The 72,089-nt window shown below is 45.0% G+C and overlaps 1 pseudogene; it reads right to left on the bottom strand.

The window, feature by feature from the left end:
* Window positions 1–61,121: 61,121 nt before the first annotated feature.
* Window positions 61,122–62,214, bottom strand: LOC147975442 (uncharacterized; annotated as a pseudogene).
* Window positions 62,215–72,089: the final 9,875 nt, after the last annotated feature.

The raw sequence follows: 72,089 nt of genomic DNA, 5'->3' as shown, positions 1-72,089 counted from the left end.
CGGCATGGCAACATAGTCAACATCTTCGCTGGCTTCCATGGTGACGTGTTGCTCCGGGATCGACAGGTCAGGGCGAACATCGGCCACCTCGCCAACGTCCGCCAGAGAGGCCATGATAAACCTCTTCTTGGGCGAACGCTCATCGGGCTCCCCGGGATATATGGTCGAGCTTAGCCTGCGACATTCTGGAGTAGGGATGTGGATCTGGCGGGGAGGGACACCGCAGGCCCCATCTAAAAAAATCAGGGGAGTGGGGAGACAGTATGGGAATCGCCGGGTAACCTCAACTTTATTATTTAAGCTAGGAGGAATGGGTAGACCAGCAGGGGTTGGCGGCAGCGCCCACAGCGGCCATGAGCTAGGGTTTGGGGGGAGGGGGTGGGGGACTGTGGAGCGGGGTGGTGTTTGAGGATGCGCCGCGGCTACTGAAAATTTTAGTAATGGTGGGTGGAGATGGTAGTGGGCGAGGGAGGGCGATGGTTCAAATGCCTCAGCTACTGCAATTTTACTATAAGGTCGGTGCTGGAGGAGTATGGGCGACGGTTGAAGTACGGCAGCTACTAAAATTTGGGTAAAGAAATTGACGCAGGGCAGGAGTGCCAAGATCACGCGCGGTCCTATAACAATATGCGTGTATGATAATAAGGAAAAGTGGTGTGGAACCGCCGATTTTTGCAACGCTCAAGGCGAGTAGTTTGTTTTTATATTTCTAACTAGCTGGTCTATCGCACACCGTTCGTCCTAATTTCCAAATAAACTTACCCGCCTTTAGCTTGCACATGTGGTGGTTTTACAGCGCACTTGCATCGCACACGGTTAAGCCAATACCTCCAGCCTTTACTCACGCTTGCGCGGTCGTGGTGATTTTACAGCGCACTTGCATCGCACATGGTTGAGCCAGTACCTCCACCTTTGCTCGTTCTTGCGCAGGAGTGGTGATTCATAGCGCACTTGTATCGCACATGGTTAAGATATTATACCCGTGTCCATTGAGCGTCATCAGAGTCTTTGCAACAAAAAATAACGTTAGAGAGGGTCAGAAGACAGCCACACCAGCATGTGGCCGAATTATATATGAGTGAAAAGGGTGGTCTGTGATGTTCAAAATTCCAATGAACAACTTTGACTGTGGGGCCCACTTTTGGGCGCGTCATCGAAGATCAATGAGAGGGGCCAGATGTCTAGAACCACCTGGAAGTGGCCAAATATATGTAGGAATATTGGGGATGTTTACAACAATAAATACACAATGCATAACTTTGGTGGCACCTGCCTCGCAAACCCGAAAGCACCCTTGGATATATATATATATATATATATATATATAGACACACACACACACACATAAACACTATTCTGATCATGGGATCAGAATAATATTCTGAGCACAACCTGACCTGCCCCGCTAGTAGTATGTTGAACTTCCCTGTGAACTAGGTTGAACTTCCGCCAACATTGCCCAAATGGGGCTTGCGATATATCGTTGGAAAGCTACGGACACCAATATCATGACCCAACTTAAATTTTTGGCAAAATATAAGCGGTTTAAGAGCAGTTTTGAAAACCGTTTTTTCTTCGCACAAAAAACGTGAATCGTATTTTCAATCACATTTCTAAACCGTTTATCGAAATGAGGCATATAATATGGCATTGGAAAGCTGCTGCAAAACCGCTCCTTCCACATGTTTAAAGTTTTCTATAATTCCCTATGGTTAAAGAGTAATTTGAAAAAACGTAAAATTTCGTAAACCGAACAGCTGAGTTTGTTTTTTCAATGTCATTTCTAAACGGCTAATCCAATGGAGGCATATGATACGGCGTTGGAAAGCTTATGAAAATGCGCTACTTTTTCATCTTGTAAGTTTTTTTCTAATTTTGAATGGTTTAAGAGTAATTTAGAAAATGGTCCAAGTCCTACCGAGTTCGTATTTTCGAGCTAATTTTTTAACCGTGCGTCCGAATGCAGCAAATAATATGGCATTGGAAAGCTTGAAAAAATGCGAAACTTTTTGGTATGTATTGTTTCTCCCAATTCTTTACGGTTTTAAGTCAGTTTCGAAAATGGCGAAAAACATATTTTCGCCGTAATTTCTACAAACTTTATCAGAATGGGGCAAATAATATACCGCTAAAAAGCTACGGAAAATGCGAAACTTTTTCATGTCGAAGGTTTTCTCTGAATCCTGGTCGTTTTCAAGTAATTTCGAAAATAGCGAGATCATTCGTTCTGCCTTTATCGCAAAACAGATTCTTCGAAAATGCACCGCGTGAAGAACCTGAACTTCTCGGCATGTGTACCTGAACTTCACTTTGTTTTCCACGTGATTTTTTTGCTCTTAGCTCTCCATCCACTGCTCGTAGCTCTCCATCCACTCACCGGAATTGAGCAAATGATATACCAGTGGAAAGCTACTGTAAACACACAACTTTCCCGTGTTGATCATTTTTTTCATACTCGCGACGATTTTAAAAGTTTTTCATCTGAAATTCATTCACTATAGTAGTCGAACTTCCTGTTGTTTTCACGTTGAACTTCTGTGACATAATTTCTTTTGTAATTTTCCCATTCAGTTGGTCCATGTTACACAAATGATATTCCTTTTGTACAAATCTCTCTCACAATAATTTTTTCAACTTTATCCGATGGAGGACTAGAACTTATAACAACAAAACGTTTAGACTTTGCTTTTTATTCTTTTTTAATACAAAATACACACCGTGTAGTATGTGAACTTCTCGCAGTTATCAATCTGAACTTCTCTTGGTTACGTGAAAATATCCGAGTTTTTTTATGAATTTTTAATCTGATTTTCTTAATCGTTTTTATGCATTTTGAAGCGCTCTATTTTTAAAAGTTGACCTTCTTGTTATTTTGTTTAAACTTCTTGTTTCCACTCTTTAATAACGAGGAAATTTTGTGTTTTCTATAATCATCGAACTTCTCCATCTTTTTAATATGGACTTCCAGGCTTTATTTTCTTAATCTTTATAATTTGAATTTTTTATTTTCTCTTTGAAATCAAATTGCTCCCAAATAATAAGTAAACTTCTTTGTGGATTGAGAGAATTATTTTAAATTGCAAAAAACATTTTTTTTGTTTTCGAACATGGAAATACAAGGTGAACATATCTCACAAGAATTTTTGAACTTCCTCGGACAGAGAACGTGAACTTCTTGAAACAAACCTTTTAAGCTTTTAGTTTTCTATTCTTATATTGTTATCTGGAATGCTTTTCCTGTACTAGTTGAATTTCCATTGTTTTCACCTTGATATTCTGTCACGTATTTTTGTTCAACCTCTGTCACAAGAATTGTTGAACTTTATTGGGCCGAGCACTTGAACTTCTAACAACAAAACTTTTATCCTTTACTTTTTCATTAAAAAAATTCATACTAAATGCACACCGTGTAGTACGTGAACTTCTGGCAGTTAGCAACCTGAATTTCTATCGTTTCCATGAAAATATCTGAGTTTTTTATGAATATTAATCTGAATTTCTTAATCCTTTTTTATGAATTCTGAAGCGATCTATTTTAAAAAGTTGAACTTCTTGTTATTTTATTTTTGAACTTCTTGTTTCCATTCTTTAATAATGACGAAAATCTGAGTTTTCTATAATCATCGAACTTCTTCATCTTTTTAATATAGACTTCCTAGTTTTATTGTTTTTTTCTTGTTTTTCGCTCATAATAAAATTTATTGGATTATATACAGAACACAAATTTATGAGAAAATTTGGTGGATGGGAAGAATGGAATCAGAGTGTGCACTTCAAAAAGAACTTGCACTCTACATGAACTTGTGTTCTTGTTCTATCCGAACTTCTGATTTTTTTCGCTTTTGAACTTGTGTTGGTGTTCCTAACCAAACCTTGTAGTATTTTCACTATACTGTTTTCCTTTTTTCTTGACGGGGTTATCTTTTACTTTCTCATAAACATGAAAAGCCACAATAGCAGATCGAGAAGCTAAGATTAAGTTTTGTTCAGTGAAACCAACTAATGAGGATAGGGTTCAAAGGGTGAGTATGATAGCAAAACCAATGTACACTCCAGTAGAATTTTACAACAACAACGTTCAGAGGGGAGAGTGATAGGAAATACTTCAACACTCCCTGTGTTTCATGGAACACAATAAATTCACGAAAATGCAGGCTGAGATATATTGGTCTCAGAGCTAGTATAAAGTAAATAACAAGTGTTTACTAGTGTTCATTCAGAATTTCAGCCACAAAGAGTCACATTTTTTTGCAGGGAACACAAACAGTCACCTTGGAACCAGTCAGAAAGCAGCAACAACATTTTCGTTTTGAGGTATCGCTCTGTCTGTGCTAACCATTCATAGCCTGATGCGTCACTACTACTACCCTAAAGAACTTTGTTTTAGTTGTTGCCTAAAAGAACCTGTGACTAGCGGTAGCCATCGAAAACTAAAATTACAACTAGGAAGGTGCTTTGCTTCATCTGAATTTCCGTCTAAAGCAATCATCTTGGACCCCCGATCAAAAGTGACAACATTATTCAGAAACTTAATTCAGTACTCAGAAGCTGCAAGCATGGAATGGAACCTTATGCTAACTTGTGTTCACTCTGAATTCTACCGACACAAAATCACCAATGTTCAGAGGCATAGCGATATGATGCAACAGCGATTCGACGAAGAAACTAAATACAGGTGCCCTGTATGCTTCAGGGGGACACCAAATGTACTTTGGCCCACTATGTAGCTGTCCTTTGCTGAATCATTCAGACCGCTGGCTCATGGGGCTATGGCCGCCTGGTCGCAGTCGATCTGGAGGAGATGGTCAGACGCTGCCATTCTCGTTGCTGCATCGAGGAGGAAGAGGAGTAGGACAGCGGCAGGTGAGTTTTCTGAACGACACTAGACAGTGTAGTTGAACGGCCAGCTGGTGCTCGAGGTAGAAACCGGCCGCCTAGTCCCTGGTCCCAGGCAATAGTGGGGAGGCGGTGACTCGTGCTGGATCGGGGTGCATCTCGCGTTGCGCATGCTGCTGGAGGAGGAACGCGGTGGTGGCAACTTGTTCTGCTGGGGAGGATGGTTGGGCTGCGGCGTGTGCTATTGGAGGAGGGAGGTGGGGACAGCGGCGCGTTCGCCGGGGTGGGAAGTGGGGATGGTGGCGCGGTCGCCGGCGTGGGAGGTGGGACGGTGGCGCGGTCGCTGGGATGGGAGGTGGGGATGGCGATGCAGTCACCGGGGTGGGAGGTGGGGACAACAGCACATCTGCTGGGGAGGGAGGTCGGGGGCGACGCCGCTTGCTGCCGGGGGAGGAAGTTGGGAGCGGCGGAGCTTCTGCCTGGGAGGAAGGTGGGGGTCGAAGGAGGTTCCACCGGCGAAGAGAGGTGGGGGCGGCGGTGCTTGCTGCCGGAGGAGTGAGGTGGCGGCGACGGCCTGGGGAGGGAGGCGGAGTGGCGCTGACGGGGGAGGTTCGAGGAGGGCGTGGGGATAAGGTCGGGATGTGATAGTGGCCGGTGAGGTTGGTCTGATTTTTGTTTTCACGCATCCAGAAATGTCACAAAGGGGCTTATATAGACGCCATGATCCAAATAGTTATTCTAATCCCAGGATTAGAATAGTGTTGTCCTATATATATATATATATGTGTGTGTGTGTGTGTGTGTGTGTGTGTGTACACACATAAACACTATTCTGATCAAGGGATCATGATAATATTCTTATCACAACCTGAACTTTCCGAGTAACGCGCCTGAACTTCCCTCTGTATGAACCCGACCTTCAGGCTATCTTCGCAACCGTGGCTTCCCCCGCGAATTATTCCAGTCGGTAGTATTGTTTGGGATGTGACTGTAATCCAGATACCCATACCTGTATGTAAATGCTCGTTTTGATTCATAATTTTGCATTTTGGCAGATTGACTCTCTGGGTGGATGAACTTGTGTCTGTTTACAAGTTTAATGCAATCATTGTATGTTCTAGAACCTCTAACATGATGGGAATTTGGTGTAGGTACGAGTTTTGTGGACAATTTGTCGTTAGTTTCAACGGATTTGATTTCGGGTTCTGTTTTCTTCGTCCGCGGGAGTGGTTTCCACGGCTTCTATGGATTTGTTAGTTTTCTGTGAACATAGACGGCGGATTTGATTGCAGTAGTGAGATTGGATCATTCATGCGTTCTTAATTTGATTGGGCAAGTGAATTGTCACGACCCCGATCCTAAGTCACACCGATCTAGCATGTAACACATCATATCACTTTGCGGCCTCATGCACGGTAGTCCCACGGGTGCCACCTTACCTGGCCCGGGACCGTTTGCGCCTCTTGGCTCACGCATATGATAGTGTCGCTAGCATCCATATGACAAAGAACCCGAGCAGACATGACTAGTCATAAACCCAAAGTGGAACTAACTTACAGGGACAGGCATACATGACCGAGCAACGAACGTGTCGGTCATCAGCGAGTGAATCCAGGCTGTAGCAGCTGGGCTAACAGGACTCCGGAGAATCCGAGCTATAGCAGGCTAACAGGACTCCGGAGACACCCCGTGACATTTCCACGAAGGGACAGACACAGGAACAAAGAAGCACACATGTCGGCCATCCTAAGTGTTCCGGAGCAGTAGCAAGCTACCATGGCTCACTGGAAGCACTACGAGACATTTCCCAGTAAGAGAGGCTACCAAGGATAAACAACTAGGTTGTCGGATCCCACACATACCAAGCATTTCAAATCATACACACAATATGCTCGATATGTGCAAATACAACATGGCATCACAACATAACTCTATGACTCAAAGTATTTATTCAATAGGCTCCGAGGAGCGAGATATTACAAACATGGGTCTCATGACCGAACATTCAGAGCATACAAGTCAAAGCACATGCGGAAGCTTAACATGTCTGAGTACAGACATCTACAAATGAAAAAGGCTGATTAGCCTGACTATCTACCAGATCCTGCCGAGGGCACAAGATCGTAGCTGAGGTATCAAGCTAAACGTTGAAGTACACACGGAACTACTAGCGAGACTAAAGTATCTCTGCAAAAACATAAATTCAGCAAACGTGAGTACAAATGTACCCAGGAAGACTTACTTCAGAACTAACTACATATGCATCATTATCAACAAAGGGATGGTGGGGTTTAACTGCAGCAAGCCAACTTTGACTCAGTGGCTAACATGAACTACTACTGCAAGTAACTATTTTGAGGTGGCGCACACGGGTTCACATATTAACCATTTCAATACGCCACTATGGATCCGCTCCCATCTCCCTGCGAGAACGCCGTCCGTAGCACTCACACTTATCTTGCGCATTTTAGGGTAGCCACTTTCACTTGTCTATGAACTGTACAAGCAACCTAGAGGTCCTTTATCGCGGATGCTGCTATTTGAATAGATCAGTTATAACCCTGCAGTGGTGTACTTCTTCACACATGCTCTCACCACTTACCACCATGTACACGTCGTGTATCTCGGCAACCTTCAAGCGGAAGCCTGGCGAGGGAGTTAGCCACGACCTGACTAACCACACAAGTCTCTAGTCTAGGTTTATTGCCTATTCGGGTTCCATCCATGAGGAGATCTGGCCGTGGTTTCGCTCATAGCCCCAAACAATGTGTACAGGGTTCTGCAACACCAAACGGGCGCCCGGCATACCCGGCCATGGTGTATCTACCGCATCATGGCCCACCCCTAGGGTCAGCGCTACGCACGGCCTCCAACACATATCCTATAAACAACAGAAAGTAGTTGCAACTCCTGGACAGAGGGCAAGGGAAGTTAATAAGATGAGAGGGTCCATTGGTTTCGGGCCCTATTCGTGGTAGTAGCTGTTCATGGATCACAAACATAGAACTCAGTTCCTAAGGACGGCTTCAATGAAACAACCCACCATGTACTCCTACATGGCCTCTCATTGATACCTTTACCAAATCGTGTTCACACACTTAGCTCTCAACAGTAGGACATGTTCACACACCTCCAATTCATCCCTGATAAATCAGACCTAAATCAACTCTAAGCAGTAGCAAGCATGACAAACAAGCATGAATGAGTAGGCACATCAGGGCTCAAACAACTCCTACTCGTGCTAGTGGGTTTCATCTATTTACTTTGGCAATGATAGGTCATGCAGAGGAAAAGGGGTTCAACTACCACAACATGTAACAGTTGAATCGTTGTTGTCCTAAGCAGAAGAGAGAGAGTGGCATTGTATCGGAATGAACAAGGGGGTTTTGCTTGCCTGGCACTTATGAAGATAGTATATCTCTTAGATCGGTGTCATCAGACTCATCCCCGGAACAACATCTACTGAAGGGGGACAATTACCTACAACAGAGAGGAAACACAATCAATGCAATGCAACAATATGATGCATGAATGTGACATGGCAATATGCTGTTGATTGAGCTAATTCAACTAGCAACCATATTAAATGAAGTTGGTTTGAACCCTAGGTTCAAATTCAAACTCCACATAAGGCATTTCAAATGCCATTAATTCAAATTGTCATATATAGTAGCTTTGGGTTTCTCCAACATGCATTAAAAAGCCATAAATAGATTCTTTTGATTTTTCTGATAAATTTTCATATATAATTTGTTTCATTTGGAGTTATAGATTATTTTCTATGATTTTTTGAAGTTTATAACATTTTTTGGAATTTCCTAGTTATTTAAAATAATCTAAATCCAGAAAATGCTTTATTGCATCAGCGTTACATCACTGTGATGTCCGCGAGTCACCAGGGGCGGTCCAGGTCAAACCTGACCAGTGGGACCCGCCTGTCGGTCGCTAACCCAACTAACATAGTTAATTAGCATTAAACTAATCTTAATCTAAATTAGTTAAGGCCTGGGCCCACATGTCAGTGTCTGGTCTTGTTAACATTGTTAATTAACGCTAATTAAAATCTAACCAGGGTTACTAAGGGGCTGGCCCCACCTATCATTGACTCAGTGGAGGTCAAACCCCTGGTCAGCGGGGTCAAAGCATCGACTTTTAAACGCCGGCGACAACCAGACGCGACAGGGCAGCGCAGGATTCGCGCTCCGGTGACCAAATGGACGGCGGAGGCCATCTGCGTGAAGCTAGGGACGAACCGCGTCCGTGGGTGACCGTGGTTCGAGCGGGGGTGGACGGGGTCAACGGCAGCGACCAAAATGGCAGCGATCGGAGCATGGTGGATTCTGGGTTTGGGGTTGCGGTGCACGAGAGGGGGAGATGTTGGTGGCCGCAGTCTCGTGGGGTCATTCAGAGCACGGTGGCATACTCAGGTGGGAGCTCCAGTGGCTATAGCCACAGCGGCAACATGGCGGGGCGGCGGCGAGCTTCAGCTCCAGTGAGAACGAGGGCTACAAGGCGCAATTGGGGCAGGGAAGAGAGGGGGTCGAAGCGGTAGCTCACAGTGGTCACGTAGAGAAGCTCGGTAGGTTCGGAGAAGGGTTGGTGACGGCATGCATGTCGGCGTTCTGTGAACGGGGTTCCCCAGACTTGCCTGCCTGCGGCCTGCGGCGTGGCTCAAAGGGGGGCCCAGCACGGCCCATCTTCACCAACACAAACCCAAGACCCTCGCGAGGGGCCAAGCCTCGCGGGGCGGACGATGCGAAGCCTCCTCAGGCACGGCCTCGTCAGGCTGGCTCACGAGGAGGCGGAGAGATCAAGGCGGGGTAACTCACGAGGAGCCCATGACGCAAGCCATGATGACTCAGGGCGCCAGGCGGGTGCCAGCCCGCGCAGCGTCCTCCTTTCCTCTTTGGTGCAAAGGGGGCAAGCGCAACCGCGGAGTACCGAGGCATCAGGCAAAGGTTGCCATTTCGGTGCAACGAGACCAAGACCAGGAGGACTACGAGATGGAGGTCACCGTGGAGCCCAAGACGGCGTCATCACTAGAGCTTTGCGCAGGCGAATACTACTTTTGTCAGGATAGCTGATACTTGTTGTCCCCCTTCAAATTAGCCCGCCATTGTTGGCTCCCTTCCCGCTCAATATTTGGGAAGAGGACCAGGGCCTCTATAAATAGGACCAGCCACCCACATGGAGGGGAGGATGAAAAAGAGGTAGGAAGGAAGAGGCTCGTTAGAAGGGTCGGTCGGTCGGTGAGAGCAGAGCAGAGAGAGAGAGAGAGAAAGGTGGCCGAACTCCTCCCAGCAGTTCATCGCCCCAGCCAAGAACAGACCCTCGCGAGGCTATTCTTCCTTGTATTGTTCATCATCATCAGCCCAAGAGGCAATCCACACACCACACACTGGAGTAGGGTATGACACCACAACGGTGGCCCGAACCAATATAAACCCTGTGTCTCTTGTGTTGTTCTTTCCTTAGTTTAGATCCTAGCATGGCGGAGGGGAGCAGGTAGGTAGGAGGCGAAATCTCCGCGCGCACCCCATTGTTCGAACCTCAAGGGTCTGCCGGAACCCAAAATCCAACATTTGGCGCGCCAGGTAGGGGTGCGCCGGAATTCGTCTTCCACCGCCCCGTTCTCCTCTGACCGTCATGCCCATGTCTAACGCTCGTCGGGCCCGCGCCGAGCGCCGGGACGCACTCGCTTCCCGCGTCGCCTAGACCGCCCCGTCACCTGCCGTCAACGCCGCCACCGGCCCCGCGGGGGACGAGCGGCAAGCATCGTCCCAGCATCCGTCCGTGCGGCAATACGGCCGCACCGCAACTCCCTCGCTCGCCCTAGCTGGATCTTCGTCCCGCGCGCTCCACAGGCCCATGGAGGCTCGGGCTGCACTCATCGCGGCAAACGAGCTCCTGCGCTACCGTCCCGTCGACAACGTCTATGAAGAATGGCTTGACCGCGTCGCCGAGCTCGTCCGCGCTGCAAGGGGCTCTTCCGTGCCGTCCGTTCCACTGCACCACACCCCGCCCCGCGCGGGCGAAGAGGCTCCGGCGGCTCCTCGGCCGCCTCCTCCTCAAGAAGACGCCATGGCTCCAAGGCGCATGGCCCCTGGGCGGAACCTGCTCCATTAGGTGCCAGCACAGCAAGAAAAGAGCTGCCAAGAAGTCCCTCGCCCGCCAGAAGCTGCCCGGGCGCTCCCTGCTCCAGCACGACGCGACCATCCCCCTGCTCCAGCGCGTGGGGGCATGCAAGACCAGGCTCTCCATCACCTAAGGCCTCCCGTGGCCACAGCAGGCTGCCGCGCCTACACCACCTAACTACGCAGCGTCGCGTGGCCCGGCAAGTTCAAACCAGACCTGCCTCCTCGCTACGACGGCACGGCCGACCCTGCGGAGTTCCTCCAGCTCTACGACCTGGGCATCGAAGCTGCCAACGGAGACGAGAAGGTCATGGCGAACTGGTTTCCCATGGCACTCAAGAATGGGGCCCGCACCTGGCTCCTGAACCTGGCTCCAGGCACAATCTCCTCCTGGGAAGAGATGCGCACCCGCTTCATTGCCAACTTCCAAGGTACTCGCGACCGGCCACCCACCGTGAGCGACATGCGCCGCATCAAGCAACAACCCGGGGAGACCCTGCAGAAGTACATCCAGCGCTTCAACAACGCATGCCTCAAGATCCCCAAGGTGACTGAGGAGGCCATCATCTCAGCTTTCTCCGATGGAGTGTGCGACGTCAAGATGAAGGAGGAGCTGGCGATGCATGAAGACCTGTGCACTTCCTTGGAGCTGTTCAACTTGGCAAACAAGTGCGCCAGGGCTGAGGAGGGGCGTCTCACCCTCCTCGAGCTGCCTGCCGCAGACCCAGAAGAGAAGAAGCTCAAGGCCAAGGATGTGAAGCGCAAGGGGGCTGCAATGCTCGCGGCAGAACCAGACACCAAGCGGGGCAGAGATCAGCCCGAACCTCCCAAGGGCAGCCGGGACTGCGTGTACCACAACCTCCACACCCACAACACCAACGAATTCCAAGAACTCCAAGCCGTGCGTGAAGGAGGGGTCGGCCGTCGCCCCGACCGCGGTGACCGGGGCTACGGTCGAGGAGGAGGAAGAAACACAGGACGCTCGGAAGACCGTGGGCCGCGCCAAGGGTGGCGCGACCAACCTCGCGAGGATCACTGGCAAGACCCGCCTCGCGAGAGAGGATGGAGGGATCAGCCTCGCAAGGGAGACTGGAGGGATCTGCCTCGCGAGGATCACCCGCTAGGCAACGCAGGCCTCCCACCGCTACCGCCACAGCCAAGGAGAAACGAGGACCGCCATCAGGACGAGGAGGCTGGGGGCTTCCAGGAGCCGCGCGCGATCGCCTGCATCTTGGGCGGAGCACGAGCCCCAGCCTCTCAGCGCATCTTCAAGCAGTTCGCCCGCGAAGTGAACGCAGCACTCCCCAGACTCGAAGCCACATGCCCTCTCAGGTGGTCGGCGTCCGCCATCACGTTCAGCTCAGCAGATCAACTCCAGTGTGCGGCAACAGCCGGAGTCCTCCCGATGCTTTGTTCCCCAATCATCAGCAACGTGGTGGTCACCAAGACCCTCATCGATGGCGGGGCAGGGCTCAACGTCCTGTCCGTGGAGACGTTCAACAACCTTCATGTGCCCTACAGCCAGCTTCAGCCAACCAAGCCCTTCTCCGACATCATTGACCGCTCCACGGTCCCGATTGGGCAGGTCCGTCTCCCTGTCACCTTCGGGGCACGCGACAACTACCGCACCGAGCTCATCGACTTCGACGTCGCTCACATTCGCCTGCCGTACAATGCCATCCTTGGGTACCCAGCGCTGGCCAAGTTCATGGCCGTAACTCACCACGGCTACAACGTCCTCAAGATGCCTGGAAGTGGCGGAGTCATCATGGTGCCCTGTGAAGAGAAGGACGCGGTGTGTTCCCTGGAACGAGCCTTTCAGGCCGCATCACTGGAACACCCGGATCACGGAAGCAGGAGGCTTCCCGAGACCACCCCCAAGAAGAAGAAGACATCGTCCGGCTCGACCACTCAGGAGGCAGGCCCCTCTGGGCCCGCGCCTGCCCAGGGGGAGCCTTCCTCCATCGCATAGGAAAGCGCACCCGGCGCCCTCCTCAGGCAGGGCTCGGGGGCTCTCCCCTGGGGGGCCACCGACCTAGCTGGGGTCACGTGGGAGGCGCTTGGGCACCACATGGAGGCATGTTTTGAAGCACGTTTCCCTCAAGAAGGAGCAAGGCAAGGAGATCCAGACCCATAGGAGTTCGTCAGCCAGGCCATTCAGGAGCTACAGGAGTCAAGAGTCATGAGAGGCGCCCGCCGCCTACTAGCAGTGGCCCCCCATCCAGACGAGGATGGTGGGATGCGCGTCTGCATCGACATACCAGGGCTCAACCGAGTCGCCTCTCTGGAGCGCTTCTGGCCCTCGCAAGTGGGGCGCTGCGGAGGTCCACCCCAGAGCTACGTTCGCATGCCTTACGGCTTGCCGAACGTGGCTGACGCGTACCAGCGCCTCATGAGGGGCATCACGGAGGCGCGAGAGGCTAGGCGTTCCGCAGCCCTGGCAGAGATGGAGATGGCTCGCGAGGAGCCGCCAGCGCCTCCGGAGCCTCCCGAGGCCCCTGGGCCTGGGGGCTCGTGAGGATCGGCTCCCGCAGCCCCCCGAGCCTGCTACACCAACACCCCTTCGTCCTCAGCATCATCAGGTGACATCTTTCAAGTTTTACTTCCAGCTGGGAGCGCCCCCAGGGCTGCATTATTCCCAGGCCGCGTGGGTCCGTCCCTGCGGCGTGTATCCCTTTATTCCATGTTGTTAGCTTACCTTGTTGGGGGCGCCCCTCAGGCTGCATCACCCCCAAGTCGCTCTGGCCTGACCCACTGATCTCCGCATTCCCAGCATCTATTTGAGCGAATCCACTCCTTCGCGGCTAACGTGTTTACCTAGTTGCATACTCAGCTGACGCCAACTAAGGAAGCTGCTCCCGAACGGCACGACGCTTGCGCATGGGTCCGTCCCTGCAACACCGACAAACCTGGATGGCTGAGCTCTGGCCGCGGCAGCCCCGCATAGCGTCACCTCGTCAAGCCTTCAGTGCCTCACCACCCCTCAGAAGCAACCAACGGCTGACCGTCAATTGTATAGCAACCCCTTGCTTTTTCTATGATGGACCTGCAGGACCTCCCGAAGGAGCTGCGTCAGGCGAGGCTCTTGATGTGCCTCCTTCGCTCTCGTCCGTGCGAACCGCTTGCACGTTAAAGGGGGGGTGCCTGAGCATCGTGACTCAGGGCATCGCGACCTGGCATACCAGCCCTCACCAGCCCTCACCCTCTGGCTGAGATTCGCTCGAGGGACGGGACCCGAGGACGTAGAGCAGAAAGGGGAGCTGAGGCGAGAGGGAGGAGACACACGAGGACCTCGCCAAGCAACCCCGCTCCTGCCGACGCATGGACCCGGCCACACACCAGAGAGCAGCCCCTGATCCTCGAGATAAGTTATCGCCCGGAAGCGCCAGCTACCGTGGCACCATCCCTGCACCTAATGCTATCCCTTGTTAGTGATGCTGCTCCCCTTTCTCACCAAACGACGGCTGCTTGGGCACCAAAGGGGACCTCCTGAGCATCGCGACTCAGGGCCTCTTACCGGACTCCGGGTCACTCACCTCCTGGCCTTGACCACGGCATCGCGACCTGGCATACCAGTGACGGCTGAAGCTGCCTTGGGACTGGGACCTGTCGGCGCAGAGCACCAAGCCCTCGTGAGGTTCGAAAGGGAGGACTGAGCTAAGATGGAATGAGCAACTCGCGCAATTCTACGACAAGTGTTACATATACAAGACAGGATCACGGTCACCTTACAAGCCCCTATTGGACGCGTTTTTGATTCCTCGCAGGGAACAGATCCTAAAGGGACACAAACCACGCGCGTCCCTGCAAAAGATGCCATCATCAACAGTGGGCCGTCAAGCACCGACGCCAACCCCATCCAGATCAGAGTCGGCGGCGGCCTGACGAGCCCGCCCTGCTCCAGGAGCGGCGCCGGCGCGGGGGCTCGTAGCTGTCGTCGCTCGTCTCCGGAGTCGCGAAGAGCTCGCCGGAGTCGCTGGAATCTCCGACGCCTCCACCACCCGAGGAGCCTCCAAGGGAGTGGGTGGCGTGCCCAGTCCTCGTCACAGCAGGGCCCTAGCCACCTTCCCCAGGGCAGCACTCCAGCTGGCACCCGCTCGCATCGAAGACCTTGAAGAGCATCACCGAAGCACCGTCGTAGTCCAAGTGGATCGCGAAGACTCCCCTTGTCCTGCAAACCCGGGCGATCTCCCTCCATCCCCGGGTCATGTAGACCTCGCCCGGGGCGACGACCGCGACCTCTGCCTCGGTTGCGAGGGTGCTGCAGCCGGCGTGCTGCAGCCAGAGCTCCAGGGGCTCCCCCTGCCGGACGATAGAGGCAAAGAAGGGAGGTAGGAGAATCCAAGACTGAAGAGGAATGGCGACGTGGAGCACGAACTCTTGGGAGGAGCCCTCGGTGTGGACCCCATGGGGGACGACCCACACCTTCGTGACCCGTCGGCGCCGATGACGGTGCCGCCCATGGCGGTCAGCATCAGCTCCTTCGGGGCCCTCGACGTGGGCGTACAATGGAAGCAGGAACCCCGGCGGCGCCCGCTCGCCCCAAGGCCTCAGCACCACCTGAAGGGCCCCTTCGTTCGGGCAACGGGGGATGAGCCGTTTCTTCAGTGGGAGAGGGTCTGGCCCCTCTCGGGGAGCCTTTCCCTTCTCTGCCGTCGAGAACCGGCGGACCGGAGCCATCGCGGCAAGACGGAGCAAGGATCGGGAAGAAGGAGAAGCAAGGAGGGGTGGACTGGAAGGGCGCGCGCCGTTCCATACTTACAGCCGGCGAAGGCCAACCGCTGGCCTCCATGATCGTAGGTAATCATGACCCGTTTTTGCATGTAGGGACTTGTCCCATCCATGCAGTTGCCGAGACGTCGTGGGGAAGTGGAGGCGCCCATGTCCAGTCAACCGCCACGCGACGCCTAAGGCCGCAAGCTGTTAGGGCTCGTGGCGCTTCGCTCTTGCCCTTCCGCCTCCCTGCACGGCCAAGTCCAGGCGCGCCTTGGGCCCGGGGGCTACTGTCGGCGTTCTGGGAATGGGGGTCCCCAGACTTGCCTGCCTGCGGCGTGGCTCAAATGGGGGCCCAGCACGGCCCATCTTCACCAACACAAACCCAAGACCCTCGCGAGGGGCCAAGCCTCGCGGGGCGGACGATGCGAAGCCTCCTCAGGCACGGCCTCGTCAGGCTGGCTCACGAGGAGGCGGAGAGATCAAGGCGGGATACCTCGCAAGGAGCCCATGACGCAAGCCATGACGACTCAGGGCGCCAGGCGGGTGCCAGCCCGCGAAGCGTCCTCCTTTCCACTTTGGTGCAAAGGGGGCAAGCACAGCCACGGAGTACCGAGGCATCAGGCAAAGGTTGCCATTTTGGTGCAACGAGACCAAGACCAAGAGGACTACGAGACAGAGGTCACCGTGGAGCCCAAGACGGCGTCATCACCAGAGCTTTGCGCAGGGGAAGACTACTTTTGTCAGGATAGCTGATACTTGTTGTCCCCCTTCAAATTAGCCCACCATTGTTGGCTCCCTTCCCGCTCAATATTTGGGAAGAGGACCAGGGCCTCTATAAATAGGACCAGCCACCCACATGGAGGGGAGGACGAAAAAGAGGTAGGAAGGAAGAGGCTCGTTAGAAGGGTCGGTCGGTCGGTGAGAGCAGAGCAGAGAGAGAGAGAGAGAAAGGTGGCTGAACTCCTCCCAGCAGTTCATTGCCCCAGCCAAGAACAGACCCTCGCGAGGTTGTTCTTCCTTGTATTGTTCATCATCATAAGCCCAAGAGGCAATCCACACACTGGAGTAGGGTATTACACCACAACAGTGGCCCGAACCAGTATAAACCCTGTGTCTCTTGTGTTGTTCTTTCCTTACTTTAGATCCTAGCATGGCGGAGGGGTGCAGGTAGGTAGGAGGCGAAATCTCCGCACGCACCCCAGTGTTCGAACCTCAAGGGTCTGCCGGAACCCGAAATCCGACAGTGCGTTCGCCGGCGATCTCGGTGGCCGAGGGAGGAAGAAGAGCTCGGGCTCGTCATCACGGAGCTCCTGGCGGCCCCTGGCTTGGTGTAGAGGATGAGGGGTCGAGGCGCAGCTCATTGGGCAAGGCAGAGGGCGTGGGGGTGGCTGTGGGCACGGGATTACGGCGGCGTGTCCATGGAGGCTTTGGCCATGGCGGGGAAACGGGCGAGAGGGAGAGCGAGGGAGCGAGAGATCGATCTGAACGGGTCTGGGTGGTGGCGTGGCACTACGGAAGGCTCAAGGCGCCCCGGGGAAGCAGGAGGTGGCTCGGCGCGTGCGTGCGCGCGTCAGGCACATGCCCTGCCTACTGGCCTAAGGAGGAAGACGATAGGAGCTGCGGTGGTGGGCTAGGCCACCAACTGGCCGCCAGGGAAGTGGGCCTCCAGGTGGGTTCTCTTCTCTCTCTTTTATTTTCTGTTTTTCTATTTTTCTGCAACTTTAGAGCTTTATTAAAAATAGTAAACTAGCTCAAAAATCATGAAACTTCTCATGCCCACTGTTTGGAATATTTCCTATAGTAAACATTTTAGTTTATGACTATTTGGACATTTAAAATATTTTATATATATTTAAATGTCCAAGTGCAAATAGAGTATGATTTAATCCAGTGACCTTATGGTGTCCTAGAAAATTGTGCACCATTTTTTTCAAAGTTGGTTTAAGTGGTGCTGGGGGTTTCTGTCATCCCCATTTCAACTTTTTGGGAGATGTAAACATGATGCAACACTAGATGCTAGCACTAGGCAGACCAGAACTAGGGATGTGACACGAATACACCCCTGAAATCGGGCGATTGGATCTTGTGTCCGCCCGTGTTGGTTCCGGTTCTTCGATGAGACAACTTGGCCTCTTTATCGTTTTGATGTTAGGGCGTAGTAGGATATCGTTTGAGGTCGCGGACTGAGAAGGTGTAGTCACCCAAGTGATTGAATCTAAAAAACAAATTTGTCAACGTGTATGTTTCCAATGATTCTACTGTATGTCTTACGAGTTCGACTTCTGCACCTTATGCACGTTTTTAGGTGATGTTGCAATACGATCTGTTTGGCCGGTGTTGTTATTAAAATTTTGCGTATGTTTTTTTGTTTTTCAGAGAACTCATACATGTAAATCTCGAGCTGGTCCATAGACACACGGATCATCTTTTTTATATTTATTCTGTCTTCGGCATTAGTTTTTTGGATCATCCACTTTCTATGGTAGTAGTTGGACTTCTATGGTACCAGTGATTGAACTTCTTGGTTTCCACATAGCAAGGCGGTGCAACATCGCACTCTATATTTTCTTTTTTCTTTTTGTTTTTTGTGTAATTTTCAATTTTCTAATTTGGGTTTGAGTTTGTTCCGTGGGAAACTATGGGATTATTCCGAAATATGCATGCATACCTTACTTTATTTTTTTGTAACATGTTTGCATACTTCGAACAGTGGTAGAACTTCAGTATGTGTTTAACCTGAACTTACAAGATTTTTGCTTCTGTGTAATTTGTTTTTCTACATGTTCATTTGATGTTTTTTTCAAAACACTGAACTTCTGTGTTTTTACAACTTGAACTTCTCCACTTACTTGAACTTCTTTTCATCCGTATCTCCCTTTTACAACTTGAACTTCTCCAGTAATTGTTGATAATTTTTTTTGGATTTAAATTTTTTATATCATTGATAACCGCATTGCATCCTGTCACAACCTAGCGCACAGCAATGCGGTAGCGTGAGGCCGAGCAGGGTGGAGGGGGGGTCGTGACCCCCCTCCGCTCCCACTGCGAGGCGGAGACAGGAACGAGCCGGAGTAGGCGATGACGCAGCATGCCACATCGTAGCATCCGGAGGCGAGTCCGTCACATCCGTGACCCCACTATCTATCTTAGGGGTTTAGGGTGCATGCGGTGGGGGTGGAAACAGAATAACCGTATTGTGTCCTGTCAGAACCTAGCGCGCAACAATGCGGTAGTGCGAGGCCGAGCGGGGGGAGGGGGTCGTGATACCCCTCCCCTCCCCCTATGAGGCCGAGATAGGAACGAGCCGGAGCAGGCAACGACGCAGCATGCCGTGTCGTCTCATGCGGAGGCGAGTCCATCACATCCGTGACCCCGCTATCTATCTTAGGGGTTTAGGATTTAGTGTGCGTGCGGTGGGGGTGGAAACAGAATAACCGCATTGCCTCCTATCAGAACCTAGCACGCAGCAATGCGGTAGCATGAGGCCGAGCAGGGGGGAGGGGGTCGTGACCTCCCCTCTCCCTGCGAGGCCGAGACAGGAACGAGCCGGAGTAGGTGAAGATGCGGCATGCCGCGTCATCGCACGCAGAGGCGAGTCTGTCACATATGTGACCCCACTATCTATCTTAGGGGTTTAGGGTTTAGGGTGCGTGAGGTGGGGTTGGAAATAGAATAACCGCATTGCGTCCTGTCAGAATCTAGCGCGCAACAATGTAGTAGCGCGAGACTGAGCCACATGTGTATTTTGTGTGTATTTGCATTTTGAACTTCTATATTGTTTTTAAGTTGTGTATTTTAGTTAGATATGGACTTCATCTGTTTTTGTACTTGAACTTCTTCTTTTTGTTTCTTATAGGTTATTTATTCACATGCCTTTACTTCTCTGATTAGTGTACTTGAACTTCTATTCTTTATTTTTTGAACTTCTTTCTCTTGTTTGTAGGTGCTTATTTGTGTATGTATTTTTCTTCCCTTGGTAGAGTACTTGAACTTTGTGCTTGCAACCAATTTTTGGTTTTTAATGATACCAGCAGATTTGCTATGTGATCTTAACTATTAAAAATAGATGCATTCAAACAGTGCATTCATTTATCAATAGATGCATTTATTTTTTTAGTTCTTCGTAAAACTGCAACGCCCCACTACAGAGATCCATTAATTGTCTCTCTCCCTCGCCACCACCTATCAGAAAACCCAGTCCCCTCTCACACGCTCTCTTCTCCCTGTCTGTCGCTCCGCTGCCTCCAACTCCCCCCGATTTCTCCGCCGATGTCCCCTGCGGTAGTGCATGCAGTAACCGGAGCCCGTGACATTCCTATTTCTCCCCCATGCCCCGTTCTCCCTCGTGCTGCCCGCTCTACCTCGCGCCGCCCGCTCTCCCTTGCGCAACCTGCTCTATTCTTCTCTAAAGCGAGGGCGGCAACTGCCTACGCGGTTGCAAGCTACGCGTGGCTTCGTGGGGGTGGAAGAACCACCCCGGATTTGTGCGTGCGGGGGCAGTTTGGAGAGGTACAAATGCTCCCTCCACCCAATCCTTGCTCTTAGTGTTCGCCAGATCTGACAAGTGCTCTCTGTTTCTTCTATGCTCTCGCATCCGCCTCCTCCCCTTTGTTCTAATGGTTGGGTTGGAGATTAGGTAGGTTTCTTGTTCTTCTGGTGGGTGGATTCCATTTCCCCGTGGTCAGACTTTATCTGTGAGATGCTTGTGTGCTATTTCTTCCTTCATACTTGTGTGTATTTCGTTTTCCCCTTTGGTGATTTCACTAGTTAGATGCATGTAAGAAGGGTGTGGTGCTACGGTTGATACTGGATCTGATGCATCTAAATGCGTTAGTGCTATTGATTTCATAGTTTAGATTGTGCCTGTCACATGCTTTCATTAGTTTATGTGTACTTTTTTGTTGTGCTTGACTAGATGTGTTTCCGTTCATCTATCATAATTGTTGATGTGTTTTAGTTGTTTCAACCTAGGGTTTGATTTAGTTGGTTTTTTGTATTGTTGTATGATTTTGTACTTGCTAACTGTATGTAATTTCTCCTCTGTTTTTGGTAGATTGATCTAGGGTTTGGAGTACAATCAACAAGTGGGTTGTGTTGTCATGGCTTCAAAACCTTCTCCAGGTATTTTAATGTAGTTGCATCTTGTATTTTAAGTTGAACTTTTGTTATATATGTCAGCCCATATCTTCACTTGGTTGTCTTGTTGGAGTGCCCGTTCTTAAAAGTGTGGACTTCTAGCAGAGGTGATGTGTATGCATTTTACCCTTAGTTTAAGTTAGTAGATTGTTGCTTGATTTTTATTTGTTGAATTGCTGGTGAACTATGTCGCCAAGTGTTGTTGGACTTCCCAAATGTTTTCATATTTATAGTGTATATCTTTTTATTTTTTGTGTGTGATCATTTTCATGGTACTGGTATTTAGTTTGCCTGCAAAAAAGTATTTCTGCTCATGTTACATCTTTTTTATGTGCTACTTGGTTGGTTCACATAGTTGAACTGCTGGTTTTAAATATTGCTTGTTTGTAATGAAATTTGGTTGAGCTTCTGTTCTGTGCATTTGTTTTACTACTTTGTTATATATTGTTGAACTTCTATACATTCATCTTATATGTAGTAACCCCTCTAGTGTAGATGGTTCTATATTTAGTATGTAAATTGTTGATTGTTCATTGTGTTTACTGCTTTGTTAGGTATTGTTCATGTTCTCGGTATTGTACATTGATGTAAAATTAGGACTCCCTTTGGTGTAGGATTGTGGATTAGAACTCAACTGTCTTTTTACTTGCATTTTTTGTAGTTGGTCATGAATTGAATAGTTCTGGAAAAAATGCATGCGATCAAGATGGAGCTTCAGAAGTTAATACTGATGCTCCAATACCTGATGCGGCTAAATGACCCATTATTCCTTTGACTGTGATTGTTGAGGTTGCTTCGAACCTTGAGAATATTTCAAGCCTCGAGGATCTTGCTTCTGCAGCTCTTCCTTCACCCAGTATGTGCAACTCCTTTACTTTTCATTTTAAATTATCGAGCCATGTTTTTTAACCTGTTCCCATTGGGTGTTTTTGGCTTTGTTCCTGATTTTTCTATTTTTTGCTTTGCTTTATTGTGTTCTTGCAGATGTGTCCACTGAGGACGAAGCTTTGAACACCATCAACGATGTTCTCTCTAAGTTGGATTTATCAGGAAACACTGCTGCTGAGCAGGGTGCTCCGTCAGTCGCAGGTTGTGATTCCGTTTCGGATCCTTTGGGCTCTCTTCAGGTGTCAGAGACGCAGTCGCAGTCTGTTGATGGCACTGAACTTGTCATGCAAGCTGAGGATTTGCCTCTTCAGCTTGTTCTGGAGGACCAACGCAAGAGGAAGAAGCAAGAAGAGTTTGAGAAGAAGAGGGCGGCCCGCCTTCAGAAAGGTTCTGATGTTCTTGAATCTGTTGATGTTGCTGAGCTCATGGTTGGGCATTGCTCTGTTGCTGAGGAAGACGTGTCATGTGGCCCTGTTGGCACGGTTGTCCCTGTTAAGAAGAAAATCAAGAAGACCACTGCGAGGAAGCTTTTAGTTGGTGAAGTTAGTCCTCAGAGGAGATCACGTGTTTCAAGGCTTGCAGACCTTGCTGAAGTTGAAGGGCTAGGCCTCGATGGTACGCCGGGTCGTAGTCCTTGTGTGCTCGCCACTGCCGCGCCTACACCTTCTCCGCTTGGTGTTGGTGCATCTGGTAAGGGGAAGAAATGCGGCTTCAAGCACAAGGTTGCACCTGCAAAGGTCAACAAGGGTGAGAACAAGCATTCTCGTGTTAATCCAGAGGACAATGATGATGCTGATTTCAATGCTGATCATGAGGACGGCGATGATGATGATGCTGCCGCTAATCAGGTATGAATGTCTCATGTTTACTGCGTTTTAGAGCAATTGTCGCTATTGTTGTATTTTTTGTGTTTTTAGCACTGCCTTGGCGTACATAGCTGACCTTCTGCTCCATATAGACGAATAAATTAGCCGATCTGCTTTGCTTTATGGTATTACTACCTTTGTGTACATAGTTGGACTTCTAGATATATACATCAAGAAATTAGCTTAACTTGTTGGTATACATGTTTTATTACTGCCTTGGTGTACATGGTTGAACTTCTGCTTTGTAAATTTCCAAAATTTTGAAAGCATGTTAACTTGTGGTCATGCATGGTTGTACTGCCTATGTAGACATAGTTGGACTTCTAAGATGTACTGCGTATGTAGGCATTAGTGGAATTTTGGTGAAGGTTTTCTATCTCATTGTTCTGCTTTTTTCCTTGTCATTGCATTTTTTAGTATCAGCTTGTGGAGCGGCCTGAGAGGAGGACGAGAGGAGGAAAAGCGCCCAAAGAAGGTGGCCAAGGAGGAGGTGAGGCGAAACGTTTTAACAAGACGGTTCGCTGCTCATTAGGAGAGGTCAAGACGTGTACGAAAATGCTACAAATTAGGCACAAGACGAGGGTTATCAAGGCTGGTTTTGGTTGTGTGTTTGACTTCAAGGTTGATTCCAACATTTCTTGTCCTTTGATGGGCAACATCTACACGAGGATTGACCCTACAACCATGATTCTGGACATGGGTGAGGCGAACTAGGTTCTGCGTATTACAAGTGATGCTATTCACCATTTGTTTGGATTCCCTCAAGGTAATCGTACCCCTCCTAGGCCCTCGAATGATGGGTTTGATGATACTGTTATGAGGTTGAAGGGCAAGCCTGGGTACACTAGGAGTGACGACATCAAGACAAAGGATCTGCGGAATATCCTCGCGAAACTTGTGAAGGATGAGACGAAGGATGATCTTGCTCTGCAGGTGTTTTACGTGATTGTTTTCATGAAGGTGGTTATCCTTGGAACGTCTACACGAGTGTCCAGGGAAGCAACAATGGCTAAGAATCTTGTGTTTGAGGATATGGCAGATATGGACTACTGCTAGTTGGTTGTTGATGATATTTGAAGTGCTGTTGTTAGGTATCAGCAAGGTACTAGCAGAGGAAAAGTTGTCATAGGATGTGCCATCGCACCGCTTCTTATGTATCTGGAATGCCTGATCATTGGCAAGACGCCTAATATTGACTTGAGGACCCCTCACATCAATTTCATGGATCAGGTCAAGCTTCTTGAGCTTGCTGGGACTGACTTGGTCAAGAAGGGTGATGATGACCCAACCAACTTGGTGTTTGGGAGACTGCCTGTGAGTGTTTATATGCATCATTCTTTCCTGTGTTGTTTAACTTGAACTTCTGGTATTGTCTTCTATATTTTTGTTCCTATGTTCCTTCATTTGTTTTCTGACGCGTTGACTTTTGTTTTTGTATGTAGTGGAACTTCTCCGAGATTTGAATTCTCCCGAGATGTTAATAGTTGTGTCGCCCCTATAGATCCAGGAGGTTCTTCTGCCCCGTGTGAGTGCTGCAGGTGGCGTGTCTTCCGAGAGTTTGTTTGAAGCTGCCAATGTTTCCCTGGTTAGGATTGACGGTCCTCTTGAAACTGGTTGTGGGGAGTTGGCCCGTGTTCCTTCAACTGTTGAGCGCCTTAGTCACGTTGATGGGATTCTTCCTCCCGGACACGGATTTAATGCTGAGTCTTCGAAGGAGGTAATGTCAATTGAAGCTAAATTTCTTGAAGAGCTTCATCAGAGCACTTCCCACTTGCGGGCTAGCTTTGTGTTGTTCAAGGAAATGCAGGATGCTCGCTGCAAGCCTTTTAAAGATGAGGCAAGTGTTGTTGTGAGACAGATTCAGAGACAGGATTCTGTTTGTTTCGGTCGTGCAGGAGGCCATGCGGAGCATACCGAAAAGGTTTGTTTATGTTGGCTTTTGATATTTCTTTGCACTAATGTCCATTGTTATCTTTCAATTATTACTGTTTGTAGTCATAGGCGACCCTTATTGATTTCATGTGTCATGAACTTTTTCTTTTTAGTACTAGTGTTTCCTAGGTGACCTTCTCTGTTTATAGAACCTAAACTTCACGTGCTACAACACCTGAACTTCTATGACTTAGATGACTGACCCTTTTGGTATTTGGAGTAGTTTGATATCTGACCTACTATGTTTACTGTACTTGGACTTCCATTATGTGTCAGTTGTCATAGCTGACCTTCTCTGATTATGTAATGTGAACTTTTGCTGATTAGGTATTTGTTATCTACATGATTTTTTGTAGGCTATTGATGATGGTGCTAGGGTTGAGGAGGATGTTTTGCCTGTGCATGAAGCTGCTCCTGTGCATGAAGCTGCCCCTATGCATGAACCTGCTCTCGCTAGTGATGTATTAGTTGATGAGGTTCACGGTAGTGAAAATAAGGTACCATTTTGCTTGTCCATTTGCCTCATTTTTCTATTTTACTTGTTTGTGCATTTTATCACTACGTGGCCCTTTGTAATGACTTTATGTTCTTGTCGTAGAATGATGATGCTAGTGTTCCTCCAGAGAAGGTTGCAGACAAGTTCGTGTCAGGCACCGGCTGCTCCGACGGGGTGCACCCGACTGAACCTCAGTCGTCCATTGGCGCTGAGGTTTCTGATGCTGAGCAGGGCAAGACAGCTGAGGTTAATGATGCTGAGCATGGCAAGACAGCTGGAGTTATTAGTTTGGAGAAAGATACCATTGAGGCTGCTGTTGAGACTAGTGGTAGTGCTGCTGCAGGCCCGGAGAAGTCTCCTGCAGCTGAGCCATCAGTTGATGTTGATGCTGGTTCTCCAGCTCTTCCTAGTGCAGGAGAGCCAATGGTTTTTGTTGTTTCAGATTCTCCAGCTGCTCCAGCTGCTGCTACTGTCCTTCCCGACGATGTTGCAATGTCTACTGGAGATGATGATGAAGAGACTGAAAGCGGTAGCTATGGAGAGGAGGTTAATCATTCCAGTCCTGCCACTGGTCTAGGAAAGAATCCATAAAGAGAGGAGCATGCTTCTCTCTTCTTTCCCCATCCCCGTCCCTTTTGTTGTCTATTTTTGTCCATGATATCCCTATGAACTGCCTATGTGGTGCAATTTGAACTTCTGGTTTAATGCTTTGTCTTGTGGGTTGTAAATGAAGTTAAGTTAACATGTTTTCTATGTGGGGGAAGGTTTGTAATGCATGTGTTGTGATGTTTTCTGGTGTAGCAGCTGAGATGTGCTTGTGTTTGAATGTTGTGCTTGAATGTTGCTATTGATTGAACTATCGTGAATCTATGTGCTTGAATGTTGCTCTTAATTTCTATTTCTTTTGCTGAGAAGATAATGACCTTGATGTCGTCTGAAAAAAGGTTAATGACTTTTATTTCAGCGTAACTAGGCTTAAGAATGATCGTTCCAAGAGGTGAGTGCACGTGGTCAATATTTTACATCCATCTACCCCCTGTGAACTGCATGTGGTTTCATACCTGAACTTCTTTACTCTATGTTGTTGAACTTCTAATTTTTACTTCTCTAGTGTTGAACTTTTGGCCTTTTGAACCGCCTGATGTGATGTAGCTGAACTTCCTGAGTTCCTGATGCTGAACTTCTTTTACTTTCTATTGCTTTGTTTTAGACCAATGATTATGTTCCAAAAAAAGGAGTGTGAAGCTTCTGTTGAGGATGTCGCAATATCTTTTGCTCTTCGTGGAATGCTTCGACCTAATGTGGCTGAGGTTGCACTCTACTGTCTACATGCGAAGTACCAGGTATCGGATAAACTCATCCTGCCATATTGGGTTTGTGTAAGTCAACCATATAGTGCTTTCTTTTCTGTATTGTTCCTTATCATTTTAGTTAAAACTTGTTTGTCTCATTTTTTATTTTCATATGTTGGTTTTGTCTGCATTATTTTAGGACATGATTTTCAGAGGTCAATTGGATTCCCGTGCGAGAAAGTACTTCTTGGTGACTGGTCCAGATAGCATGGATGCACATGATTGTGTACGCAATATCTTTGTTCTTTGCCTCTATATTAGCTTTGCACTGCGATCCACTATGTTAATATTCTTTTATTTTTCTTTGTACCATTTGATATTAATTCTCACGTTTTAATGATTCGTGTGTTTATGTTGCTAAAGCTTGTTTTCCCCACTTTTGAACCACCTGAAATGCCTGCTTGCATGGGTGGTGTTGGTCATTGGGTTTCGATATTTCTTGACCTAAAGAATTCAAGGTTCAAGCATCTCGACTCCTACTGTGGACCAGACAATGACTATGCGGTACGACTGTTTCGGTGAATGACTGATAACATGAAGAAGCTTTGGAACGATGCCAGCAACGATAGGGAGACACCCTTCAGTCCTATTTCTATCGATAATTTCCCTTTGGATTGGATTGATGTCCCCCAGCAGACTAACAACTATGAGTTCCACTTTTCTCTTTATAACATCCGTTTAACTATAGTTGTACTTAAGTTGCGACATCTTTTATTCGTTGGCTTTCTTTTTGGTTGTAACACTATTATTTTTTTGTGTTTGATGGCAGTATCGACTGCGGATTATTCATGCTTACGAATTTTAATTCATATCATGATGGGGTTCTCTCAAATTATTCCCACGAAAATATCACGGATATCAGGAAGACGTGGCTATACTCAATCGCTTCTTCCAACCTGTTTGAGACAGACTACCAAGCTTTGTTTGGCTACTACACATGTAAGTCTTTGAACTTGGACTGCTTACCTCTACTGTATCTTTATTCTACATGAACTTCATTCTTTCTTGAACTTGAACTTCTGCTTGAGATCTGGCTGGGCTGCTGGTTTCAGATGGAGAGGAGCATTTCTTGTACATGAACTTCATTTTTATCTTTTTTATTTTTCTTGTGTGTTTTGTTTCAGTATTTTTTTCCTTTCATTGCTTACTTGGACACGAGCATTTCTTCTACTAGAACTTCAGAGATGATGCCTTTCTATGCTTTTGTTAGCTGTAGTTGAATGTTTTCCAGTTCATCAGTTTTATCTTGAACTGTGCCTTTGGTTGTGCCTAAACTTCATTTAGTTTTTAAATGCAACAAAAAATTTTAGATCAACTTGAGTAGTAACCATGTCATCTATATTAGTTGGGCTGCACATTGTGTTGTGCCTGAACTTCAGTTATATTTAATCATCTTTTTTCTCTTGCTTTTCTTTTGTAGTGGAGCCGTTGGACTTGACCAATTACCACTACTGATTCCTCGGGTCACAGGAATACCAGCCTAGGGAGGAATCGATGAGTACAACTCCGAGAGAAGATGATAGACCTCGAACCCTTATTCCTTCAAAGTTGGGGAAGCAGGCTGTTGGTATTTGCGGTGGTCCAACAACCCCTTGCTTCAGGAAGGTTGATACAGTCGAAGCAGCCGAAGCAGAAGTGATTTTGTCTGATGATGATTTTGAGAAGATTGCTTACCCGAAGAATGGTAAATCTGCTGCTGGTATTGTTGCTGGGAGAGGTGGGAAGAATGCTGTCATCACCTGGAGGAAACCGGCGGTTGAGTCTAGCAACATAACTTCCTCCAAAAGAGCATCAAGATTGCCTTTGAAGTGGCGTTCTACTATCGCTCCCTAAAGAAATACAGTTACCCTTATATATTCGAGGCCCGGAAGTTGAGACAGTATGTGCTTAGTGAAGAAGGTCTGGAGAAGTATTCTGAGTGAGTTTTCTTCTTCTTAACTTTGTTGCTGCCAGAGAGGCTACTTTGTGTGTGTACTTTCTGTTGTTGTAGTATGTGGACTTCTGTTCATTTCACCTTTGCCTTTTAGTTATAATGTCTGAACTTCTGTTGTTATAGTATCTGAACTTCTATTCATTTCTCCTTTGCCTTTGAGTTATACTATCTGAACTTCTGTTTGTTATTGTATCTAAACTTATAATATTTTTCCCATACTTTTAAATCTGCAGCACAAGCTACTGCATGTTTACCATCCCTGGGAATGTGATTGACCTCATAGGACGCGTCCTTTACACTCTTTTTGGTGAAGGGCAGCAGATGGAAGGAGACATAACGGATTATCTCATAAATTTGTGGAAGGATAAGCCGGAGACCTCTGAGATATTCACTAGTGTGACAGGTTTGTACTTAGTCCCTACTTCATATAGCTTTTAGTTCTTTGCACCCCTATCTCCCTTTTTTTGCTCTAGTTTTGTTGTAGTGGCATTTGGGAGATGTTTTAATTGTGTTTATGTGAATGGACAGTATTGCCTGGAGTATGATTTCTTCGCTGCAACAGTTCCAAAGTTTGATGCAAAAAAATATGCTGGTCTCCTCCAAATGTTTATCCGGAAGGAAGAAGACCTTTTTAACGCAAAGTTGGTTAGTTTATCATAACTCTTGCTTTTTAAAATTTTATTTTACATCCTTTTGCTGAGTTTTTTGAGAAGTTTGTGTTCATCCCGGCTGTTCAATAGCTATGCTTTATAGTTTGTGTTCACTGTTTCTTTCACTCTTGGCAGGTTTTTGGGATCCTATTCAAGCCAATTGACACAATGGCGCACTACAGTGTGTACATGCTGAATAGATATCGTGGGAGCATTGACATCCTTGTTTCACTTCCTTACAATAAGGGAATGTCACGAACGAGTTTCCACAGGGACTGCCAAAATATCGTGAGTGTTTCTTAGCCTGAACCTCCTTTTCATATTCTCTTGTTTGACACGAAGTCTATTATGCCTTCTGTTGAATAAATATGTTTCTGTCTCTGTTGTGGTAATACTGCTTGAACTGACTATCATTTGACAGTTGAACTTCTGCTATTTGTTTAGCTGGATCTTATGCAAGTGTCGCTTTTTATGTACATGAACATAACTATTTTGGTTAACATGTTTTAGACTTCATCTTATTTTGGCATTTCCTGTAGATCAAGAGAATTGTTGGGTTGCTCGAGGAGGTGTACGACAAGGTTGTGTACAAAGTGAGCAAGCAGCCTAACTGGGTGACTATTGCAAAGAGGCCTACTTTTATCGATGTTCCAAATCAAGTGAATAATGATTGTTGTTCTTTGCGGTGAAGTTCTGGTCTACATATGATGGCGATGAGCTTTTTGATGATTTTGGTGATGTGGAGGTATGTTTTGTCCTTGTTCTTGTCTGATCATCCTTTCATTTTTATTGTCTATTTTTCCTGAGACGCTCCTGTTCTGGTTTTAGTTATCCTTTACTAAACCATCATTTCATTTCCTGTTGGCAGGCTGCTGCAAATGACTGGAAGGCCGAGTTCATGCACACTCTAATCTTTAGTGAGAAGAATGAAGTCGTGCGTGCAGAGCTTCCTAAAGAGATCCAGTCCTTGGGCCCATGAATTCGAAGCATTAGTTTCGGTGTAGATTTGATCTCGTAAAGATTTATGTTTGATAATGATTGGAACGATTTTGTAAAGATTTGGTTGTAAGAATTGTTTAGTAATTTGTGTATCTATAGTTGGAGCACTATTACTTATGATATTTGATGAAAATGTATTTGGTGTGAAGAACGATTTGGCTTGTGAATTTCAATATACTGCATCGGTTTCAGTATCCATGTGTTTTATGTTTTTCCCCAACAGATCCACTTGAACTTCTCCCTAGGCTATGGTTGAACTGCTCGTTTTTTTGTGTTGTTTAATTTTGGGCGCCAACATATGATCTTTGATTTGAACTTCTTCTTGAGATCTGGATGGGCTGCTGGTTTCAGATGGATAGGATTTTCTGTGTTGTGTAATGTATTGTTATTTTTCATCCCAACCAATAGGTAGCCTTTTGCATAGAATCTATATTTGTTTTTTGTGATTTTTCAACTGCGAACGGATTTCAACTATAACTTTGTGCAAAAATATTATCATACACTCCTTATCTTTTCTTTATGTTTTTGTCGGCATTGTACATGAACTTCTGCACCTATCCAAACAAAGGTTCATATCTGAGCGTGTTGTCTTAGGCTTGCTAACCTTAGTTCATACGGCAAAACTTTGTCTTAGGCTTGCTAACCTTAGTTCATACGGCAAAACTTTATTTTTTAAAGCATATTTTTTCCTACATCGATTTTATATACCGAAACTTCTTCCGTAAGCTGACTGAAGTTCAGATTGTATAATTATTTACTGGTTGCTCTTTTATGGAGTAGAACACCAGCACATCCCGCCATAATGTACCAGGACTTCTGCAGTAATATTACTTGAACTTCAAAATGTATATTTTTCATTTTTATTACTACTTGCTATTTCATGCAATACATCTCCAGCACATCACTTCCTGCGATAATATAGTAGGACTTATATAGTAATATTACTTGAACTTCAAAGTGTATATTTTTCATTTTATTACTGCTTGCTCTTTTTTGCAATACATCACCAGCACCTCCTCTTATACTATACTAGTACTTCTGCAGTAAGCTTACTTGAACTTCTACTGTATACTTTCTTTTTTGACTTTAACAATAAAAGTTCAAGTAAGCTTCTCCGAAAATACTGTTTTCAAAAGTGGAATAATATTCTGCACATTGACATGACATAAGTTTGCTTTGTTTAATTGACCTAGTCTAACTGTTCACCAGCCTTGCGCTCCTCCTAGGCTTTGGTTGTGGTGGTTTTTTCTTGACATGTACCTCTTCCTCTTCATCTTCCTCTTTCTCTTCCTATTCATCGTCTTCTACCTCTTCATCATCCTCTTCCTCTTCCTCCTCGCATTCCTCTTCCTCTCCGTCTTCCTGTTCTTCGATGGTGTCTTCATGTTCGTCTTCCTCTTCATCTTCCACCACTTTCTTTTTGCTGGCTCTAGGTTTTGCTTTCTGTTTCTTCTCTGGATTTTTGCTTGTCTTTTCAGCATCTGCGCACTTTGGGCATGTTCTTGCATTATGTGGTTCATACTCCTTGCATATGCTACAAAGTCTGCTGCTTGCTTTCTATGGATGTGGTCCCTTCTTTTGTTCTATAACTTTGGGCTGCTGTTTTTGAACTTTGGGTTGCTTGACCTCCTCGGCATCATTTCTTTCCAAGAGTGTTGGACAGGTGAGCTTGTTGTGTCCTGCAACATTTTTGCACACACTACATTGCCTGTGTCCAAGTGGCACTCTGTTCTCATCGAGCACGACGATTCTTCCTGCAGGTGGTGCCTTTTTTGAGCTCTCTTGTCACTTTTCTTTGCTACAGAATTTTTCTTCCTACCCTTTGTTTCAGAGTACAGTGGTAGTTTCATCGTCTCTTGCTGTCGCTGCTCCATTGATTGGTCAACACCCTGCTTTCATTAGTCGGCTTGAGCAGCGGCGTTTAGCATTTCAGCTTCATAATAATGAAGGTCATCTTCAATTTCAGCATCCTATTCAGGCATCATTTCATCAGCATCCGCTTGATTTGCTGAACGTATTGCATCAAGCTCTTCCACGAGCCTTGTGACGCCCCGAGACCGTTGCGCCAGGTGTCTTCCAGTTATACGCTATAGTTGTCTGGTCTTTCGCTTGCGTGTTGCATCTTGCCATGTCATCATGTGCATTGCATCATCATGTTTTCAAAACTTACATCCGTCCGGGTTCCCCCAGCTCTTTCCGTTATCCGTTCTGAGCTGAAACACACTTGCACGCGCCCGCGGTATGTCCGAAATATTATTTTATAAGTGGTCGCAAAATGTTCTCGGAATGGGATGAAAGTTGGCGTGCGGTGTTGTTATGTTGTCAGTAGACCGCTTGCCAAGTTTGATCGCATTCAGAGTTCGTTTGACGCCCCAACGGATAACTATAGCGGCAGTATAGCCGATCACACGTCGGACGTTTTCGGTCTCCGTAAACCGTGCCGGGCTACACTTCTCTTCTCTCCTCTCAGCCCAAGGCCTTCTAAACAGTCCACCTAGGCCCAGCCTACCCCTCTTTGCGCAGTGCATAGACCCCTCTCGCGCGTCCGAAACTGTCCCGGACCAGACCCGGGCAGTCGTCACCGTTGGGTCTGGATCATCCCCAAACATCTACAAAACATCTTCGTTTTCTTAATTGGACTCTCTTAGCTATTTATTCATGATCGTCCGATTCTGATCAGAGGGGCCGAGTAGCCCCTAACCTAACCAACCTACCTATATAAACAGCCTAACCCTAGATTTTAGGCGGCTTGTCCCATCATTCCCTTTCGGCCGCCGCCACTCTCCCTTGTTTTCAGCACCACCCCAATCGGCAGCCTCCACCTTGCCCCGATCCAAATCCTCCCTTGTAGTCAGCACCAGGCCAACCAGCACCGCTCGTGGATCTCCTTGTGCCCGAGGCCTCATACCCGCCGACAGCCAAGCCCAGCAGGAGCTCCTCGCGCGCCCCTGCTCCTCACCAACCTCTGCTCGCAGCCGCCTCCCCTCCCGGCTCCCGTGCGTGTCCAACACCAAAGGAGAGCAGCTCCTCGAGCCCTCGATCCAGTGGGCAGGTGCCTGAGTGCCAACTCACCTCGTCGCCTTGTCGGAGATGAGTCCCTGGGAGACCTTTTCGCTGCCTGCCTTTCTCCTTCCTTCTCTAATCTCTCTCGCTTCCTCGTTTATTTTCTTCTCTGCCAGGAAACGAAGGGAGCTCGCCCTGATGCCATTGCCGCCGGCGACCGAAGCCGTTGTCGTCCTGTTCGACTTCCGCCGTCAAGAACCGGCTCCCCTTGTCAAATCACGTGGATCCTCGCCGCTGTTCGCTGCATGTAGACTTCACCTCACTGCACCACACTCCGTTCCTTGCGCCCACATCGCCGAAGCCCATCGCGCCCAGCCGCCGGTGTTTGAACCTTGCTGCTGCCTCTGCTCTTTCAGTTACGAGCAGCATCTCGCTCGCCTCAGCCCAGACCACCATCACCCGTCGACGGCTTCGCTGGAGCAGCGCTGCTGCAATCATGCCAGGGCCCTCGCCGCCTCCCCTTATTTCTCCTTCCTCCCTCTGTTTTCTTCCCCTCACGTGTTTCTCTCCCTCTCTCTGAACCTTTGCAAGACAGGAGCCATGGCGTGCCGACAAGAGCAGCGCCCGCTCGTCCCATCTGCGTTGACCCACCTACGTCCGCTCCATCCCTGCTGTCCCAACAGAGTCCCTTGCCTCGCCGGACCCTGCTGCTACCTTCCCGTCCTGCGCCGCTGCTGATCTGCTTCTGACGAGCAGATGACGGCGCCCGCTTCAGTACCTCCCCGTTGTCCAGATCGAGCAAGAGGAGCTCGCTCGGTCCAGCCGCGTGCGTTGACCGTGTCCAACTGCTCGATCTGCCAGCGCCTCGCCTCGATCTGGAGTGGCCCAGCATCACGCCCGTCGACCTCCAGATCCGTCGAACTGGGCCACACCGCTGCAGGCCCAGCGCCTGGCCAGCCTCTCGACCAAACTGGGCTGGCCCATGGGTGAGGCCACACCCCAGCACCCCTTTTGTTTTCCTCCTGGTGGGCCAGATCTCAGATGCGGCCCGATTCATGTTTTTTTCCGTGGAACGAATTTAGATATTATCGTGAGAATTCATGCATATCATATCTCACAAACCATGCATCGGAATTAAATAAACTATATATGAAAAATGACTAGAATTTTGTCTAGTTTCATATTTTGCAACTTTCATCCATGTTAAAAATGATTAAACTGTTGTTTGCATTTATTTTCTTAATTGCCATATTAAAATGATTTAATCCATAACTAATTAACCGTAGCTCCAAACTTAACAAACTTTATATGTAAATGGGGTGAAAAATGCCTAGTTTAACTTGGTGTACTTACTTTGCATGTTTAACAACTATAAAATATGTTTTAGGACAGAACAATACCAAATCCATAATTTGCATATGAGGTTTTTCCGGACATGTTGTTTGTTGTTCCGGTATCATTTAAACATGCCTAGGTAAGTACTTTTATCATGCTTCACCCTTTGCCGTGCTAACCAACATTTAATTTTGTTGATTACTTAAACAAGAGATAACTAAATAATTGTTGTGGTGTTTCATCAATATGCAACTCGTTGCATATTGAGCTCCATTTAATTTGTAGGATTGTTTGTGCATTTTGCCATGCCATGCCTCATTAACCGGACATGCATCATCCTTGGTTGTGCATCATGCCATGTTTATGTGATGGTTGTTTACTATGTTGCTTGTTTCTTTCCGGGTTGCTTCTCTCGTAAGCTTCAGTTCCGTTTCGGAGTTGTGAGGATTCGTTCAACTACGTCAGTTTTCCTTCTTCATGGACTCGTTCTTCTTCCTTGCGGGATCTCAGGCAAGATGACCATACCCTCGAAATCACTTCTATCTTTGCTTGCTAGTTGTTCGCTCTTTTGCTATGCTGTGATACCTACCACTTGCTATATCATGCCTCCCATATTGCCATGTCAAACCTCTAACCCACCTTTCCTAGCAAGCCGTTGTTTGGTTTTGTTACCACTTTGCTTAGCCCCTCTTATAGCGTTGCTAGTTGCAGGTGAAGATGAAGTTTGTTCCATGTTTGGAACATGGAAATTGTTAGGATATCATTATTATATCTTATTTACTTTAATGCACCTATATACTTGGTAAAGGGTGGAAGGCTCGGCCTTATGCCTGATGTTTTGTTCCACTCTTGCCGCCCTAGTTTCCGTCATACCGGTGTTATGTTCATTGATTTTGCGTCCCTTACGCGGTTGGGTGTTATGGGAACCCCTTGACAGTTTGCTTTGAATAAAACTCCTCCAGTAAGGCCCAACCTTGGTTTTACATTTGCCTAACAACCTATCACCTTCCCTTGGGTTCTGCAGACTCAAGGGTCATCTTTATTTTAACCCCCCCGGGCCAGTGCTTCTCTAAGTGTTGGTCTGAACTATCAGGATGTCGCCCTGAGAACGAGATATGTGCAGCTCCTATCAGGATGTCGGCACATCGGGCGGCGTTGCTGGTCTTGTTTTACCATTGTCGAAATGTCTTGTAACTGAGATTCTGAGTCTGATCAGGTCTTCCCAGGAGAAGGAATATCCTTTGTTGACCGTGAGAGCTTGTGATGGGCTAAGTTGGGACACCCCTGCAGGGTTTTGAACTTTCGGAAGCCGTGCCCGCGGTTATGGGCAGATGGGAATTTGTTAATATTCGGTTGTAGAGAACTTGACACTTAACTTAATTAAAATGATCAACCGCGTGTGTAGCCGTGATGGTCTCTTCTCGGCGGAGTCTGGGAAGTGAACACGGTTCTTGTGTTATGCTTGAACGTAAGTAGTTTCAGGATCACTTCTTGATCACTTTTAGCTTCTCGACCATGTGTTGCTTCTCTTCTCGCTCTCTTTTGCGTATGTTAGCCACCATATATGCTAGTGCTTGCTGCAGCTCCACCTCACTACGCTTTCCTACCCATAAGCTTAAATAGTCTTGATCTCGCAGGTGAGAGATTGTTGAGACCTCGTGACTCACAGACACTTCCAAACAGTTGCAGGTGCCGATGATACCAGTGCAGATGACGCAACCGAGCTCAAGTGGGAGCTCGATGAAGATCTTGGTCGTTGTTTTGTTTCGTTTCCTTTTGATCAGTAGTGGAGCCCAGTTGGGACGATCACGGATCTAGCATTTGGGGTGGTCTTTCTTTATTTTGGTTTCGTAGTCGGACCTTGATTGTATTCTGGATGATGTATGATATATTTATGTATTGTGTGAAGTGGCGATTGTAAGACGACCCTTTATCCCTTTCATATTCAGTACATGGGATGTGTAAAGATTACCCCTCTTGTGACAGGCCTACCATGCGGCTATGCCTTGATACGTCCATTTTGCATCATGCTTTTATATCGATATTTATTGCATTATGGACTGTTATTTCACTTTATGTCACAATACTTATGGCTATTCTCTCTTATTTGACTAGGATTACATAAGGAGGGAGAATAACGGCAGCTGGAATTCTAGGCTGGAAAAGGAGAAAATATTAGAGACCTATTCTACGCAACTCCAAAAGTCCTAAAACTCCACGGAACATCTTAAAATAAATAAAGAAAAATCCTCGCCAAAGATGAAGGCCAGGGGGCCCACACCCTGCTCACGAGGGTGGGGGGCCCCCCTAGGGCGCACCCCCTACCTCGTGGGCCCCCTGGTGGCTCTCTGACGTCCATCTTCTACTATATGAAGTCTTTCAATGAGAAAAAAATCAGAAGCAACCTTTTGGGACGAAACTCCGCTGCCACGAGGCGGAACCTTGGCGGAACCAATCTAGGGCTCCGGCAGAGCTGTTCTGCCGGGGACACTTCCCTCTGGGAGGGGGAAATCATCACCATCGTCATCACCAACGCTCCTCTCATCGGGAGAAGGCAATCTCCATCAAAATCTTCACCAGCACCATCTCATCTCCAAACCCTAGTTCATTTCTTGTATCCAATTCTTGTCTCAAAGTCCGGGATTTGTGCTAGTAGGTTGCTAGTAGTGTTGCTTTCTCCTTGTAGTTGACACTAGTTGGTTTATTTGGTGGAAGATCATATGTTCAGATCCTATATGCATATTATTACCCCTTTGATTATGAACATGAATATGGTTTGTGAGTAATTACGTTTGTTCCTGAGGACAAGGGAGAAGTCTTGCTATTAGTAGGCATGTGAATTTGGTATTTGTTTGATATTTTGATAAGATGTATGTTGTCTAGCCTCTAGTGGTGTTATGTGACCGTCGACTACATAACACTTCACCATTATTTGGGCCTAGAGGAAGGCATTGGGAAGTAATAAGTAGATGATGGGTTGCTAGAGTGACAAAAGCTTAAACCCTAGTTTATGCGTTGCTTCGTAAGGGGCTGATTTGGATCCCCATGTTTCATGCTATGGTTAGGTTTACCTTAATACTTTTGTTGTAGTTGCAGATGCTTGCAATAGAGGTTAATCATAAGTGGGATGCTTGTTCAAGTAAGAACAGCACCCAAGCACCGGTCCACCCACATATCAAATTATCAAAGTATCGAACGCGAATCATATGAACGTGATGAAAACTAGCTTGACGATATTCCCATGTGTCCTCGGGAGCGCTTTTCCTATTATAAGAGTTTGTTCCGGCTTGTCCTTTGCTACAAAAAGGATTAGGCCACCTTGCTGCACTTTATTTACTTTTGTTACTTGTTGCTCGTTACAATTTATCTTATCACAAAACTATCTGTTACCACATATTTCAGTACTTGCAGAGAATACCTTGCTGAAAACCGCTTATCATTTCCTTCAGCTCCTTGTTGGGTTCGACACTCTTACTTATCGAAAGGACTACTATAGATCCCCTATACTTGTGGGTCATCAAGACTCTTTTCTGGTGGCGTTGCCGGGGAGTGTAGCGCCTTTGGTAGGTGGAATTTGGTAAGGAAAAATTATATAGTGTGATGAAATTTACTGTCACATGCTACTATGGAAAGTAATTCTCTGAGGTGCTTGTTGGGGGTATCTTCACCCCATCCAGTAGAGCAAAGAGTTGCTCCTCAACCTACTGAACCTATTGAAAATGAAACTCCTTTTGAATTTCCTTCGGGTATGATGGAAAAACTGCTAGCTAACCCTTTTACAGGAGATGGAACAAAGCATCCTGATGAGCACTTAATATATGTGGATGAAGTTTGTGGATTATTTAAGCTTGCAGGTATACCCGATGATGTTGCTAAGAAGAAGGTCTTCCCTTTATCTTCGAAGGGAGACACATTGATATGGTATAGGCTATGTGATGATATGAGATCATGGGACTATGAAAGATTGAAGTTGGAATTTCATCAAAAGTATTACCCTATGCATCTTGTTCATCGTGATCACAATTATATATATAATTTCTGGCCTTGCGAAGGAGAAAGCATCGCTCAAGCTTGGGGGAGGCTTAAATCAATGTTATATTAATGCCCCAGTCATGAGCTCTCGAGAGAAATAATTATGTAAAGTTTTTATGCCCGGCTTTCTCATAATAATCAAACAATATCGATACATCTTGTGCCGGCTCTTTTATGATGAAGACTATTGAATTTAGATGGAATTTACTGGATAGAATTAAACGCAACTCGGAAGATTGGGACCTCAACGAAGGTAAAGAGTCGGGTATAACACCTAAGTTTGATTGTGTTAAATCTTTTATGGGTACCATTATTTTCCGTAAGTTTAGCACTAAATATGGACTTGACTCTGAGATAGTAGCTTCTTTCTGTGAATCTTTTGCTACTTATGTTGATCTCCCTAAGGAGAAGTAGCTTAAATATCATCCTCCCATAGAAGTAAAAGTAGCTGCACCTATTAAAGTTGAAGAAAAGACTGTCACTTATAATGATCCTATTGTTCCTACTTCTTATGTTGAGAAACCACCTTTCCCTGTTAGAATAAAGGATCATGCTAAAGCTTCAACTGTTGTTCGTAAAAGCAATATTAGAACTTATACACCTCCTGAGCAAGTTAAAGTAGAACCTAATATTGCTATTGTTAAAGATCTCTTGTCTGATAATATTGATGGGCATGTTATTCAGTTCGAAGGTGAAACTGCTAGAATTGCTAAACCTTGTGCTAAAGATAAACATAGACCGGTGGTAGGTGTGCCTGTTATTTCTGTTAAAATAGGAGATCATTGTTATCATGGCTTATGTGATATGGGTGTGAGTGCTAGCGTTATACCGCATACTTTATACGAAGAAATTAAGAATGAAATTGCACCTGCTGAGTTAGAAGGTATTGATGTCACAATTAAACTTGCCAATAGAGATACTATTTCACCAATTGGAATTGTTTGAGATGTTCAAGTCTTGTGTGGGAAAACTAAATATCCTGCTGATTTTCTTGTTCTTACTACTCTGCAAGATAGCTTTTGTCCCATTATATTTGGTAGACCCTTCTTGAACACTGTTAATGCTAGGATTTGCGAAAAGAATGTTGTTACTATTGGCTTGGATGATATGGTTCATGAGTTTAATTTCTCTAAATTTAGTAAACAAAATCGTGAGGAAGAATTACCTAGTAAGGATGAAATTATTGGTCTTGCTTCTATTGTCGTACCTCCTAGTGATCCTTTAGAACACTATTTGCTAGAGCATGAAAATGATATGTTCATGAATGAAAGAAGGGAAATAGATGAAGTATTCTTTAAACAGGAACCTATTCTGTAACACAATTTGCCTGTTGAAATTTTAGGGGATCCTCCTCCACCCAAGGGTGATCCCGTGTTTGAGCTTAAACTATTGCCTGATAATGTTAAATATGCTTATCTTGATGAAAAGAAGATATATCCTGTTATTATTAGTGCTAACCTTTCAGAGCCTGAAGAAGAAAGATTATTGAAAACTCTGAGGAAGCATCATGCTGCTATTGGATATACTCTTGATGATCTTAAGGGCATTAGTCCCACTCTATGTCAACATAAAATAAATTTGGAAGCAGATGCCAAACTAGTTCGTGATCCTCAACGACGTCTGAATCCTAAAATGAAAGAAGTGGTAATAAAAGAAATACTCAAGCTTCTGGAGGCAGGTATAATTTATCTCGTTGCTGATAGTCAGTGGGTAAGTCCTGTTCATTGTGTCCCTAAGAAGGGAGGTATTACTGTTGTTCCTAATGATAAAGATGAATTGATTCCACAAAGAATTATTACAGGTTATAGGATGGTAATTGATTTCCGCAAATTAAATAAAGCTACTAAGAAAGATCATTACCCCTTACCTTTTATTGATCAAATGCTAGAAATATTATGCAAACATACACACTATTGCTTTCTAGATGGTTATTCTGGATTCTCTCAAATACCTGTGTCGGCTAGAGATCAATCAAAGACTACTTTTACATGCCCTTTTGGTACTTTTGCTTATAGACGTATGCCTTTTGGTTTATGTAAGGCACCTGCTACCTTTCAAAGATGCATGATGTCTATATTCTCTGACTTTTGTGAAAAGATTTGTGAGGTTTTCATGGATGATTTTTCCGTCTATGGTTCCTCTTTTGATGATGGCTTGAGCAATCTTCATTGAGTTTTGCAGAGATGTGAAGAAACTAATCTTGTCTTGTATTGGGAAAAGTGCCACTTTATGGTTAATGAAGGTATTGTCTTGGGGCATAAAGTTTGTGAAAGAGGTATTGAACTTGATAAAGCCAAGGTTGATGCTATTGAAAAGATGCCATGTCCCAAGGACATCAAAGGTATAAGAAGTTTCCTTGGTCACGCAAGATTTTACAGGAGGTTCATTAAGGACTTCTCAAAAATTTCTCGGCCTCTGACTAATTTATTGCAAAAATATATACCATTTGTCTTTGATGATGATTGTGTAGAAGCATTTGAAATACTTAAGAAAGCATTAGTCTCTGCACCTGTTGTTCAGCCACCTGATTGGAATTTACCCTTTGAAATTATGTGTGATGCTAGTGATTATGCTGTAGGTGCTGTTCTAGGGCAAAGAGTTGATAAGAAATTAAATGTTATTCATTATGCTAGTAAGACTCTAGACAATGCTCAAAGAAATTATGCTACTACTGAAAAAGAGCTTTTAGCAGTTTGTATTTGCTTGTGATAAGTTCAGACCTTATATTGTTGATTCTAAAGTAACTTTTCACACTAATCATGCTGCTATTAAATACCTTATGGAAAAGAAAGATGCTAAACCTAGACTTATTAGATGGGTTCTCTTGCTACAAGAATTTGATTTGCATATTGTTGATAGAAAGGGAGCTGAGAACCCCGTTGCAGACAACTTGTCTAGGTTAGAGAATGTTCTTGATGACCCACTACCTATTAATGATAGCTTTCCTGATGAACCATTAAATGTTATAAGTACTTCTCATAATACTCCATGGTATGCTCATTATGCTAATTATATTGTTGCTAAGTTTATACCACCTAGCTTCACATACCAGCAAAAGAAAAAGTTTTTCTATGACTTGAGACATTACTTTTGGGATGACCCACATCTTTATAAAGAAGGAGTAGATGGTGTTATTAGACGTTGTGTACCTCAGCATGAACAGGAACAGATCCTACGCAAGTGTCATTCTGAGGCTTATGGAGGACACCACGCTGGAGATAGAACTGCACATGATGTATTGCAATCTGGTTTTTATTGGCCTACTCTCTACAAGGATGCCCGTAAGTTTGTCTTGTCTTGTGATGAATGTCAAAGAATTGGTAATATTAGTAGACGTCAAGAAATGCCTATGAATTATTCTCTTGTTATTGAACTATTTGATGTTTGGGGCTTTGATTATATGGGACCTTTTCCTGCCTCTAATGGATACACACATATTCTAGCGGCTGTTGATTACATTACTAAGTGGGTAGAAGCTATTCCAACTAGTAGTGCCGATCATAACACTTCTATTAAAATGCTTAAGGATGTTATTTTCCCGAGGTTTGGAGTCCCTAGATATTTAATGACTGATGGTGGTTCACACTTTATTCATGGTGCTTTCCGTAAAATGCTTTCTAAGTATGACGTTAATCATAGAATTGCATCTCCTTATCACCCTCAGTCTAGTGGTCAAGTAGAGTTGAGCAATAGAGAGCTCAAATTAATTTTGCAAAAGACTGTTAATAGGTCTAGAAAGAATTGGTCTAAGAAACTTGAAGATGCATTATGGGCTTATAGAACTGCATATAAAAATCCTGTGGGTATGTCTCCATATAAAATGGTTTATGGAAAAGCATGTCACTTACCTCTCGAACTAGAACATAAGGCGTATTGGGCTATTAAAGAGGTCAACTATGATTTTAAACTTGCCGGTGAGAAGAGGTTATTTGATATTAGCTCACTTGATGAATGGAGAACCCAAGCTTATGAAAATGCCAAGTTGTTTAAAGAAAAAGTTAAAAGATGGAATGACAAAAGGATACAAAAGCGTGAGTTTAATGTAGGTGATTATGTATTGCTATACAAGTCTCGTTTAAGATTTTTTGCAGGAAAACTTCTCTCTAAATGGGAAGGCCCCTATGTTATCGAGGAGGTCTATCGTTCCGGTGCCATAAAAATCAACAACTTCGAGGGCACAAATCCGAAGGTGGTAAACGTTCAAAGAATCAAACACTATATCTCAGGTAATCCCATAAATGTTGAAACCAATATTATTGAAACCGTAACCCCAGAGGAATACATAAGGAACACTTTCCGGAACATTTCAGACTCCGAAAAGGAATAGGTATGTGGTACAGTAAGTAAACCGACTCCAAAACAATTCTTAAGGCAATATTTCTCCGTTTTGGAATATTTAGAAAAATAGAAAAATAAGTAGCAGTCCGGGAAGGACACGAGGGCCCCACGAGGGTGGTGGGCGCGCCCTACCCCTCTGAGCACCTCGTGTGCCTTCTGGACTCCGTTTTCTTGCACGTTACGTATTTTGGTCGGTAAAAATTCATTATATGACCTCCTGAAGGTTTTGACTCCCGTATCATGCAATTCTCCTCTGTTCTTGTTTCGAGCTGTTTTTCTGACAGATCTAGGTTATCATGACGGCCCCAAGCACCTCTAAGGACAAGTTCTTCGAGAAGGTCATCAACCCTTACCTTGCGGAGGTGCTGCGACACCCTCAAACCATTGAGTTGCGTGATGGGTTGCTGCACATCCGCGATGAAGAGGGACCAAACGGGACCGGAAGCATGGAGACGAGGCTCGAAGCAGTGGAGCAACAAGTTTTCAAGTGCCAGGGGATGGTGGAACGTGGACTCAACTCTAACCACATGATGATCACGGGGTTCACTAGCAACCACAAGTTGGATGCTCACAACATCGGGGAGACTATCTTCAAGCTTCATGAGAAGATCGAGCACCTCCAAGCCCAAATCTATGACCTGCAAAACCAAAACTCTGAGTATGAATATAGATTCAAAAGGATGAGTTTCGCTACAGATTTGAGGATCCCAGAGACTCGATCATCTTTCTATGATGGATAACCTATGCCTTGGAAGATGGACGCAAGGCCCGCATCATCTACAACACCTCCACCTTGTTCACCGACAAAGGAGATATAATCACATGGGTATGGGCACTCCCCTTGGCAACTGCCAAGCATGGGGGAGGTGCCCTGGTATCGTATCACAATCACATCTCCTATCTTTATCGTTTTTCTTAGTTCGATCCTATTAGTAGTATCTTGATCTAGTAGAATAAAGTTTATAGCATGATCTAGTTTTGAGTTTTGCTTTTTGATCTCTCTATGTAATCGAGTCTGTGAGCTATATATAATAAAGATTAGTGTTGAGTCAAGGGCTTGATTATTTTGCCATGCTCTTGGGTGAATAAAAGAAAAGAGAAAAAAGAATAAAAAGAAACAAAGAGTTCATATTGATCTTATTGAGAGTAATGACTTCACATAGAAAGAGTATCATGATTAAAAGTTGTTGGGAGTTGGCAGCCATAGCTTTGGTCATTGTTGCAATTAATAGGAAGTAATAAGGAAACAGAGGTTTTCACATATAGATATATTATCATTGACATCTCTTATGATTGGGAGCACTCATTAAAATATGACATGCTAAAGAGTTGATGTTGGACAAGGAAGAAAACGTAATGAGTTATGTCTTTCTTATATCTGAGATAAAGTATGTTGTCATGGATCCTCTAACTTGTTGAGCTTGCCTTTCCCCCCTCATGCTAGCCAAATTCTCAGCACCAAGTAGAAATACTACTTGTGCTTCCAAATACCCTTAAACCAGTTTTGCCATGAGAGTCCACCATATCTACCTATGGATTGAGTAAGATCCTTCAAGTAAGTTGTCATCGATGCAAAGCAATAAAAATTGCTCTAAATATGTATGATTGATTGGTGTGGGAGAAATAAGCTTTATACGATCTTGTGATGTGGAAGTAATAAAAGTGACGGACTGCATAATAAAGGTTCATATCACAAGGGGCAATATAAAGTGATGTTCTTTCGCATTGAGATTTTATGCATCCAACCATAAAAGCGCATGGCAACCTCTTCTTCCCTCTGCGAAGGGCCTATCTTTTGTTATTATCTTCTACCTTATGCAAGAGTCACGGTGATCTTCACATTTCCCTTTCCATTTTATCCTTTGGCAAGCTCAGCATGTTGGAAAGAACATGATATATATATATATCTAATTGGATGTAGGGGAGCATGAATTATTACTGTTGACATTACCCTTGAGGTAAAAGGTTGTGGGGCAAAACTATAAGCCCCTATCTTTCTCTGTGTCCGATTAAAACTTCATAACCACAAGTATTGCGTGAGTGTTAGCAATTATGAAGGACTAAATGATAATTGAGTATGTGGACTTGCTTTTTAGCTCTCACATAGACTCTTTCCGATGTTACGATAAATTGCAATTGCTTCAACGACTGAGATTATAGTTTGTCGGAGCCCAATAAGGTTTATGATTTATACTTTTGCATTGTGAATAGATCATCACTTGAACATAAGTAATCATATGACAAAATCTATATATGTTGCTGTTATGAGAATAATCATGATGCCTTCATGTCCGTATTTTATTTTTATCGACGCCTCTACCTCTAATCATGGGGACATATTTATTGTTATCGGCTTTTCGCTTGAGGACAAGCGAGGTCTAAGCTTGGGGGACTTGATACATCCATTTTGCATCATGCTTTTATATCGATATTTATTGCATTATGGACTGTTATTTCACTTTATGTCACAATACTTATGGCTATTCTCTCTTATTTTGCAAGGTTTACAGAAGGAGGGAGAATGCCGACAGCTGGAATTCTGGGCTGGAAAAGGAGCAAATATTAGAGACCTATTCTGCGCAACTCCAAAAGTCCTGAAACTCCACGGAACATCTTAAAATAAATAAAGAAAAATCCTAGCCAAAGATGGAGGCCAGTGGGACCACACCCTGCTCACGAGGGTGGGGGCGCCCCCCCCCCCTAGGGCGCGCCCCCTACCTCGTGGCCCCCCTGGTGGCTCTCCGACGTCCATCTTCTGCTATATGAAGTCTTTCGATGAGAAAAAAACAGAAGCATCCTTTCGGGACGAGACTCCACCTCCACGAGGCGGAACCTTGGCGGAACCAATCTAGGGCTCCGGCAGAGCTGTTCTTCTGGGGACACTTCCCTCCGGGAGGGGGAAATCATCACCATCGTCATCACCAATGCTCCTCTCATCGGGAGAGGGCAATCTCCACCAACATCTTCACCAGCACCATCTCATCTCCAAACCCTAGTTCATCTCTTGTATCCAATTCTTGTCTCAAAGTCCGGGATTGGTGCTAGTAGGTTGCTAGTAGTGTTGATTACACCTTGTAGTTGATGCTAGTTGGTTTATTTGGTGGAAGATCATATGTTCAGATCCTATATGCATATTATTACCCCTGTGATTATGAACATGAATATGGTTTGTGAGTAATTACGTTTGTTCCTGAGGACAAGGGAGAAGTCTTGCTATTAGTAGTCATGTGAATTTGGTATTTGTTTGATATTTTGATAAGATGTATGTTGTCTAGCCTCTAGTGGTGTTATGTGAACGTCGACTACATAACACTTCACCATTATTTGGGCCTAGAGGAAGGCATTGGGAAGTAATAAGTAGATGATGGGGTTATAGAGTGACAAAAGCTTAAACCCTAGTTTATGAGTTGCTTCGTAAGGGGCTGATTTCGATCCACATGTTTCATGTTATGGTTAGGTTTACCTTAATACTTTTGTTGTAGTTGCGGATGCTTGCAATAGAGGTTAATCATAAGTGGGATGCTTGTTCAAGTAAGAACAGCACCCAAGCACCGGTCCAGCCACATATCAAATTATCAAAGTATCAAACGCGAATCATATGAACGTGATGAAAACTAGCTTGACGATATTCCCATGTGTCCTCGGGAGCGCTTTTCCTATTATAAGAGTTTGTTCCGGCTTGTCCTTTGCTACAAAAAGGATTGGGCCACCTTGTTGCACTTTATTTACTTTTGTTACTTGTTGCTCGTTACAATTTATCTTATCACAAAACTATCTGTTACCACTTATTTCAGTACTTGCAGAGAATACCTTGCTGAAAACCGCTTATCATTTCCTTCTGATCCTCGTTGGGTTCGACACTCTTACTTATCGAAAGGACTACGATAGATCCCCTTTACTTGTGGGTCATCATTCCTCTAAGTCGTGCCCCAACACGTGGGAGATATAACCGCATTGTGGGTGTTACAAGCCTCTTGAGAACATAGTAGGCTCTGTCATATTGCTGGTCACATCTCATCGCTTTCTTGTTAACCATCAAATTTAGCTGCAGCAAGATGTCTTGCTTCGATAGTCTTGAGCTGCCATCCGATGCAGTTGTGTTGTAGTTCCTTGTATCAAAGGTTGGTTGTGATTTTGCAGTCTTTGTGTATCGTTTGAGGATATACTTGTGTGGAAATTTGTCAGGCTTCAGGTAGTCCAGTATGTTCATGATGTGAAGGCAGAAGAGGCCTGCATTTTGTGATGAAGACAGAATCCATAGTTTGTGAGCCAGCAATGAGTTTCATATTTTTTGATATGATACTACTAGTTTAGCTATTTAATGAGTTTTTTTCGCTCACCTCTGTGTGTCCAAAGCTTGCATTCACACTCGTATATTTCATTCTCTGGGTCAGCTACAACCTGGAATTCATGCTTTGACCAGGAAAATCTTTCTTCATCATCATGGCCAGGCTTGTTGTTGTAGTACACAAGGTACTTAGTGGGCTCTGCTGTACGCTTTGCGCGAAATAGCGTGGCTTTTCTCATCCTGGTCCTCATCTCGGTGTACACGACTCTCGTGTACTTGATAGACATGTCTTCCTCGTAGCTGAAAGTTGTTTTTGTCACAGGATTGGTCTGCACATGTCAAAAAGTAAGATATTAGTCAAAGCAGAGTCATGGGTTTCATTTTTTTAAGTTCAAAGTGCACATGTTGAAGGAAAACAGAACATGATGGGGGTGTTTTTTGTGTCTTCATACCATGCTGGTCTTTGTTTGCTCGTTCTCCTTCTGCATCCGAGTTTGTATGCAAGCATTTACCCGCCTAGCAAACTTGTGTAGGTTTTGGGTCCCCTTGACAAACCATTTCTTGAGCACGTGGTTCATGCTCTCGCTTCGTTGTGTGGAAGTCATTCTAGCACATAAAATGTTCTTGTAATATGCTAAAATCCACATTTTCCTATCACTCCACACTTGCATCATCATCTGGTCGTTCTCCAGGTTGTACGTGTGCACGAGTTCAGCCTAGGTGGCTTCAAACTCCGTTGGCATCAGGAGTCAGTTTAATATAGCTGTGAACTCCTCTTTGAATGTTTTATACTTTTTGTACAGCAACGCGAGGTATTCCTTCTACTTCTTCATGATATGCCAACGGCATAGCTTGCGGACGGTGTTTGGAAATGATTGTGGTATAGCTTTCGCCATCAATGGGCACTGGTCTGCATGAATTAAAAAAGATGAAACTTGCTTCTTTTTTGCACTGATGGTGAACTTATGTTGTACAAGAACTTGAACTTCACATGTAGTAGTATGGCTATCTAAAAATGTCACATGTATTTTTCTTACAGAAGTGTTGTTGAACTTCTGTGGTACTAGTGCTTGAACTTCACAGGTAGAAGTATGACTACCTAGTAGTGTCACACTCAAAATTTTCTTAAAGCAGTGTTCTTGAACTTTTGTGGTACCAGTGCTTGAAGTTCACATAAATAACTATATTTTTCTCAACATGTTACATATATTTTTCTTACAGCTTTGTCCTTGAACTTCTGTGATTCATGTATTTGAACTTCACATTCATAACTAATTATTTTCTGAACATGTGACAGATAATTTTGCTTTCTTGTACTGTTAGTTGGACTTCTGTGCTAACAGCGGTTGAACTGCTTGCTTTACATTATTTTTCAGATAAAACCAATGTACCCAATACAGACCCATAGACTGAAAAGATGATGAAACTTGTAGAGGTTTTTTTGAACTCACCTGTTAGAATTCAAGTTGGTTGCTTGTTGTTCATGCACTGTACAAATGTATCGAACATCCACTTGAATGATTTTGCATCTTCATCTCTGATCAGGGCAATAGCAAATATCATTGACTGCAAGTGATGGTTTGTTGCAACAAACAGTCCTAGAGGCATATGAAATCTGTTGGTCTTGTAAGTTGTGCCGAACATTAGGCAATCGCCAAAGTCTTGATAGGCTCCTCGGCAACTTGCAATGGACCAGAAATTGTTTTTAATTGACATGTCCATGTCTACTTGTATGTCATAAAAAAACTCATCATTAATTGCCTTCATGTCTTTGAAGAATGAAACAAGTTTAAGCACATCATCCAAATCATCTTTCCTTGTATTCATGGCTTTCCTGCAAATTACATGCAGACATGCATTTGTTATTTTTGTTAGCAAAGGGTTGTGACCTAGGATGCTATGTACATTGCAGTATGTGGATGTTTGAATACTTACTGGTTTAGTAGGTCTCGTCCGGTCATGCTTAGGAAGTAGCTTCCATCTTCATTTTCAGATAGCATGTACATGATCGTTGTGTGCTTGACATCATGGTACTGCAGGAGCTTTACGTACTCCAAAATAGTGGGGTGATAATTCTTGTGTGAGTGCAGGAATACCAGCATGTCATCAGTTTGCATGAGTTGGTGATTATGATTGTACTCAATGTCCACTGCCACGCTTGTGTTATCCTCCTACACCTTGACCCTCATTCCTGCATTGCAGCCTATCCTCTGCGGTGTTTTTTTCACTTCCTGTTAGCCTCTGAAACAGAAGATGTGTGTATCCCTTGGAATGCGCAAACAAAATACTTGTGGTTGTCATCCCCCCTTTCTTCTTGATTCCAAAACCAGCGTGTTTGGTGTATCTGTTATAAAATTCCCTTGCTATCTCTACATCTTGGAATAACATGTTTAGTCTTGGTATTAGATAATCCAGGATATTCGGCGTCTGCAGAAAAAGAAAAAATAATCCAAACGACACGTTAAAATGCAGTTTACGAACTTGTTATCCTGGAGGGAGCCAAAAATTTGCAGATAATACAAGATGCATATATAAAAAAAATTTGTTTCACTTATGTGCGTGTATGATCGCACCTCCACCGGAGTCTGCTGTTGTCCCTCTAGGGAGGGCATGGCGGAGTAATCATAACAGGATGCAGGAGTGGATCACGAGGAGGAAGGAGGGCTGAGGATGGCTTCTCTCTTGTTTGCGTCCTTTATTCTTGAGGTGGTTGTGGAGGTATTGTGATCCTTGTCTTGGTTTGCTCTTTTGGTTTGTGAAGCAATCCATGCACCTTATGTCCCGTACAATTCTGACTTGTAGTAGCAGCAGCAGGATCCAATGGTGGTAGTGTGCGGAGCACTCTCCTCCGTGTTTGTGTTCCTGTTGGATTTGTCCTAGGATCCAATTTAGTTGCTTCACTTTGGCATTTATGAGGCACACCAGGATAACCTCCAGAGTTACACGCAGTACTTGAGCTAACCCCCTCCTCCATCGACGTGCTTGGGAGTCTGCTGGTGGATACAAAGAATCCGCGGTCGATTTCCGGCGTCACCCAATTAGGTGGAGGCACAAAGTTGTGTGGATAGGGCAGTGACCCAGCATCTTGGAAGTCTCCATGTGTTTCAGGTGTCATCCAATTTTGGTTTGTAGTAGGTTGGCAATGTTGTTGGAGCGTTTGAGGTGTGACCCATTGAGCGGATGGTGCAACACGTATAGGCTTGGGATTGTGTACTTGCTTCTGGGAACTTCTAAGCTTCTTCATGCGTCTCTCATCTTGCTGACATAAAAGAAAAAATGTTTATTAGCACACAAGTTACATTTGCCTATACCTTTGTAACTGAACTTAGCATTATTCACAGCCTGAACTTCTCATATATAAAGTGGTGTTCATCTACAGATTTTTTCCCCTAGGACAGGCATCACACTATGCACTGAGATGAGCATCTGCCAATACTTTTGTACCTCAACTGAGCACCCTTCACAGAATGAACCTCACATTCTATTAATTCTAAACTATTTGATTACTTATATGTACATGAATTGAGCACTCTCCACAATCTGAACTTCTTGTTTTGCAAAGGGGAAATACTATCTACAATTAAAAAACCTAAATGTCCATGAGTTTGAATGGTTGGACCACTAGTGCATACCAACCTGACCTTCATGCGAGATCGCATGCATGTTCTATTTTTCCATTTATTTTTTTCCATAGAACCAGATACATACCAACCTGAACTCTTTATACACTTAATAATTGAACTTCACATGGATTTTTACATGTGAAAGCAAGCAGATTTTCTACTATTTATAGCCTGGACTGATGCTCACACACTACTTGAACTTCACACGGCTGTAAGCAGGCAGATGTAAAAAAGATTTTTGTAGCCTGGACTGATGCTCACACACTACCTGAACTTCACATGGCTGTAAGAAAATAACAAATAGAAGGAAGAAGTTCAACCATACCTTGGCTAGAAGTTCCGCCAACCTTTTTCCAGCAGCTGATAGGCCACCTCGTGAGCAATTTGTCAGAGAGCTAGGAGAGGAACTGCATGGCAATCCATGTCTTTCATAGGGCGCGAAGTTCATCTGCATGAAGAAATAAGGTCAGGTAAGGGAAGATTGAAGGAGTCCGCAAGATCAGGGAGGAAACTCATATACCGTTCTTAGATTTGAAGGTGCCGCCGAGATGCTTCCTTGGGCGCCTTGTTCGCCGTAGGTTGTGCCTTGGACGTCATGAGCACTGCTAAGCTGTCAGGCGGTGACGATGGACCGAGGAGGAGGCTTTCGGAAGTCCATGGCTGTTAGTGGCAGAATGTCCGGCGGCTTCACCGCCTCCAGGCGAGCGCGGGCTCCATCACGTCGGTGCCTGCCATCGCTCGCTCGCCCGCGCCGGTGATCGGGTAGCAGGTGGAGATGGAGGGGGCGGAGCTCGATCTGGTCGGCCAGGATCTGTAGAAGGAGGGGAGGCGCTAGGTCCGGCGGATTTTCAGCGGCGAATCATGGCGGAGGTCGGGGATCGAGGGGAGGAGCGGCAAGGAGGGGGGTTGGGGAGGGGCGGCTCGATCCGGGGTCCACGTGGGATTCTGTCGGGACGGGCCGGCAGTTCACGGAAGTTCGGGAACCTATCTTCGGTCCCTATATAGGGTTGCTGTGATCCAAATAACTATTCTAATCCTAGGATTAGAATAGTGCTGTCCTATATATATAATGACATAATGTTGTACCTAGCTAGGATACTTGACCCACCACCTCCCACTTAGTGTCAGCAGGGCGGATGCACGTAATGATCGATACTTTGGTCATGCATGCATGTCGCCATGACCTACCATAAGACGGACCAATGAATATATCGTTTTGTCAAACGATAGTTGTTGTTGTCAATAAAACGCTTGGGCCAGTAGATTGAACCATCATAAAAATCGCATGAGAGGGACCACAAAACCAACACCTCTTGCATGTGGCCCAAAATGATGTACGTTGGGAAGGGGTGATTTGTGTTTTCAATATAGAATAATGTAGAATTTAGATGTGGTGCCTACCAAGGTAGTCAGAGTCGGGATTCAGAGTCGGATTGGTTTTCCTCAGACAGAGTCGATTCATAAGATCGAATCGTCGAATCGAGGATTCTACTAGATTTACTCAAATAAGATATTTTGTATGCACACAAGAAATTTATATGGGTTCTATAGAGTGTTGACACTCAATATGGAGCGAAGAACATACACATCAATTCTAGTTGTATTCCACTTCTTTTTATGGCTAACCTACCATGTAGCTCGCATGTATGGAACATATATGAGAGGGAAATATATAGAACATCTAAACCTTCAATGCATGAAATTTACTAATGTTCTTTTTAGAGTGTGTGAATAGTCGATCACTTGTTAAACCTTGAAGGGTCTTGATCTCCTTCTCTAATCAATCTTGAAGCATCCTCCTTTTCACGCCAATTCCATATGTCGATAAGCCTGATCCTCAATTCCGATCTATGGTTTCTGAGAGCTGGATCAAAGGTGTCTACGGTCGAGAGTTTGGACTTGGGAGGGGAATAAAGGTCCATGAGATATATGAAAAGGGGTTTGGATGATGGCATATTATTTTTCTACAACTAAACAAATGGCTTAAATTAGTTAGTAGAATCGGATGTAGTCCATAGCATAGTCGGGATTGTACAGTTTTGTACAAGATTCTATGATTTGAATCGCGACTCAACATGGATTCTACCTGATCTGGATTCATAGTGGGATTTGGATTGACATGCTTCCGTAGGGTCATGAAGTCGTAGGATTCTAGCAGTCGAATCAGGATTCTGACTACCTTGGTGCCTACCTCTCGATATAGACAACAATCATGAAGGCAAGGTATTTAAGGACGAGATACGTAGGGTTTGATGTAGGTCGAACCTAGCAATCCGAGCATGTGTGAGGGAATCCTGACAACACATGAGCTTGAGCTTTGGTTGAGCGACCTGTGACGATGACCGGCCCTAACACGAACTAAGAGGAATCTATTCATGGCCGACACATACCCCTCATTATCGGTCAAAGGGATGATATATACACTCGGGGAGCCCACAGATATGCGTGTCATCACAAAAAACCGCACAAGGGAGACGTGGTCGATCAAAAGACCCCGTATACACTACATGCGGCCCGAGAATATGTATGGGTACGGTGGTGTGTGATGTGTTTAAATCCCAAATGCACAACTTCGATGGGCCACCAACTACATTATGAACCGAACACCGTACCTGACTCCAAGCCTGGTTCAATATGTACGATGTCGGTTTCCCAACTTCGAGGTGGCGGCAGGGAGGGGGTGGTCGTCCCACGCATGCGCTCAAACTTTATTTGGTCTAGCATGGGACACGTTTATATATATCTATACATCTATACACCTATATAGTGTGTGGATAACTTTGAAGGTTGGTCTTTGGATGAAGCCAATCCGATGGTACAGAGATGGCAAATCCGAGCACTACTGGCCGTTGGATATCATCTACATTCCACCAGATTCTGCCACATGTACAATCTAGAAGACTCCATGGTTGAACTTAAGCATAATGCACAAACCTCAAAACACAAGCACTTCTCCTTTCTTCTCTAGAATCTTCCATATATTAATTTCCCAAACTTTTTTTCTAAATGAATTGTCACTTTTTGTTTTTACCTTTACAATGCACAATTCCATGAATCTTAAAATAGTTTTTTTATAAAACTAATTGGTCTTGGATGAGATGAACTATAAGAATTAAGCGAACATCTACATCATGCATATATGACTCAAAGCTTACATGTTATAGTGCGGTATTTATTCATAATTTGGTTACCAAATCTCATGCATGCAATGCATGTGTACCTTACTAGTATCAATAGGAAACCATCATGGTCAAACCCTTCTCGTTGTTGGGTCAAAGCTATAGATTATGTGGGACCTACTCCCTCCTATCACACACATTTGTGCTTTCAGAAACTGTGTGTGATATTTTACATGGCCGGTGTGCCACCGCTAGCCTTCAATGAGCACTAACACTGGTAGCAGGAAAACGATGGGAGAAGAGGCGGGAAACCGATGAGAGGAGTGGCGAGAAATGTTAGCCTGTTTTGAAAACCTATTAGAGAAGGAAGCGTGAGCTAGCACGACGCATGCGGACAACGCTTACCCATGTACTGCATGTGTTGTTGAAGGGGCTCAGGGTTGCCGTTCGATCTGGGAGCATCCAACGATGCACACGTATGATCCGTGGGGTTTGGGTTCTAGCCAATCAGAATGCACGACTCATATCGCACGTGCAGCAGGGGGAAGAATATCATACAGAAACCAACATTCGGTGGAAACTGGTGAAAACCATGAGAAAAAGATGTATTGAATTTTAAAAAAAAATAGAAACTAATGCGGGATTTTAACAGGATGACGTTTTATTTCCACACAAAATTTCAAGTTGAAACAAATTACGTGATGTGAGCTATGAAAAACACAAAATCAGCATTGAATAGTGTCGAATAGTAATGTCACTATTCAGGGCTGAATTTGTCTTTTTCATAGCTCACATGTAATGTTTTTCAACTTGAAATTTTCTGTTGCAATAAACATCACCTTCTTAACACCCCACATTTTCTTCAGATTTTTATGAAACTTTAAAATATGGTTTCAACGAAGTTTTCATTGAATATCAGCTTTCGTGAGTGAACCGTGTGCTATTTAAAAACATTTCGTGAGAAGAATCTCTGTTTTTAAATCCCCGTAAATCCAAAACTAAGCCAAAAATCGTGAAACCTGGCATGGTGTCATGACATGGCACTTATATGTCGAGGAATATTTTTTGTCCATTGTGGTGCATTTTATTACAAGCCTCTTACAAACCGGAGCTTCTGTCGAAGAAGCATCGTGGTTCCGATAGGGAAACATGTCCCCCTTGTGGGCGAAATGTAATCACTACCTCTTTTCTCCTTGTATTTACTTCTACGTGCAACATGGAATAGCAGGATATTCGTGCTGAAATTTAAACTTATCCAGGGTTCGTTTGGCCTTTTTATACACTAATTGAATTTCCTAGGCATTTAATGTGCACAATTCAAATCTGAACTTCAAATACATGCTCCATTTCCCCAAAATGGCTAGAAAATTTATACATGTGTCCTTGTGTGCATGTTTACGTCCCATGCCAGGAATGGGAATGAATTACAACTATACCCGCATCCTGGCTCGTCCTCAAACATTTGGAATCTCGGTTTTTAAATCCCTGTAAATCTTAAACTCACCAGAAATTCATCAAAGGTGGCATGGTGTCACATCATGGCGCATATATGTCATGGTAAAAACATTGTCCAATTTGGACCAAGCTTTATTACAAACCTCGTGCAAAAACCAGATCTTCTCTCAAAGAAGCCTCGTGGTTCCGATAGGGAAATGTGTTCCCCTTGTGGGCGAAACATAATCATTACCTCTTTTCGCCTTGTATTTTCTTCCACGGGTAACACATAACGACATGATATCCGTGCTGATATTTAAACTTATTCAGGGTTCGTTTGGCCTTTTTATACACTAATTGAGTTTCCTAGGCATTTAAAGTCCAGAATTCAAATCTAAACTAAAAATACATGCTCCAGTTCACCAAAATGGCTAGAAAAATTACACATGTGTCGTTGGGTGCATGTTTAGGTGCCATGCCAGGAATGGGAATGAATTACAACCGTACCGGTGTCCTGGCTCATCCTCAAACATTTCGAAACTCGGTTTTTAAGTCCCCATAAATCCAAAACTCACCAGAAATTCATCAAAGCTGGCATGGTGTCACGTCATGGCACATATATGTCATGGTAAAAACATTGCCAATTTGGGTCAAGCTTTATTACAAACCTCTTACAAACCGAAGCCTGTCGCAAGAACCCTCGTGGTTTTCATAGGGAAACGCGTCCCCTTGTCACTCCCTCTTCTTGCCTCGTATTTTCTTTTACACGTGACATGGAACAACGGGAGATTCGCGCTGAACTTTGAAATTATTCAGGGTTCGTTTAACCTTTTTTATTGATTAATTGAGTTTTCTAGGCATTTAATGTCCATAATTCAAATCCAAACTACAAATACATACTCCAGTGCAGCAAAATGGCTAGAAAAAACGTACATGTTTCCTTGGGGTGCATGTTTAGGTCCCATGGAAGGAATGGGAACGAATTCAATCATCTCCCCGTCCTGGCTTGGCCACAAACATTGTGAATCTCGGTTTTTAAATCCCTTTAAATCCAAAACTCACCAGGAAATCATGAAACTTGGCATGGTGTCACTACATCGTACATATAATTGTCCAATTTGGGCGAAGCTATATTACAAGCCTCTTACAAACTAGAGCCTGTCGCAACCCTCGTGGTTCCAATAGGGAAACATTTCCCTCTTGTGAGCGAAACGATAATCACAGCCTCATCTCACCTTGAACTTTGTTTTCTACAGGCAACATAGAATAACAGGAGTGTCGGGCTGAAATTTGAAACTGTTCAGGTTTCGTTTGGCTGTTGTATATATATTACTAATTACTAAGTTTTCTACACATTTAATGTAGTCCATAATTCAAATTTGAACTACAAGCACTTGCTCCATTGAAGAAAAATGGGTGGGAAATCGTACATGTGTCATTAGGTGCATGTTTAGGTCTCATTTAAGGAATGGAAATGAATTACAAACTTGTCGTCGTCCTGAAACATTGAGAATCTTGGTTTTTAAATCCCAGTAAATCAAAAACTTACGCAAAAACCATGAAACTTGGCATGGTTTCATGACATGGCACATATATGTTGTGGTAAAAAAATTGTCCAGTTTGAGAAGAGGCGCACACATTATGCCCATATTGACTGTCATGAGATCTTTTCTTGTAAGCGGTAGACTCATATCCTTTCTTCCTTAATTCATTATTCCATGAAAATGGATTATTCCATGAATTCCTCAAAGCGAGGCTCATCAAAATGAAAAATCTAAGACTACTATAAGACTACTAAAAAAATAAAAAAACAAGAAAAAATTTTGAACGATTAAATTACTGCTCCGGAATATTCAACTGACCGATTAATTTCTTATAATGTACTCTATTTTTCTTTGCCGGCCAACGAAATCCTTTTTGGAACAAAAAGCTGACACGTTAATATCGCAAACGGTTATATTATATTAACCATATGGAAATTTAACCATACTCGGTGGCGTGTGTGTAGTTGTTTGATTAGACGGGACGAGCGTGAGAAGTCCGCCGTGCAGGCTCGACAGGACGCGTGCGAGCAGTCTGCCGCGCAGGCTCGATGGGACGCGTGCATCCTATCCACCTCACAGTCGCAGGCTCGGCGGGACACGTCCGAGCAGCAAGGCCGCCCATGCTCACCGGGAAGCGAGCTCTTTGACCTCCATGCACCAGCCACCGCCCGTCTCGCTCACAACTTCTCCATTAATGGGTTAATTAATGCACCTGGACGGAGGGTGTTTGCTTGTGATCCCATGGCATCATTTTCTTTGTTCGTGTTTTCTACTTGTATTGTGCCCTAATTTAAATTTCCACATAGGGCAACGGATAATACGACCACAAATAAAATGGCAATGGATAATACGACGACAAATTTACAATGGCGCAGATAATAATTGTCTTACATATTCTGGATAATTTAAAATGCCACATGCGGCAAAGCCCGGAAGACATGGGTGCAAGAGAAGAAGGAAATTGCAGACATCAATCTGGGTCGCTACTATCTCTACTCGTCGATGGATCACCGGGCAACGACATTCTCCAACTCCTTCCTCAATTCCTCACAACTTTGCTTGAAAGTATCCACGGATTCCTCCACCTCCTACTCGTGCTTGACCCGGAGCTTCCTCAAGTCACCCATCAGTTCCTCGACGACTGCTGTCAGCATCATCCCCGAGGCACTGCTCTGCTCATGTAGCATCCACTACTAGGGAAAAGCCTAGCAGCAACACGGGTTTTAGGTACATTAGTAGCGCGGGGACTGACGCTACTAATACGGCGCTACAGCTAACACTTAGCAGCAGCGCGTGGGCGCCCGCGCTACTGGAATACAAGTGTACCAGCAGCGTGCTTCGTGCAAGCTCGCTACTGCTAATAGCTCTAGCGTCCTTGGGCTGGACGCACTACTACTACTGTCACGCTGCTGCAAACTTTCTCCACTCATTACTGCTAATTTTAGTAGTTTTTGTTTTTTTCTGCAAGAATCTTTAGTATTTGAACAGGCTTTGTACAAGAATCTTTAGCAAATACAAATTTCATCATGATATACACACACATGGCTGCAAGGCCACAAATGTAATCATAGCATATACATACAAGTAGTCTCATCATAATCATTATCCAACACAAAGTGGTATCTCTCGTCATCTTGAAAATAGCGATACAAGTCTCGATTACTTGCAACTACATCGTCATCCATCTAAACAATGATATACGTGAGAAGAGCTATCACTTTGAGTGAGAGCGGAATTATGCAGTACATGAGTTCGTACCCCTGTCTCGCAATAGTGTGAACCTAAACTAACTACTGCCTGTCGCTCAGAAACCGGAAACCGGTACACTTGGGCCTGACACTCCGGCCACTCGTCGTATATATACTCCTGGCGTAGCACTTCTTCGCCATCGATCATCTATGAACCTGCATCATCACATGAGTCGATGATATGCAACATATATAGTTGAGCAACAAAAAGAGACAGACTTGGCAAAAATAGAAGCAACATATCATAAGCATAAATAACAAAGTTGATCGTACGCAAAATGCCCTAACTAGAGTGACCGTCGCTAGTTGAGGAGGACGGTTTAATTACATCACAAATAAAGTTTCGTCGTGCAAAACTCAAAGTTTCGTCACACAGAAAGTATGGACTAAACGGACACATTGTCATATATCGACAATCACTCCAACATGTCGTGCCATCCATCCAAGTCAGGGAGATAGTCTCCGAGCCTAGTGAAAGGCTTCAAGCCATCAACAATCAGGACGTCTTCCCACGACATTTGTCCTTCTTCATAGAACATCCCTATTTTTTCGACGACCACCTTCATGATGATTTGGGCAAGTTTGCGCTGGATGTGATAGAACTCGGCTCGAAGTCGATGATCCTCGATATCTCCTACGTTCTTTGCCCATTGCAGAATATGGGCATCGCCGGATGTAGGTGACATGTGAAGGTTCTGGTGATCCAGTCTGTACTCTAGCATGTGGTGTAGGACATAGAATCCATCATTAAGAGAACCACTCGGTTGCTGGATACAACAGAAGTCAGTCTTATGGCCGAAGGTGAGCCTGCCGCCCCTTCTCTTCTTGTCTGTGACCTCTCCACCCCGTGCTTCATAGTAAAACATAGCACTGTCGAGAACATCCTTGATGTGGGTGTAATCCGTTTTGTGAATGTTCTTCAACGAGTCCAAGTAAAGAGCGTGGGAGTATCGGGGGTAGAGGATGATGAGGACGGCTCGCCCGCCGCTACGCAAAATAAGTACACCTCAAATTAATTAGCTTCCACCGTGCAAATGAATGATTGAAATCGAAGGAAGGATATCTACGCGGATGACTTACAAGAGATGATAAGGCACGAGAATCGCCTCCTTGTCCTTATTGGCGAGCATGAAATTGACGGTGTATTCCCTCGCGTATTCACGGTGCTTTGCGCAGACTCCCAAGAAGCTCTCGCGCATGAAGTACGGGTCAGCGACACAGATATGAGGTATCCGCTCAACCCCGATGATGTAGTTCATGTGCAAGGCATAAAGGCGGACAAACGTAAAATCCAACTTCTTCACGTGAAACATGTCGAATATGTAATCGAATCGAAGGAAGAACTTATCCGCGGGGAAGAAGTCGACGTACGACAATTGCCGCGGAACGTTAACCACGTAGAGTGGGTATCCTGGAACATTCGAGGCGATGAGGCCTTTCTCTATCCACAGCACATCATCATGAAGACTCCTTAGATCGCCGAATCTGGCCCTTAGTGCTGCTACAAGTAGGATTGGTTGACCGGGGATATGCAATTTATTCGCACCGGTGATATCTATACGGTCTTGAACCCGAGGCAGCTGAGGCGGCTGGATCATAGAATCAGCTTTCTTGCCTTTCCTCGCTCTCTTCCTAGGCTTCTTTGCCGGAAGGTCGTCTATAATACGTTGAGCCTCCGGAGGCGGCAATTCAGGCACCGACTCATGACGCTCAAACCCTGAGTAGGTGCCAGTATAGACATACTGTTGAGTGACATTGTCATCCTCTTCCTCGTCCATGGCGATGTCATCAGCGACTAATGGAGCCTCTTCCTTAACCCATCCGCTATCACCCAACCTGACACCCGACGCTAATTGGGTAGGTGGGTGTTGATGTTCATACCTAGCTGAGGATGTGTGCTCATGGGTGTGCTCCCGGCCGCCTCCAGACGAAGCAGACTCTTTGGCTACAATAGGACCCACCCATTGCAACAATCACCAAGCCGCCGCGGGGTCTCGTCGTCATCCCCCCTATTACAAGAGGAGGCAAATTCTCGTGGCCCGGTTTGACACTAGCCACAGAAACCTTGAAGACGTTCGGGGGGATCGGCCGGCTGTGGAACAATGGTTCCTTCGGCTTCATTATCGTCGCCTTCCCCACATCCACCTTCTGGTCGCCGATGGTGTACAATATGGTGCACGCGGTTTCGTCGGCCTGCAAAGAAAAGTTTGCGATGTGAGACATCCGAAAGGCATCAAAAACGGGAGATTATACATTTATTGAAGGGGCCAGTGTGACAGATACCATGAGGGAGTCGAGCTCAGCCAAAGACGAAGCACCGCCGAGCACGTCTAGTGCGGGAGCCGGTGTGGGAGCTGGTGCAGCTGCAGGTGCTGGTGCACCACTAGTCGAGCTGCTCCCCAAGAAGTTAGCAAGGGGAAAGTCCGCTGAATTTTTTTCTGGATTTTGCCTGGTCCAATTGAAAACGGCCGGAACCAAGGAAGTGGACATATCTACAACCATCTGTTTTGCGGCAGCTACCACTGTTGCGACTATCTGAGATGATTTCTTCTCAACCGCAATCTCAAACTTCTTCTCGATGTTTTCTTCGGTTAACCTCCGTCTTTCCTTTCTCTCCTCCTTGGTCTCACTGTAGTACTTCTTCCACGTGACGCGTCTCCGACACCGTGCATGCGTCCATACGACGGTCGAGTATCCACCGGGAGTCGTTTCAATATGTTCAACGCCTGGTTGAATGGAGTGTCCCACATGGGCCTCGCCAACGCCTCGGACATCGAGACGCTTTCGGCTGCAATCTTGTGCTGCTCTCTCTGCAAAAGGCACAAGGATCAATTACAAATATGACTAATGTGCAGTCGAATTGATCAAAACCTAAAATTACCAGTAGTCTGATGAACTCCGTCGTGACCGCGTTCGTCTCGAAAACCTTCTTCACTGGGTCCCAATGGTGTTGGGCCCTGAGGACGTCATGCTCCTGCGGGACGGTGAACTCCGCCAAGGTGTCTGGGATGCCCAGACTCGCGGCTTCCGCGTCCTCCTTTGCCCATTTGGACCTCTTCCAGCTGTAACCACGGCTTCCGAGGTGGTGGCTCCCAATGTTCCTCTGTTGAATCCCCTGCATGTACATAGACTTTTTTGGCAGCTTCGGCCTCGCAAGCCGCCTTGAATATTTGAAACTGCTCTTCCGTGATTGTCGGATTATTCTTTACAATCTCGGAGTAGGGTTCCTTCTTGTCGATGATCCTTGCTTTCACCCTTGTTTTCCAGGCGGCCAATGCGTCGCTAAAATTGGTCATGGCGTGTTTGTTTATCTTCTTCATTGCCGGGTCCTTATCTGGATCTTTATAATACTTTTCATTCCGGCTCGGGAATAAGAATATCTGGTGAAACTTCTTTAGGAGGGAGGTCCTCATATTATCTATCTTATATAGTTTCTCATCGTTGATGGTGGCGGTTGTCTATACGATGCAGCCTATTGGATTGTCGTAGCACGCGCGTGCTTCCTGGGGCGCTTTTGGCTCAAAATTGATGTCGTCCACCTCTGTGACCACCAGTCTAGTAGTCTTGACCTTGTTAGGAAGCCGTTGCCTCTTTGCTTTCGGTTCTACACCGGCTCCGCTAGTCTCGGCGCCGGTCTCAGTCTGAGCGCCGGTCTCAATGCCGGTCTCAGTCTCAGCGCCGGTCTCAGTCTCAGCACCGGTCTCAGTCTCAGCGCCGATCTCAGTCTCATCGGCAAGGCTCAAAAATTCGGCTGCCACCCGGTAGACGTCGTCGCAATCACCAGAACCCTGTCCTTCATCATTGCTAGCCATGTTTCCTACGATTAAATCTAGTCAATTAATTCTAGACCTAATAAAATGAATAATGACATAAAAAAGGCCTATTGTTTTGAAGGAACGTCGACTCCTTCACGGTGCGGCAAATCCCGGGCACTCGATATGTCCTAGTTTGTAGCACAAGTCATGCCGAAATTCACGGAAAATTTCGGCATGACCTTTGCTAAAAAGTGGACAAATCGAGAACCTGAATTTTGCCGGAACGGAAATGAATCAACATTCCGGCAAAACATAGGCCACTCGGCTTCATTCCCTGGAAACAACGAAAGGCCACTTGGGCACAATCGAACCACTTCAATGTTGATTATGATCAATGAGCAAACACGATTGAGGATTTTTCATATATCATGACCACTTCAAATTTGCATCTCCTAGTGTTTGACACTTCAATAAAATATACACAAATCCCATGCTCTCTGAAACTCAATTCAAAAACCAAATATAGATGGATGAACCCTAGAACTCAAATTATGAACCTAGAACTCAAATTATGTCCTAAATTTTTTTTCCTGATAAAAATTCACTAAATATTAAGAACCTACTAGACTTGCAACACTAATAGAAATTTACAAATTTATATTGATTTTTTCTCTAAACTAATTCCTACCACCCTAGTAAACATCTAGTTAAACCTTACTTTCCTAACATTTGTAATTAAACACTACAACCCTAACCCTACTGCCCCAGTTAAGCATATGCAATTTTTTTCCTACGGCGAGGGAGGCAGATGTAGCGAGGGAGGCAGGGGCGTCTCTGTCAAAGCCCTATCTAAATTATTTTCCTAACTAAATTAACCTAACTAAATTCTTTTCCTAACTAAATTAACCTAACTGATTTACAAAGAGAGGAGGGGTGGGGGCTTACAGAGGATGGCTCCGGTGGTGGCGCGGGAGGCAGTGCTGGCGAGGGAGGCAGGGGCGTCTCCGCTGACAGCGAGGGAGGATCCGGTGGCGTCGACTGCGGCTCCGGTGGCATTGATGAGGCCGCACGGCTCCGGTGGCGTCGACGGCGCGCGGCTTTGGTGGCTCCGGGGGCGTCAACGTCGGCAGGAGACGGCGGTGAAGTGGGGAGACGGCGAATCATGCAGACGGTGGCGGGGTGGGTATAGGGATTTGGGGGAGAAGTGGTGGCTGGGGCGAAACAGTTTTTTGGTTAACTCAAACTTAGCGGTAGCGCTTTTTGCGAAACGCGCTATAGCTAAGTTAGCTATAGCAATTTTCAAAAATCACGCTACTACTATAGTTATGTAATTTCCTTCATATTTCTTATTTCCTTTTCTGTTTCTACAACGAGGGTCTAGGAAACGGCTGCAGCTACGTTAGCTATAGCGCCTCTTATGAACAAATGCTACTGCTACACATTTCTCCTTTTTTTCTCTTTTTCATTTAGTTTGCTCTACATTTTATTTTTTCCTTTCTCCTTTTTCTATTTCTTTCTTTTTCATTTACTTTTCCATTTCTTTTTCATTTTATTTTATTTCCATTAGCAGTAGCGCTCTCAGCACGAAATGCGCTGCTACTTATGTCCTAGCAGTAGCGCGCTTCTCCAAATACCGCTACTGCTATGCGTAGCCTATCGTTTTAGCAATGGGAATATTAGTCATAGCACTTTTTCATGTGCACGCGCTACTACTACTATTGTATCTGTAGTGCAGTTTTCGCATGCGCGCTACTTCTACTTAGCACTAGCGCGCGTTTTTGACACGCGCTACTGCTAAATTTCTGTGTATAAGGTTTTCCCTAGTAGTGATCTTCCAGCCGGTGGCCTCATCCTCGGCGAGCGCCTTGAGGAGCTTCGCATCGACACCCATGAGTTGCTTGATGAGGCCGGTCGCCTTGTCAACCGAGGCATCACTGATCTCGAGCAGCTTCGTCAAGCCGTCGACCAGCTCCTGCTGCGTAGTGACGCCAGCGAGAATGTCGTCGTTGTTGGCGAAGGACTTCAGGAATGCCAGCTCGTCGCGATGGATGACACCGCGAATGCGCTTGTGAGAGCCCTCGCATGCCCGTGAGAGCTTGCTCGAGGGCTCCTCGGCCCATCGGGACATCTCTGTTGTGGCTGCGGCTTCGCGGCGGGACCTCTCTAGTGCTTCCGCGGCCTTGGTCTTTGCTATCTGGTTACATGTCCACCCTAAACTCCTCCTACCGGTCATGGCGGAACGACTTGACAGGAAAGACCAGTTTTGTGGGTGATGAGGAGAGGAACTGTGAAGTAATTTTTGAGTGGGTAATTTTTATAGCCCGGTGCTAAGTGTGAACACATATTAGTTTGATAGGTGTGAACAGATTTGCAATTACTTATTGCGTTGTAATCTGCAATGTCACGAGAAACAAGGTCAAAACTTATTGATGGCAGAAGGTTGACCACGTGGTTATTCGCCGTTGAGTCGACTATTTTCCACGTATCACACACATCTTGTTAAGATGAACCATTTCTATTGTGTTCGCTAATCGAAAACAGTTCATCTCAGTGAACCGTATGCCCTATATCACACACACCTTGATCTGGCTAACCGTTTCTGTTGCACTCCCTAATAGCAAACCGTTCATCGGAGCAAACTGTATGCCGTATATTGCATACACATTGATCTGGCTGCCCATTTATGTTGTTCTTCCTCATCGCAAATAGTTCGAACGGGCAATCGTGTGCCCTGGATCGCACACGCAACCAAAATCGGAACCGTGTTTGATGTATCATTCATCGCAAACGTTTTGCACCTTTTTGACGGTCTTTTTACATCCCTGTTTGTGCTTAATGCATCGCACACAGTTTCATCAAAGGGTCTCTGATCATAGTGTCGCGTTAGTATCATCCTACAGTAGTGACACGTTCTACATGGAGGCCAAAGATATGGACAATGATGATCAGAACTCAGGGGTGATGATGGAATGCATGAACGGCAGCGGCAATAGCGCAACTGAGAGATTTTACAGAAGGGTCGAGGAGATTTGGGAGCTTGACTACTCTAGACTGCACAAAACGATGATGTTCCGTGTCAGATGGGCTAAGAATGTCAAAAGAGAAAACCGGTATTTCAATACCATGACTATACACGACGCCAAGAGCTCTACCGTGAACGCTATCGCAAAAAACGAGCCATGAGTACACGCTAAGCACGTGACACAATGCTTGTTCATAATTGACCCGTGCAATCCCAGCCGCGTTTTCATGAGGAGAGTCAAAAGGAACATCATTGGAATGGATGGAATCGCCAACGAGGAAGACTGCGACCAATAAGGCAACCCAATGAGGGAAGAAGATGATGATGATGAAGTATACGTCAAAAGAAGAATCAATACTACATTACCTAAGAAGGATCGTACTCCATGGAAAAGGAAAAGTCACAATGAGGGGCTCAATTATTCTTCAACGAACATGAAGGGAAAGAAGCTCACTCAAAAACGAAAACGTCGATGCTGAGGAATCGTTATTGGTCAAATGATGTAATATATGTTCCTATTTTGTGTACACACTTAACTGTTATGCATGGGTCAAATGATGTAATATATATGTTCCTAATTTGTATACATACTTAACCGTCAAATGATGCAATATATATCACCTTAGTTATATACATTGTATCACCTTCCCTTCGTTCCCGCTCTCGGACAACAGGAAAAGAAAATAGAAGAAACGAACAGGAAAACTGTTATAGGTACTGGTTATAGCATTAGCGCTTTTCAAAAAAAGAGCTATAGCTAGTCAAACTAGCAGTAGCGTTGTACGGAGAAACACGCTATAGCTACCTGTGATAGCAGTACCGCTTTTTATCTAAACGTGCTATAGCTAAATTAGCTATAGTGTGTTTTGCCAAAACGCGATACTGCTATGTTGACTTAACCCCCCAAATCCACACTCTCTGCTTCTTCCCACCTTTGCTTCTTCCCCCGAATCCCCACTCTCTCCCCCCCCCTCGTTGCCGCCGGAGCCCTGCCCTTGTCGCGCCCCTGCGCTCGCCACGACCCCGGCGACCTCGCCCACGCCCCCGACCCCGGCGACCTCGCCCTCGCCCCCGACGCCCCGACCCCGACGACCTCGACCTCGCCCTGATCTCCCAACCATGGTCGTCATCGGGCCTGCCTCCTCGCCCCTGCACCCTCTGTAAGCCCCCCACCGCTCCTCCTCTCTCTGCTAGCTAGGGTTCTTTGGTTAATTTAGTTAGGTTTTAGTTAGGATAGTAGGTTAATTAGGTTATCTATTTAGTTAAAAGAAAAAAACAGAATTGATTATATATGTTTCTTGCATTTTTTTTAGTTTAAGCAGTTGTTGCTATTTAAAATTTATAGTGCTAGTTAGTTAATTAGAATTAGTATGAAACCTAGGATAGATAAGTTAAAGCAACCGTTGATATTTAAAATTTTTATTTTAAGCAATTTTTGCTATTTAAAAAACAGAATTAGTATGAACCCTAGTTAACGCAATGTTTTTAGTTTCAAATTAGGTAGGCTGAATTTAGTTTCAAATATTGTGAAGAAAAATGACTTGTGCTATGTGGACATGTGATATTTGGATTTTTTTAGTTTCAAATTTAGGTAGGCTGAAGTTTTTTAGTTGCAAATCACTCTTTCTTCCTTTTATACGCAATTTTGAAGTCGACATGTGATATGTGGACATGTGATTCAGACATGTCATATTTGGAATTTGGACATGTCATATTTGGACATGTGATGTTTTGGACATGCCATAATTGGAAAATGATGATTATGTGCAGGGTTAATGATCTGAGTGGCCTATGTTTCACTGGAATGTTGATTCATTTTCGTTCTGGTGAATTTTAGGCGCTCGATATGTCCACTTTTTACCAAAGGTCATGCCAAATTTTTCGGTGAATTTTGGCCTGAGTTCTGCTAGAAAGTAGGCATATTGAGTGTCGAGATTTGCTGGTAAAAAGTATTCCGTCAAATATAAATTTTTTTTGTGTCATTTCTCATTTTTGTTGTAGTTTTAGAATTAAACGAGGAGACTTAATCATAGGAAACATGTCGAACAACAAAAAAACCAGGCCTTCTGACAAGGATGCGGACGAGATGGACTATGAGGGTGAACAACAGTACCTCGACTTTTTGTCTGCTAAGTACAGTCAAGGCTTGAAGGTTGGCCTTGATGATTGTACTGATGTCGGCACCGATGGCGGCGCCGAGACCGGCAGGGAAGGTACCGGTGTTGGGGAACGCAGTAATTTCAAAAAAATTCCTACGCACACGCAAAATCATGGTGATGCATAGCAACGAGAGGGGAGAGTATCATCTACATACCATTGTAGACCGTAAGTGGAAGCGTTATGACAATGTGGTTGATGTAGTCGTACGTCCTCACGATCGACCGATCTAGTACCAAAGACAGGGCACCTCCGCGATCTGCACACGTTCATCTCGGTGACATCCCGCGAACTAACAATCTAGTAGAGCTTTGTGGGAGAGTTCCGTCAGCACGACGGCGTGATGACAGTGATGATGTTGCTACCAGAACAGGGCTTCACCTAAGCACCGCTATGATATAATCTAGGTGGATTATGGTGGAGGGGGCACCGCACACGGCTAAAGATCAATTATCAACTTGTGTGTCTATGGGGCACCCCCTTCCATCGTATATAAAGGAGTGGAGGACGGGAAGAGGCCGGCCCTCCTAGGCGCGCCCCAAGGGGAGTCCTACTCCGACCGGGAGTAGGACTCCGACCCTTCCAAGAATAGGAGTAGGAGAGAGAGGAGGAGAGAGGGGGAAGGACAGCGGGCGCCCCCCTCCTTGTCCAATTCGGACTAGAGGGGGAGGGGGCGTGTGGCCTGCCCTGGCCGCCCCTGCTCTTCTCCACTAAGGCCAAACAGGCCCATTACACTCCACGGGGGGTTCCGGTAACCCCCCGATACTCCGGTCTTCATCCGAACTTGCCCGGAACCCTTCCGAAGTCCAAACATAGTCATCCAATATATCGATCTTTATGTCTCAACCATTTTGAGACTCCTCTTCATGTCCGTGATCATATCCAGGACTCCGAACTACCTTCGGTACATCAAAACACATAAACTCATATTACCAATCGTCACCGAATGTTAAGCGTGCAGACCCTACGGGTTCAAGAACTATGTAGACATGACCAAGACTCATGTTCGGACAATAACCAATAGCGGAACCTAGATGCTCATATTGGTTCCCTTTGTCATTGGTATGTTACTTGCCTGAGATTCGATCGTCAGTATCTCAATACCTAGTTCAATCTCATTACCGGCAAGTCTCTTTACTCATTCTGTAATGCATCATCCCGGAAATTACTCATTAGTTACATTGCTTGCAAGGCTTATAGTGATGTGCATTACCGAGAGGGCCCAGAGATACCTCTCTGACAATCGGAGTAGCAAATCCTAATCTCGATCTATGCCAACTCAACAAGTACCATCGGAGACACCTATAGAGCACCTTTATAATCACCAAGTTACGTTGTGACGTTTGGTAGCACACAAAGTGTTACTTCGGTATTCGGGAGTGGCATAATCTCATAGTCAGAGGAACATGTATAAGTCATGAAGAAAGCAGTAGCAACAAACTAAACGATCATTGTGCTAAGCTAACGGAACGGGCCAAGTCAATCGCATCATTCTCTAATGATGTGATCCCGTTAATCAAATGACAACTCATGTCTATGGTTAGGAAACATAACCATCATTGATTCAACGAGCTAGTCAAGTAGAGGCAAACTAGTGACACTCTGTTTGTCTATGTATTCACACATGTACTAAGTTTCCGGTTAATACAATTCTAGCATGAATAATAAACATTTATCATGCTATAAGGAAATAAATAATAACTTTATTATTACCTCTAGGGCATATTTCCTTTAGTCTCCCACTTGCACTAGAGTCAATAATCTAGTTCACATCTCCATGTGAGTAATACCCAAAGGGTTTACTAGAGTCAATAATTTAGTTCACATCACTATGCGATTAACACCCAAAGAGTGATCATGTTTTGCTTGTGAGAGAAGTTTAGTCTACAGGTCTGCAACATTCAGATCCGTATGTATTTTGCCAATATCTATGTCTACAATGCTCTGCACGGAGCTACTCTAGCTAATTGCTCCCACTTTCAATATGTATCCAGATCGAGACTTAGAGTCATCTAGATCAATGTAAAATGCTTGCATCGACGAAACTCTTTACGACGAACTCTTTTATTACCTCCATAACCGAGAAATATTTCCTTAGTCCTCTAAGGATAATTTTGACCGCTGGCCAGTGATCTACTCCAAGATCACTCTTGTACTCCCTTGCCAGAATCATGCTAAGGTATATAATAGGACTGGTAAACAGCATAGCATACTGTATAGAACCTATGAGTGAGGCATAGGGAATGACTTTGCATTCTCTTTCTATTTTCTGCTGTGGTCGGGGTTTGAGTCTTTACTCAACTTCACACCTTGCAACATAGGCAAGAACTCCTTCTTTGACTATTCCATTTTGAACTACTTCAAAATCTTGTCAAGGTATGTACTCATTGAAAATATATCAAGCGTCTTAATCTATCTCTATAGATCTTGATGCTCAATATTTAAGTAGCTTCACCAAGGTATTTCTTTGAAAAACTCTTTTCAAACACTCCTTTATGCTTTCCAGAAAATTCTACATTATTTCTGATCAACAATATGTCATTCACATATACTTATCAGAAATGTGGTAGTGCTCCCACTCACTTTCTTGTAAATACAGGCTTCACCAAAAGTTTGTATAAAACCATATGCTTTGATCAATTTATCAAACCATATATTCCAACTCTGAGATGCTTGCACCAGTCCGTAGATGGATCGCTGGAGCTTGCTCACTTTGTTAGCACCTTTAGGATCAATAAAACCTTCTGGTTGCATCATATACAACTCTTATTTAAGAAATCCATTAAGGAATACAATTTTGACATCCATTTGCCAGATTTCATAAAATGCGGCAACTGCTAACATGATTCGGACAGACTTTTAAGCATCGATACGAATGAGAAAATCTCATCGTAGTCAACACCTTGAACTTGTCAAAAACATTTTGTGACAATTCAAGCTTTGAAGATCCATTTATTCTTAATGACTCACCGATCATCTGGCAAGTCAACCAAAGTCCATACTTTGTTCTCATTCATGGATCCCATCTTAGATTTCATGGCCTCAAGCCATTTCGCGGAATCTGGGCTCATCATCGCTTCCTCATAGTTTGTAGGTTCGTCATGGTCAAGTAACATGACCTCCAGAACAGGATTACTGTACCACTCTGGTGCGGATCTCACTCTGGTTGACCTACCAGGTTCGGTAGTAACTTGATCTGAAGTTACATGATCATCATCATTAGCTTCCTTGCTAATTTGTGTAGGAGTCACATGAACAGATTTCTAAGATGAACTACTTACTAATAAGGGAATAGGTATAGTTACCTCATCAAGTTCTACTTTCCTCCCACTCAGTTCTTTCGAGAGAAACTCCTTCTCTAGAAAGGATCCATTCTTAGCAAAGAATGTCTTGCCTTCGGATCTGTGATAGAAGGTGTACCCAACTGTCTCCTTTGGGTATCCTATGAAGACATATTTCTATGATTTGTGTTTGAGCTTATCAGGATGAAACTTTTTCACATAAGCATCGCAATCCCAAACTTTAAGAAATGACAAATTTGGTTTCTTGCCAAACCACAGTTCATATGGTGTCGTCTCAACGGATTTAGATGGTGCCCTATTTAACATGAATGCAGTTGTCTCTAATGCATAACCCCAAACGATAGTAGTAAATCGGTAAGAGACATCATAGATTGCACCGTATCTAATAAAGTACAGTTATGATGTTCGGACACACCATTACGTTGTGGTGTTCCAGGTGGTGTGAGCTGTGAAACTATTCCACATTGTTTCAAATGAAGACCAAACTCATAACTCAAATATTCTCCTCCACGATCAGATCGTAGAAACTTTATTTTCTTGTTACGGTGATTTTCCACTTCACTCTAAAATTATTTGAAGTTTTCAAATGTTTCAGATTTATGTTCCATCGAGAAGATATACCCATATCGTACTCAAATCATTTGCGAATGTTAGAAAAATAACGATAGCTGCCGCGAGCCTCAACACTCGTCGGACTGCATACATCAGTATGTATTATTTCCAACAAGTATGTTACTCGCTCCATTGTTCTAGAGAACAGAGTCTTAGTCATCTTGCCCATGAGGCATGGTTCGCAAGCATCAACTGATTCATAATCAAGTGATCCCAAAATCCCATCAGCATGGATTTCCTTCATGCGCTTTACACCAATATGACCTAAATGGCAGTGCCACAAATAAGTTGCACTATCATTATTAACTTTGCATCTTTTGGCTTCAATATTATGAATATGTGTATCACTACGATCGAGATTCAATAAACCATTCACCTTGGGTGTATGACCTCATAAAGTTTTATTCATGTAAACTGAATAACAATTATCCTCGATTTAAATGAATAACCGTATTGCAATAAACATAATCCAATCATATTATGCTTTACGCAAACACCAAATAACATTTATTTTAGCTTCAACACTAATCCCGAAGGTAAAGGGAGTGTGTGATGGTGATCTTATCAACCTTGGAATCACTTCCAACTCACATCATCACCTCGCCCTTAACTAGTCTCTGTTTATTTTGCATCACCCGTTCGGGTTACTACTCTTAGTTACTAAACCAGTATCAAATACTGTGGTGTTGTTATAAACAGTAGTGAAGTACACATCAATAACATGTATATCAAATATATTCTTTTGTTCACTTTTCCATCCTTCTTATCCGCCAAGTATCTAGGGCAGTTCCACTTCCAGTGACCATTTCCATTGTAGTAGAAGCACTCAGTTCCAGGCT

Source organism: Triticum urartu, chromosome 4A (assembly GCF_056163025.1).
Source record: "Triticum urartu cultivar PI428250 chromosome 4A, HENAU_Tu73, whole genome shotgun sequence".
Taxonomy (NCBI): Eukaryota; Viridiplantae; Streptophyta; class Magnoliopsida; order Poales; family Poaceae; genus Triticum; species Triticum urartu.
The sequence above is the reverse complement of the archived record's forward strand: the minus strand, read 5'-3'. Positions and strand labels throughout refer to the sequence as shown.